The sequence below is a fragment of the Salvelinus alpinus genome, chromosome 37 (assembly GCF_045679555.1).
Source record: "Salvelinus alpinus chromosome 37, SLU_Salpinus.1, whole genome shotgun sequence".
Taxonomy (NCBI): domain Eukaryota; kingdom Metazoa; phylum Chordata; class Actinopteri; order Salmoniformes; family Salmonidae; genus Salvelinus; species Salvelinus alpinus.
The window spans coordinates 4,496,878-4,568,966 of record NC_092122.1 but is presented as its reverse complement, the minus strand read 5'-3'; the positions used below and the strand labels follow the sequence as shown (position 1 = coordinate 4,568,966).

The following is a 72,089-nucleotide window of genomic DNA, read 5'->3' as shown; positions in this document are numbered from 1 at the left end:
TTTCTACATCCATCTTTAGACTTGTAAATTAATGATATTGTAACGACCCTGGATTTATAAGCACGGATATCGACTCTGCTGCTTGTGCATGCTTTTGGGGCACAGTCGAGAGTGCGCTGGACTTCGGGCTAGAAGGTTGAGGTTTCAAGACCTGCTCCCTGCCTGTTTCATTACAATATTTACCCATTGCTTCTTGAAGAATATAACTTACAAATGCCTTGTGAGCTTAGTTCAACTGTCATACCCCACCAGAACACCAAATATAAGATTGTTTAACTCCAATGTTTGTAACCAAAGCAAATGTAAAACAAACACTGTATAACCTCAAGCTATATCACGAATGGTCAGTCCTTGCCTTCATAGCTCTGTCTACATTGAAACACCAGTCTCAACATCAACAGTGAAGAGGCGACTCCGGGATGCTGTCCTTCTAGGCAGAGTTCCTCTGTCCAGTGTCTGTGTTCTTTTTATTTATCTTTTCTTTTTATTGGCCAGTCTGAGATATGTTTTTTTTCCCCCAACTCTGCCTAGAAGGCCAACATCCCGGAGTCGCCTCTTCACTGTTGGCGTTGAGACTGGTGTTTTGGGGGTACTAAAATTCTGGTTAGAGCCAGTTTACGCTGTTCTGTGTTAAGGGAGTAGTACACAGCATTGTACGAGATCTTCAGTTTCTTGGCAATTTCTCACATGTAATAGCCTTCATTTCTCAGAACAAGAATAGACTGACAAGTTTCATTTTGAGCCTGTAATCGAACCCACAAATGTTGATGCTCCAGATACTCAACTAGTCTAAAGAAGGACAGTTTTATTTCTTCTTTCAATCAGAACAACAGTTTTCAGCTGTGCTAACATAATTGCAAAGGGGTTTTCTAATGATCAATTAGCCTTTTAAAATGATAAACTTGGATTAGCTAACACAACGTGCCATTGGAACACAGGAGTGATGATAATGCTGGTAATGCTAATGCTGAAAATGGGCCTCTGTACGTCTATGTAGATATTCCATAAAAAAAATTACAATTTCCAGCTACAATAGTCATTTACAACATTAACAATGACTCTACTGTATAGCTGATCAATTTGATGTTATTTAAAAAAAAAATGTTTTGCTTTTCTTTCAAAAACAAGGACATTTCTAAGTGACCCCAAACTTCTGAACGGTAGTATAAATGTTTTTGGGCTTGCCTGTTTTGCATGTTATTTTGGCATTAATATGTGTCACATATCAGTTTGCAAACAATGTAAAAAAATATATATTATTGAGTTAATAAAGCCACATACAAACATGGTCTCTTTTTTGTTTTCTTGAGTAAGGCAGCTCCAAAATACAGGTGTTTCAGCATAGCTCAGTCAACATCATACTTTCAAAATCTTAGCTAGCAGTCATCATCATGAATCAAGTCAACAATCTACTGGAAAATCCTTTTTAATCCTTGTCAAACGAAGAGAAATTATAGATAAAATGTATCAGTGCTCATCAGCCATAAACATTACACAAGTTGAAAATTGCAAATTCAACAATAAGTGTTTTGGAAGGAATCAGTGACAGTGGCTGTGTGGTCCCAAATCTGGGATTAAGGTGCTCTTTTCCAAGTTTAAAATTATAAACATTCAACATTGGCCATGTTGTCAAATACATTTTGAACGGTCATCCAACTCGGAATTGTAAATACGGCCTATTTCTAGAGCTGCGACCTGAAGATCAATGGCGTCATCATGATTCAACCTTGTTTTTTTGAACGCACCATAAATCCAGAGAATGCCTGACTTTGATGACAAAATTTGCCCATGAAGGACTGCCGCACCACCTTCCTGTTCAAGTGAGAACAGCACAAGGTGAGGCCAAAAATGTATTGTATGCTGCTGCATAAATTATGTAATATGCCAGGGAGATGTGTATACTGTAGTTAAGAAAGTAATACTAAGTGTATGTTGTGTAGTAAGATGTTAGTAGCCCATGTGCCTCATCCTAATAATTTGGTCTATTTACCACTCTTAATTTTGCCTACTGTTTTGACTTGGTTGTGCACATGAAGCCTATATCTTGTTTTAGAGAAATGTAATCATCAAATATTGTAAGAGCTTTCATTGTCTGCTTATATGCCCCCTTTATTTATCAAACGGTTCTGACTTGGTGTACAGGGAGAACACTAAGAACGACCCATGTTCTGAATTCTGTCGCTGTACATTTCAAAAGTGCTAAACAAATAGTTATATTGACTACGTCCGTCCTAGCTCGCTCATTAATGTCTTAATCGAAATTATGGATTGCCTCTTAACCGCTTGTCATCCCCTTCTGCCATAGTTTGTGCATCTCAATTGTCATTAGAAACCACATTTGTTTAAGCAAGTCAGCTATGTTTTTTTTTAAAGGCAGTAAATGAGGCTGAATGAACAGTTTCTCTGCCAGACAAGGCTCTGCTGATAGCCAGGTGTAGCAGTGGTAAAATGTTGGGATTGCTGTTGGGACAGCTTTATGTGGGCCCTAACAGTTTGTGGGAACCGTTTGTCACCATTATAGTGCAATTAATGTATAGTTTAGCGTTGTGTTGTGGCTTTGCTGGCATGCATCCCACTTTTTCAAAAAATATTGCCCCACCAAGATTTACATGCTAAAATCGTCACTGACTACTACTAGTACTAATAATAATAATTATACATTTTAATTTGGCGGGCATCTTTCAGGACATTTAGGGACATCTTACATTAAAAGTACATCTACATAAAATCAAGTGCATCAATCAACAATGCAATATAAAATCAAAAACAATCAAAAGGACCTGACAAAATAGGACAGATAAAAAAGGGTAAGGGTTTGGTTTACCGTGGTAGGGTACCCGGTTTAGGGTAAGGGTTTGGTTTACCGTGGTAGGGTACCCGGTTTAGGGTAAGGGTTTGGTTTACGATGGTAGGGTACCCGGTTTAGGGTAAGGGTTTGGTTTACCGTGGTAGGGTACCCGGTTTACAGTAAGGGTTTGGTTTAAGATGGTAGGGTTGGGAATAGGAGCTAAAGGCCCGGGCACCCATGGTGGAGAGAGGGAATGGGGGTGAGACGAGACCAGCAGAGGAGGAGCGGGAGGAGGCATAGACTGGGAGAAGATCAGAGAGGTAGGTGGGTACCAGGGTTTTGTAGGTGAGGAGGAGTATTTTAAAGTTAACACAGAATTGCACATGGAGCCAGGATTGGTTTGATGTGTTCAGTTGATCTGGTTCTGGTGTGGATTCTGGCAGCAGTTCAGAACCAGTTGGAGTCTATTGATGAGTTTGGTGGGGATCTGGTGAGGAGAGTGTTACAGTAGTCTAGTCGGGAAGTAGCAAAGGCATGGACGAGGGTTTCGGTGCTGGAGTGTGACAGTGAGGGGCGGAGCCTTGAGATAGGGGCGGAGCCTTGAGATATGCTGTCCGGGGCGGAGACTGGATGCTGGTCTTTATGTGAAGTTTTAAAGAGGGAACTATCCAGAGAGACACAGAGGCTTTTTACTTGTGTTTACAGAGAGACCGGGAAACCGAGAGAGTGGATTTGGAGCTGATGAGCATGACCTCTGTCTTGTTGCTGTTGAGTTTGAGGAGGTTCAGGCTCATCCAGCTCTGGATGTCGTGAAGGCAGCCGATGAGGGAGGGGAGTGGTGGGTTTAGTGGAGAGGTAGAGCTAGGTGTCATCAGCATAGCAGTGGAAGTGAACTTTGTGATGTTGCATGATCTCGCCCAGGGGTAGGAGGAATATGAATTCATCTGACAATAAGCATTCCTGGATGAGGAGGGTTTTTGCACATTAAATGAGTGATTTACAGGAATGAGGTCCATGGTTTCAATCATAAGTGAAATGTATTCAGAAATCTACGACTTAAAACTATGCGGTTCACTATAAATCACTTATCAATTCATAATAATTAGCAGTTGTGAGATGGATGCCTATGTAAGTAGTAATGACAGTGTATCTAGTCACACTACATCAAGCTGCCCTCAAACCTATATACAGTTGAAGTCAGAGGTTTACATACACCTTAGCCAAATACATTTAAACTCAGTTTTTCACAATTCCTGACATTTAATACTAGTAAAAATTCCCTGTCTTAGGTCAGTTAGGATCACCACTTTATTTTAAGAATGTGAAATGTCAGAATAATAGTAGGGAGAATTATTTATTTCAGCTTTTATTTCTTTCATCACATTCCCAGTGGGTCAGAAGTTTACATACACTCAATTAGTATTTGGTAGCATTGCCTTTAAATTGTTTAACTTGGGTCAAACGTTTCGGGTAGCCTTCCACAAGCTTCCCACAATAAGTTGGGTGAATTTTGGCCCATTCCTCCTGACAGAGTTGGTGTAACTGAGTCAGGTTTGTAGGCCTCCTTGCTCGCACACGCTTTTTCAGTTCTGCCCACAAATTTTCTATTGGATTGAGGTCAGGGCTTTGTGATGGCCACTCCAATACCTTGACTTTGTTGTCCTTAAGCCATTTTGCCACAACTTTGGAAGTATGCTTGGGGTCATTGTCCATTTGGAAGACCCATTTGTGGGGTGCAGAAGGTAAGTAAAGTATGAGGACGTCAGTCCATTGAGTGCTTTGTAGGTGAGCATGAGCAGTTTGAAGGTGATCCTGTATTGTTCAAGTAAGCCAATAGCTCATGACCCTTTCACCACGACAATATCATCTGTTGACATCGGTATACAATATTGTCATCTCAGGTGACCTGACAACCCTCAGTGGCAGGTGGGGGAGTTTAGGTGAGATGGGGAGGAGGAAATTCCAGAAGATGTCTGAGAGCTCAGGGAGTCAAGGGATAAAGGACAGATAACTGAAGACATTAGGGCAAGGAGAGTTGATGACCACAGTCATTTAAATCCCAGGTCAGAGTGTCAGTCATTAGGATGGCAGCCTAACACTAATTTAGCCGCTCATTTGTAGTTTATAAGTGTTTCATAGGTAGTTTATTGGACCCATATTAGGTATTACTTCAATTTGATTTCAGCAACCCTCCAGCTGTTTGAACCAGCTGCAAATTAGTGCCTGATAAGTGTGGGCTTAAATAAAGTGTTACCATTTTAGAACCTCATATAGGGTAAGATAAGAAGTATGAAAGAAGAGAAGAGGTTAATATAGGTTTAGAGACTTATGTGTTACAGAAAACGTAATTAGTTGTTTGTTTTCAGTATAAAAAGTGTACAGTTTACTCGTTTTTATAAAATAAATGTCATGTTTGGTTACTCCTTATGTAGTTTAATCAATGTTCTTATTAAGTTGTCTGATTTCAAGGATCTGGGGGTGGTAGCTGTTGTCCTCATCTTGAAGAAAAATGGAGAACAAAGTAGGTGCAGCACCTGGCCATTAGTGGAGCACAACAGGTTGTCATGCCAACTGGGGTTGTCAGAGAATTTGGCCTTTCCTTTGCAGGTAAAGTATTATTGTAACATAGATCAAAAGCCAGACAATGTGGTTGCTGTGTTTGTTTTCCTAAGAATATTTTCCATAAATTCCTAAAATAGTAACAATAATTAGGTGGGTGCTTATACTTATAATATGTCGAGTGTCATTCGGCACCATGTTATTTTGTTGATAGGTGTAACAACTAAACCACAGGAGGGTGGGAGGAGCCGAGCAGATCTAGTTCCGGCGGTTAAAGACGTCTTCAATTCTAAATGTAGTATGTTTAGTATGTGTAGTATGTTTCCTTTCTTACAATAGCAAACAGCAGATACATTGTCACATCAATAGATTACAGATACATTTAGTCGCATCAAAAGACTACAGACAAAATGTAATTTTGTTGTTTAGTGTTACCTGTAATGTAGTATGTAACATTTTATGTATGTTATATACAGTATGTATGTATGTTATCCATGCCAAGCTCTCTGTGTCTTCCCCTTTAGATAAATGTGGTGAAAAGTTAGTTCCCCTATCGCTCTTTTGAGGAGGAGACCATCGTCATTAGATGTCTGGGGCATGAGTTAACCATCAAGCGACTGTTATCTTTTGGAAACAAACAGCTGGAAGACATACTTGCAATGGCAGGAGAAATTAGTAGGTGTAAATTAATTATCTTTGTCTCATTCTACCTTATGGTTAAATCTTCCGATGAAATTATTACTTGAGATAACTGAATAGATATTGTAGGCCGGCCACTGAAATTACTCTTAACAACTGTATGCAACAGATATTATTGTGTGAAAAAAGAAGGGAAGCGCTGCACAAAAATAGATTTTTGTAGATAGAAGTTGCTCTTTTGGTAAACAGGTTGTCTCTCTCCCTCTCTGATCATGTGTAGAATAACGCCTTATTAATGGCAGTAATGTTCTGTAACATATGGTTTTGCCTTGTTATTCAATATTTGCCTTTGATATTAATCTTTCAGATCTTTCTTGATAGCCTATTAGTTTAACTTAATGATAGTCCTTTTGCACATTGCTCCCGTCCCCCCCAGACGTGGCGAGGGCAAGCCAGGCCCCAGTGGACCTCCAGTGCCCCCAAGGCGTGTTGAGGAACAGTCAGGCCTCAGCGGATCTCCGGGCCCCCCAGACCCCTTGTTGCATCCACACCTGATCAGCCAGTGGGTCTACGTTGTCCCCAATCATTTGATGGCCATTTTCAAATGTCATTTTCAAATGTCTTCAAAGGTCAAATGTCCACAATATGCTTCTGCAACCACATTGCAACTAGCAAAGACCCTGAAGCAACAACAGAAACAGGGTTGTTGACACCAAAATGTTCAGTTGAGACCAATCATATTTCAGCTATATTACTGTAGGGGACATGTTGAGGGGGCTGAGCTACAAAGTAGTAGCACCTACCTGTTTGTGAATGCAGGGTAAAGGCTATGGGCCATAACTGCTATGATGTTTAATTAGCAATTTCATAATCCTTGTTTCATACCTTCTGGGTATCCTGCCTTGGAGACTTTTCTGGTGGGTCCACTTCTCTTCACTCCACTGATAACCAAAAGGCAATATATTTCCTCCTCATCCTTGCTGGTTCAGCTAGTAGTCCACTACACGTGTCACTCATATAAACAACCCTGAACCCATTAAATGTTTGTGTTCAAGACCAAACCTCACATCAAGCAACACCCATCTAGCAACAATCTACTAACTTCGACGGAAGAACAACCACCGTGGGAACCAACACAGAAAACATCAGGACACCACACATGACGAAAACAACAAGGAGCTGAAGACGGTGTTCTTCATACTACAAACCGGAACCCAAAATCAAAAGCGACACCAGCGAGCGATTTCCGACACCAGCGAGGGAGCCCCAACAGGCACATGGGTTCCTCCGGTACATGAGGTTGCAGGCCGGGCACCACAGAAGGAGAGAAATACAACACACAACATGAACACAGAGGGACCACTCAACAATTAACACACAACAAGAAGCACTACAACAGTGGCTAGCAAGTGGTGAAAAAAGACAACGAGGGAGCAACCGTTCATAACAACGTGAGAGCAACTGTTCAGCAAACGTAGGTCAAGGCACATGAGGGACCGGTGGACCACGGGGTCACAGGACGCCTCACAAAAAACGATTGAATATCCTATTCAACCCACAGAGGGACACAACAGTCTCCCACACTCCTTAGACCAGTCGCTACAGAACTACACAAGTCGGATCCAAAACAAATACAGGAGGAGCCCTCAATGAATCGCCCATGCCCCTGCGACCTCACCTGTTCCCCAGAAACCCTGTCCCCCCCAAACAGGTGACAACGAGGGAGCACCAACCGGATTCAAGGAATCAGCCGAGCCACCATAGGCTAGAGCAACTACACAACAACGGACCAATCGGATGATGGCCTGACAACGTAAGTATAACCAGCACACCTTTCTCCACAGGCCTCATCATTGACCAGACTGCTACAGGGACAGATCTACCGAATCGACCAGCAGCTGCAGAGCAGACTCACCCAGACCTCGAGGGAGCACACCTGAAAGCTGTCTCGACATTCCTTTTTGCACTTTTTGGGCGTTCCAACTCCGGTCCGATATTTTTTCTCCACCCTGCCACCTGAGGAAGCCGAGCAGGCAGAAACGCGTTGTGGCTGGGGCTTTTCTAGACCTGTGGTGTTGCTGTAAGGCAGGAGGGTTCCACCCGGGTGTTGGAAAAGCCCCTTTTTGGCTACTTTTGTTCCATTGTACTTTTCTCTCTTCTTACTTTCCATTTTACATAGCACTCCAGAATGGCGACGAGGGACGTAACAGTTATGGGAAAGACTCTGGACACTGCAGCGCACCCTACTACACCCCCTACAGACTCCTCCACCCCAACGACTTGATCATCGGAACCCACACGGAGTCGTCACGAAGGAAGACAACCAGAGGATTACAGATAGAGAGCATAGAGGAGGCCCACAGGGCACGAGCGGAGGCACAGGCAAAGGAGCGGCGAGGAACCGGACTGGTTGGCTGCGTGGCATCAGTACGGAGCACCGGATGGGCGAGACACGACGTGGGATACCAAGGAATGCTGGAACCGCACTACAAACAACAGGACAGGGCTTGACGTTCAGGCAACGGGGTGACATGTATCCGTCGAGGGAATCGCCGACTAGACAACACAGTGACAGATCACCGATCCGGCACTACAGCGACAAATCCCCAGCAGGCACTCGACAACACAAAGCGGTGAGGGAGTACAATGGTAGCAACAGCACATACAGGCCGAGGCAACACCGACCAGCATGAGGGACCAACGGACGGAGCAAACTGAGGTAACAAGCTGTCAAGAGAATTTTCAATCCCAATGATAATAACTAACAATCAATTAGCTTTGACCAATCCCCGAGGTTTGTAAGACCCTAGGTTTAATAATAATTAGGCAAAGACTCAGCTTATGCAAAAGGTTCGTACAGTTTATTCACGAGAACGTTCTGAAGTCCATAATACAAAGACATCCATTTAATAACTTGCTCCCTACGCACATACCTCCACACAAACAGTAGATATCCTGCGCACATACATACACACGAACAGCAGATGAGTTGTATCGTCTCCCCATAGTTCTCACCACTGTTTATCACTACCAAGCCGACAGTTCCATTCTCCCGAGATTAGAGGAACCTTGAAAAGGACTCCCTGTCCTATCATAAGTTTCTCAGAGTTCTAGCCAGGTCGGGTCAAACACAGTTGAATTGTTCTCTGTATTTTCTTAGACACACACACACACATTTCTCTACCAAACCTTATTGGACTTTTGTTTAGTACTTTAATCATTCATTATACAGCTGTCATAAACTAATAATCACTAATAGTTACGTTTCAGGGTGGGATTCTTTAATCATTACCTTTAAGCATATAATTCCCTTATCACAACCTTGGCCACCCCGGACTCCCTTTCCCTCCCCCATCCCAGCGCCGGGCCACCAGGGACAGTGCAGAGGCAAAAGCCCCTGACACACACCTGGGGCCCAGCAGAGCGCACCCACAACCCTCTGGGGTTTCCTCTACCCTCCCCTCTTCCCAGCGCCGGGCTACCAGGGACAGCGCGGAGGCAAAGCCCCCGACACACACCCGGTGACCACCAGAGCGCACTCCCAACACTTCGGGGCTGACCTGCACTAGACCCCCGCCACGGGCGAGATGATGTGGCACCTGTGGAGCTGCATCCTAAACTAGACGGGTTGCTCTCTTGCCCAAACCAGGGGTAGTGTGACCCTCTGGACGGCCCCGCAGCGGTTCGGGCCTGCCTCGAGTGGTACCCTCAGGCCGGCCGGCCGAGCAGCTCCTGCAGTTGTTGGAGCTGTCGCTCACCCACAATGACTTCCAGTTCAACAGTGACACCTACCTTGAGATCAAGGGAATGGCCATGCGCAACCGCTTTACCCCAGCCTACAGACATCTACCTGGCCGAGTGGGAGGCTACAATGTTCCCTCTGTGCGCCCTGCGGCCCTCATTGTTCTACCGGTTCCTCAACAACATGTGGGGCATCTGGCCCTACCGATGGCAAGACTTCGTATTTACCACCAAAATAAACTGGGGATTGGAAATTATGCAGACCATTACATTGATGGATGCTACAATTTATCCTAAATATTAAAGCTGATCTACCCCCTAAAAAAAACAATGTTTTAACCAAAAATATTTAAATAAATAATAATAATAACATAAGAAATAAATGATCCTGTGTGACGCGAATCGATGGTCTCCCCTTCTCCCCCCTCTCTCATATTTGAGACTGTGGACGCCAACTGCCTCCGTGCGGTCTTTAGGGGCTACAGGAGTGCCCCTCTAAACTATGCCTGGGAAAAGACGCTTCTAAAAAGGCGATGCTGCCCTACACAATCAGAGCTCTTAGATCGAAAAATGCAAAATAATAATATTTTTTTTGTTGAAAAAAAAAACGAATTACTGCATCCCACCTTTAACCCTTTTTCATGTTCAAGAATTGAAGCGTGTGCTCATGGTTGGTACCTAGCTAGCACCAATACAACCAGCCTGAAAACAATGACCAGTAGAAACTGCAGTCCTTTTCATTATTCTTAGCAAAGATTTAGGAATCATTTCATTGTAAGTATTACCTAGGTTGCCACTTGCTGTTCGCCTATTGAAATTTAACTTCAGTTCATGAAAATAAATAGCTAGCCAGCTACTTAACCCTGTTGCCCAAAGCTAACGTTATAAGCAGCCAGCTAGCTTCATCTGGCTGGTGAGGCTCGACTGGAACGGGTTATGTGTTGTGAAGCTAGCCACAATAAGTATTTTGACACAATAGTGGAATTTGCGGTTTGCCCCTCAAAATAAAGGTAGGTATTTGACAGTGATGCAAATGAATACAAATATAATTATGCCAACGTTTATTTTGAAGATTAACCGCTATATTAACCGCTATATCCACTATTGTGGCTAATCCTTATTGTGGATAGCTTCACATAGATGGGTCCGATCACCATTAATCACATTTTTTATTTATATTTTTTATTTCACCTTTATTTAACCTGGTAGACCAGTTGAGAACAAGTTCTCATTTACAACTGCGACCTGGCCAAAATAAAGCAAAGCAGTGTGACACAAACAACAACACAGAGTTACACAAGGAATAAACAAACATACAGTCAGTAACACAATAGAAAAAGTCTATATACAGTGTGTGCAAATGGGGTAAGGAGGTAAGGCAATAAATAGGCCATAGTAGCGAAGTAATTACAATTGAGCAAATTAACACTTGAGTGATAGATGTGCAGATGATGATGTGCAAGTAGAAATACTGATGTGCAAAAGAGCAAAAAAGTAAATAAAAACAATATGAGGATGAGGTAGGTAGTTGGATGGGCTATTTACAGATGGGCTGTGTACAGCTACAGCGATCAGTAAACTGCTCAGATAGTTGATGCTTAAATTTAGTGAGGGAGATAGAAGTCTACAACTTCAGCGATTATTGCAATTCATTCCAGTCATTGGCAGCAGAGAAGTGGAAGGAAAGGAGGCCAAAGTAAGTGTTGGCTTTGGGGATGACCAGTGAGATATACCTGCTGGAGCGCGTGCTACGGGTGGGTGTTGTTATGGTGACCAGTGAGCTGAGATAAGGCGGAGCTTTACCTAGTAAAGACTTATAGATGACCTGGAGCCAATGGGTCTGGCAACGAATATGTAGCAAGGGCCAGCCGACGAGAGCATACAGGTCGCAGTGGTGGGTGGTATATGGGGAACTGTCTTATAAATGAGGGTTATTTTAGATGACACCTAGCTATATAGTTAGCTGCTAGCTACACTGTATTTTAGTTAGCTGCTAGCTAACTATAGCTACTGAAACAAATTATGTTGTGTTATTTGACACGCAAATAATACGTGTCTCTTTTTTGACACGTAAAGACCCAAACTGCGTTCCATAGAAATCCTGGTTGAGAATGAAATGACTGAACAAATGAACAACGAAACAGCACAGCAAGTAAGTGAAATAAATTGGTTTTACTGGTAATGGGGACATAATTACATTTCTCGCATGGAATAGCCTTAATTTCTCAGAATAAGAATAGACTGACGAATTTCAGAAGAAATATATTTGTTTCTGGCCATTTTGAGCCTGTAATCGAACCCACACATGCTGATGCCTCAGATACTCAACTAGTCTAAACAAGACCAGTTTTATTGTTTCTATAATCAGAACAACAGTTTTCAGCTGTGCTAACATAATTGCAAAATGGTTTTCTAATGATCAATTAGGCTTTTAAAATGATAAACTTGGATTAGCTAACACAACGTGCCATTGGAACACAGGAGTGATGATTGCTGATAATGGGCCTCTGTACGCCTATGTAGATATTCCATTTGAAAGAATCTGCCATTTCCAGCTACAAAAGTCATTTGCAACATTAACAATGTCTACACTGTATTTCTGATCAATTTGATGTTATTTTAATGGACCAAAAATGTGATTTTCTTTCAAAAACAAGGACATTTCGAAGTGACCCAAAACATTTTAACAATGGTGTACATTTGGAATAATTATCTTGGAATTCATGACGTCATTTTTTAAAATTTTTTAACCTTTATTTAACTAGGCAAGTCAGTTAAGATCAAATTCTTATTTTCAATGACGGCCAGGAACAGTAGGTTAACTGCCTTGTTCAGGGGCAGACCGACATATTTTTTACCTTGTCAGCTCGGGGATTCAATCTTGCAACCTTTCGGTTACTAGTCCAACGCTCTAATGGCTACCTGCCGCCCCGAGTCAATGACAAACATGGTAAAGATAATATTTATATGGTCTGAAGTACTGAGTTAGTCTGTCATAACTCTGCTTGCCTTGTTGGTTGAATACACAAAGTATATGATGGAGGAGTGCATCATATTTTTTTCTCTATTTCTCTCGCTCTGTCTCCCTTTCATATAGATATGGACCAATGGGTTTCTGGCTTGCAGACTTGTGAGCGGATGCTGATTTGTTGAACCTGAGAGAGCACAGCAAGACAGCCCTGAATTCAGAACCAGTCTTTGGCATTATATTTTCTCTACAGGTCCCCTCTACAGTGTTGGAGAGAGAGAGCAGGAAACAGAGTGGGATATCTGGTGACCTAGTGTTTGACTATATTCCATCTGTCGCAGGGGAGGCAAGAGCGATGTGTGTGTGTGTGTGTGTGTGTGTGTGTGTGTGTGTGTGTGTGTGTGTGTGTGTGTGTGCGTGCGTGTGTGTGTGAAACAGTGTATGGTACATGTAATGATCATTGGTGTTGTTCATGGTTCTGTTCATTCTGTTGCAGTCTACAGATGTAGGATGTTAATTTGAGCCAGTTTGCTACAGCATAAAAAATGATCGTGCAGCAACAGGAAATTGTAATTACATTTTTGTACGGCTTGATACATTTTTTATTAGGGCAAATCAAGTCTGACATTTTAAAGTGGAAATGACAAACTGCAGAAGCCTTTAGAAAACTTGCTGCTGTACAGGAAAATTCTCAGCAACAAAAGAGTGATCAAATTCAAATCCTACATCTGTACTGTTCCAATTTCTCAGTCACAGTTACACAAACAGATTTGTTTTGAGTTGTAATCTTTTCCCCGTCAGATCAATTAATGAAATCCACTTTTATTGTCTCAGCTCAGTGATACCGAACAGGTTGAATTATTGAAAAGTAATCGCTGTTCTACATGGGTGTGCCAGAGAAAGGAGAAAATTAAGTTGGTAATGTATGAATTCCCTCAACGGGTAATTGTATTGAAGGTTCACATTTATGAGAGGAAATGTCTCTATGCTTTATATTACATATGAGTCAGTCTTTCTTTTGCACACTGTTCATATGTCCTCCCTTGTCAACCAAGGCACGAAAGGTTATTTCTGTAGCTGAAAAGGCTCAAAATAAATATCAGGTGAAGAAATGTGATATTGCTGTTTCTATATCATGACTAGAATATGAATAGAAATACAGTTATTCAAGGTATTGGATTGAATATATGTAGGCTTCTCGTGGATGGGTGGTGCTGAATATCACATTTCCCCTATGCAAATGTATATATCTGTTTATCTTATGAAAGTCAATTAAACAGATTACATGCCACTCTTCCCCTACACACAGGAAATTATTAACTCTTGGTGTCACGTCCGTGAATGGCTGACAGGGATAAAGAGTGTAATGGCTGGTTGAATTGATCCTTGCGAGTTGACAAGATGTCTGGCCGGTGAAGCGTCGTCACTGTCCCGTCGAGATAGATGACTTTTGAGCACGACGTGACAGTGAGCGGTGGATTTATTTTCCGTTGAGTATTAATCAACAGAGCATTTATTTCTGCTGTGTATTACAGAGACTGAGACTCACCCTGCCACTGCCATAGAATATTGTTCCACCTCTTTGAATATCAGTACTTCTGGCGGAAAGAAAATGATTAATATTTTCGCAGAATTCGGGCTCATTCAATTTTTTTTGTCATCATAGCCTTCCCGAAATTCACTATGCTCTTGACAGATACACTGAATGTGACAGCTTTTGATTTAGGCTCTGATGTGCCTGCCTCTCCAAACATTCACTTCGTGCGGCACTCCCAGTCCATCTCATTGATTTCTGTGAAGATGAAACTGTGATTGAACAGGCCTCTCCTCCTGCAGGCTCTCACCGTATGTCTCATACAGTTAGAGAGTATGAAGGGTGAGCTTTATAAAGCCTGTCACCTGACCAAATATGAGGTGAGGAGTATAGCTGCTACACATGTCTATGCCTGCTGCCGTGGGTTCACCTGGGGGGTGGAATGTGGGGGGCATAGAGTAGGTGGGCAATGTAGGTGGAGGAGGGGGGGTATTTGGGCTTGGTGGGCTGAAGGGGGTTAGATAGGGTGAGGTGATAGGTATGCAAGGTGGCAGCTTGCTATCCAGCCTGCTCTCTCTAAATAAACCTGGATACTGTGGTGCATAGGGGTGGATGGCTTTAGGTAGGTAATTATACGGTGTGGGTTGTTGAGGCAGAGGAAGGATTCTATGTAGGCCTAGGTAATGTGAGGTGAAGTGGAAGCTGGGCATTTGAAGTAAGTGGAAGGGGAGTTGGTAGAGGCTGCCTGGGGAGAAGAATGAAGCGATGGCTGTTGCTAGGTAAGCAAAGTGACTCAGACCACAGACCTGGCGAGGCACAGTGAACAATGATAAACATCAGCAATTTAGGTCACTCAGCTGGAGGCCTCAGATCTGGGTCTCTCACCGTCTGAGTGGACTTGGCCAGGGTTATCCAAACAGTCAAACCAACTGCCGGACAACAAGCAGATAAAACACACTCTCACCTCCACACCTCACCACAAGGACACAGCTCTGCATTTTTAATGCAAACTAAAATCACTGAGGACTTAAGAAGGGGATTGCCTCAGCTCTACAGTATACAGAGAGCAGGAGAGTGTGGATACTGGCAGTGTTGCTGAAGCTACTCTGAAAAAATAGTTTACCAAGCTACCAATTACTTCACACTGGGAGAAGTTAAGCTACATTAAAGCTACCCCTGAGAAAAATATAGTTTACTTAACTAAAGTTAATTTGAAAAAGTAGTTCACCACATCCCAACTACTTTGTGAAAAAAATGTCATATGTAAATCTGAAATGTCAGACTATAAATTGCAAGAGCACACTTTGTTAACAGAATGTATAATTTATCTGATTAAACACAAAACCAATGTTTCAAGTGAGAATTAGGCAGGAAAAGAACATATTGCATACTTCACCCATATGTTATTGTATTTTTGCAAAACAAGTAGTGTATAGTTCCAGTAGTTACAGTACCTTCGGGAAGTATTCAGACCCCTATTTTCAAATGGAGTAAATAAAAAAAATCCTCAGCAATCTACAAACAATACCCCATAATAACAAGATGAAAAAAAGTTTTTTAGAAATGTATACAAATGTATTAAAAATAAGAAACAGAAATAACTTATTTACATAAGTATTCAGACCCTTTTCAATGAGACTCGAAATTGAGCTCAGGTGCATCTTGTTTCCTTTAATCATCCTTGAGATGTTTCTACAACTTGATTGGAGTCCACCTGTGGTAAATTCAATTGATTGGACATGATTTGGAAAGGTACACTCGTGTCTATATAAGGTCCCACAGTTGACAGTGCATGTCAGAGCAAAAACCATGCCATAAGGTCGAAGGAATTGTCTGTAGAGCTCTGAATTTCTGAAGCATTGAAGGTCCCCAAGTGGCTTCCATCATTCTTAAATGGAAGAAGTTTGGAACCACCAAGACTCTTCCTAGAGTAATCGACGGAGAAGGGCCTTGGTCAGGGAGGTAAACAAGAACTTGATGGTCACTGATAGAGCTCTAGTGTTCCTCTGTGGAAATGGGAGAACCTTCCAGAAGGACAACCGTCTCTGCAGCACTCCACCAAACAGGCCTTTATGGTTGAGTGAAGGAAGCCACTCCTCAGTAAAAGGCACATGATAGCCCGCTTGGAGTTTGCCAAAACACACCTAAACAAGAAACAAGATTCTCTGGTATGATGAAACCAAGATTGAACTCTTTGGCCTGAATGCCAAGTATGACGTCTGGAGGAAACGTGGCACCATCCTTACGGTGAAGCATGTTGGTGGCCGCATCCTATGGTAGGGAGGTTTTTCAGCAGCAAGGACTGGGAGACTAGTCAGGATCGAGGCAAAGATGAACGGAGCAAAGCACAGAGACATCCTTGATGAAAAACTGCTCCAGAGTGCTCAGGACCTCAGACTGGGGCGAAGGTTCACCTTCCAACAGGACAATGACCCTAAGCACACTGCAAAGACAATGCAGGAGTGGCTTCGGAACAAGTCACTGAATGTCCTTCAGTAGCCCAGCCAGAGCCCGGACTTGAACCCGATCTAACAACTCTGGAGAGACCTGAAAATAGCTGTGCCGCAACGCTCACCATCCAACCTGACAGAGCCTTGAGAGGATCTGCAAAGAGGAATGGGAGAAACTCCCCAAATACAGGTGTGCCAAGCTTCTGTCCAACTCAAGAAGACTCGAGGCTGTAATCGCTGCCAAATGTGCTTCAACAAAGTACTGAGTAAAGGGTCTGAATAATTATGCAAATGTGATATCTGTTTTTTTATTTTTAAAACATTTGCAAAAATGTCTAAAAACCTGTTTTTGCTTTGTCATTGTGGGGTATTGTGTGTAGATTGATGAGGGAAAAAACGATTTAATCAATTTTACAATAAGGCTGTAACGTAACAAAATGTGAAAAAAGTCAAGGGGTCTGAATACTTTCCAAATTCACTGTAGCCACACCACTACATGGCAAAAAAGTAATTAACTACGGAAAACATTTGAAAATGTAGTTAAATTACTAGTTGAGCTACATGTACTTTATTTCTCCCCAACAATGGATACTGGATGGTAGTGGTTCCATTAGGGTGGCCATGTTTCCTCAGAACGTTGTTGTAAAGTAATCTTGCCACATCTTATTGCACATCTAAGAATGACGAACACGCGATGTGGCCCGGACTGCATCATTCAGATGAATCTCCCTCTTTCCTTCTCTTTTTTCCCTCTCTCTCTATACAGTGGGGAGAACAAGTATTTGATACACTGCCGATTTTGCAGGTTTTCCTACTTACAAAGCATGTAGAGGTCTGTAATTTTTATCATAGGTACACTTCAACTGTGAGAGACGGAATCTAAAACAAAAATCCAGAAAATCACATTGTATGATTTTTAAGTAATTAATTTGCATTTTATTGCATGACATAAGTATTTGATCACCTACCAACCAGTAAGAATTCCGGCTCTCACAGACCTGTTAGTTTTTCTTTAAGAAGCCCTCCTGTTCTCCACTCATTACCTGTATTAACTGCACCTGTTTGAACTCGTTACCTGTATAAAAGACACCTGTCCACACGCTCAATCAAACAGACTCCAACCTCTCCACAATGGCCAAGACCAGAGAGCTGTGTAAGGACATCAGGGATAAAATTGTAGACCTGCACAAGGCTGGGATGGGCTACGGGACAATAGGCAAGCAGCTTGGTGAGAAGGCAACAACTGTTGGCGCAATTATTAGAAAATGGAAGAAGTTCAAGATGACGGTCAATCACCCTCGGTCTGGGGCTCCATGCAAGATATCACCTCGTGGGGCATCAATGATCATGAGGAAGGTGAGGGATCAGCCCAGAACTACACGGCAGGACCTGGTCAATGACCTGAAGAGAGCTGGGACCACAGTCTCAAAGAAAACCATTAGTAACACACAACGCCGTCATGGATTAAAATCCTGCAGCGCACGCAAGGTCCCCCTGCTCAAGTCAGCGCATGTCCAGGCCCGTCTGAAGTTTGCCAATGATCATCTGGATGATCCAGAGGAGGAATGGGAGAAGGTCATGTGGTCTGATGAGACAAAAATATAACTTTTTGGTCTAAACTCCACTCGCTGTGTTTGGAGGAAGAAGAAGGATGAGTACAACCCCAAGAACCCATCCCAAACGTGAAGCATGGAGGTGGAAACATCATTCTTTGGGGCTGCTTTTCTGCAAAGGGGACAGGACAACTGCACCGTATTGAGGGGTGGATGGATGGGGCCATGTATCGCGAGATCTTGGCCAACAACCTCCTTCCCTCAGTAAGAGCATTGAAGATGGGTCGTGGCTGGGTCTTCCAGCATGACAACGACCCGAAACACACAGCCAGGGCAACTAAGGAGTGGCTCCGTAAGAAGCATCTCAAGGTCCTGGAGTGGTCTAGCCAGTCTCCAGACCTGAATCCAATAGAAAATCTTTGGAGGGAGCTGAAATTCCGTATTGCCCAGCGACAGCCCCGAAACCTGAAGGATCTGGAGAAGGTCTGTATGGAGGAGTGGGCCAAAATCCCTGCTGCAGTGTGTGCAAACCTGGTCAAGAACTACAGGAAACGTATGATCTCTGTAATTGCAAACAAAGGTTTCTGTACCAAATATTAAGTTCTGCTTTTCTGATGTATCAAATACTTATGTCATGCAATAAAATGCAAATTAATTACTTAAAAATCATACAATGTGATTTTCTGGATTTTTGTTTTAGATTCCGTCTCTCACAGTTGAAGTGTACCTATGATAAAAATTACAGACCTCTACATGCTTTGTAAGTAGGAAAACCTGCAAAATCGTCAGTGTATCAAATACTTGTTCTCCCCACTGTATATTCTAGTTCTTTCTCTCTTTCTCCTTCACTCTCTCTCTCTCCGTCCTCAGTCTCCTTCACCACTCTCTCCCTCCCACTCTACTCTTCCTTCTCTCTCTCTCTCTCTCGCTTTACGTGGGAGTTCATTCATTGAGTCCTGTGACCTACAGGAAGCAATGAAAACATCGACACCATTCATGAGCTCTGATTGGGTTTCGGAGAAGAAGTAATCACGGGGGATCTAGTCTTCTCTGCCTCGTGGAAACAGCACACCAGGGAACTGCTGCTGTGGTGGGGCAGGTGCTGCTGAGCTGCTTTTCTGTGCTGCCTACCAAGAATAGTGTTACGTTCTAACCAAGCATTAAGAGCGGGACACCCTGTTCAATTATGGATGAAGCAACTCTGGACTAATTGAAAAAATGATCACTTGAATTCTATTGTCACAGTTATCGTGGTCTTGCAGGAAATATGTGGCCTATTTAATACACGACGACCTCGATATTTCATTGAGGAAACAAGAGCGAGGTTGAAGTGGACTAATTGGGTGTATTTATAAAAAAGTGACCTCTTAATACACTCTGAAACACTCACAGGTGTTCTTTCTTCCTATCATCAGTCGATTTCCCCGGAGTGTAAACGGGTGTGACTTCCGTACCCTTCAGGCCCTCCGGTTCACCACGCGACACTCTGCCTTAGTCTTCCCCAGTCAGCTCAGCAGAGAGAAACACACTCACTTTGATATTAACATTTCACTTTTACAGTACCTCAGGTACAGCACCCACACGCACCAACACGAACACACAAACACACACACACTTATCTCTGCAGAATCTCACTTTGCCCTACCAATACTTAGGTGAGAGGTAAGGTGAGATATCACCTTATCTGTGTATTTATTTAATTATAAGCTGTGTGTGTTGAATGTCAATCTAGTACAAACACACATGTACACACATGTACACACACAGATACTTTTTGGATGCTTCATAGCCTCGGGATAGTAAATTAGCCTCCTTGATGTTCATCCCATCCTTACATTTATCATGTTGTATCAGCAGAAAATTCTAAATAAACCTTTAAAAAGGCTTCTCCTCACTATCACTATACTATTATCTTGGTCTTCAAAGCCCAACGCTGAGATTTTCGTTGCAAAAAGCCTGCTGTTGGGCTTGGTGGTTACAGATATGGGTACCATAGAATTTGAATTTTTCAATTTTATTTATGGTATTTACATTGCAATCCTCAAGACCAAATGCATCATTCACCTTGACCAAATGTATGTAATGTAACCTATACAGAACATTTGCGTGGTCCTGATACTCATGGTGCTCATAACTACGGTCTAGAGTTTGCCTTCTCATGTCATCATATGAAACGGTGGGGAAAAACTCAGGGCCCTAAATCCCTCCAATTACAGTAGGTTGATATGATTCTCGATGAGGGCCACGGCTGTGTTATGTATTGTGTCTCCAGTCTCCAGCTCAGACGTTTCTTGGCTCTGTGGGCTTCACAGTGATGTGTGGGAGGGAGGGAGGGAGGGAGGGAGGGAGGGAGGGAGGGAGGGAGGGCTCCCGCTGTATCTGTATGTGCATTATTTTCCCTACAGTAGTCAGTCAGTCAGAAAAAAAACCTGAATCAAATAACATTTTACACATGCTTCGTAAACAACAGTGAAATGCTTACTTACGGGCCCTTCCCAACAACACAGAGAGAAAAATAGAAGACGAATAGACCCCTGCCTCCACAGTGCCCCTGTTGAGATAAAGTCACACTACTCCACATAATAATTTCCCAGAAAGTATCATAATTAACCAGTGTAATCTCTCTTTGGCTATTCCCATATAGTGTACTATTTTACTAGAGCTACATTACAGTGTGTGGAAAAGTTCATATTTGAGTCGGGTGTCATTTGAGATGTGCCCCTTGGCACCACTATGCCACCATCACTGTGATATCTTCACAGACCATAGAGGACACACAATGGATGTGGATGCAATGATTATATGCTAGAGGTGGTTGTCTTTTCTGATCAATGAATGTTAAAATGACATTTTTTCAATTATCTTGATTGATTGATAAATAATGATATTTCCTTGATGTCACCTCTAATGGAATAATAATTTATTGAGAGGGACAATCTGCTGTGAAACCACATTCGATTTCCCTGCAAACGCAAAATCCCAACTATTTTTGTCCCATTATCTTTGCCGTAGTTTGGAGTCCGGAAACATTCTGAACTAAAAACGAAAAAAGTTTTTAGACAAGCGTAAGCAACTCAAGATTCATCTTTCGTTTTGTCATCGATAGTTATTTGTGAATACATTTGATGATTTGAAGGAGTTTTACTGTGATACCTCTGGAATTGCGTGAGATGTCATCACTTACTTACGACGCAGCGTAACTAACTAGCTAGTTACTAGCCATTATTGCTGTGCTATGTGCTAGCCATTCGTGTGCTATTGACAGAAGCACGTAGCTAGCGCTTGCTGATTCTTTAATCTTCTGTCAATAGCAACTGGTGAGTGTCAATGTTTATTGCTGTGATAATTAAAACGGTTTGTTTACTTGCTTGTCATCCAGCAAACATATGACAGCTACATTAGGATGATTGTTGTTGATGATAATTAATGTAAAAATAATTCACATTCCCAAAATATGTTCTCCTTTCACAGTGGCTGAATAGCCTATTTCATCGATCTCATCCATAATGTTGCCTAAATTCAAGTGCCCCAGTCTGTTACAAAACCTACACAAGCTTGCTACTTTCAGTGACATACCTGATCATTGACTCATGAGTCCCCCCAGTTGAATGTTCAGGAGGAGCTGTTACAGCCTCAGCCACTGTCTCTACGCAGCCATGTCACGCCTGGAGCCAGAGGAGGAGAGCGGGCCTGCGCCCGGTGGGAAGGTGGACATGTGTTCGTTGGTGCGTTGCCTGGGTTACCTGTCCAGTTTCAACCTGATGGTGGCGGTATGCCTGGGCCTGTACGTGCGCTGGGAGCAGACTGACGAGCCCATGATCCTTGTTATCTTCATCCTGGGTCTCTTTGTCCTGGGCATCGCCAGCATCCTTTACTACTACTTCTCCATGGAGGGGGCCAGTCTCAGCCTCTTCCACCTGTGGTTTAGCTTCCTTCTGGGCCTCCTGTGCTTCCTCAATAGTCCCTCGCTGGAGGAGAATGTGAAGGAGCATGCTACTAACTACCTGCTGCTGGCTAGTGTGGCTTTGAGGACAGTGTGGGCCTTAACAGGTAGGATAATGGGCTGCGTTCACTATAAACCCACCCTGCTCTCGTCCGAGGAGCTCCTAGAACTCCTGGGCTTTGGCATTGCCAGCACCACCATGCTGTGGCACAAATCTATGGCCTTCATTGCCCTAGTGGTGGCGCTGGGGGCTCTGATCGTGGGCCTGCGTGTCAAGTCCCTCCTAGCCCTGCCCAACTTGGCCTGCTTCACCCTGGTCACCTCCCTGCTGTTTTTCAAGGCCGTGGGGATAACCACCAACCCCTTCGCCCTGGGCTGCTACCTGGGCCGTCTGATTTGTGAACCCCTCTTGGACGTCTACTTCAGCAGCCTAGCGGCCACCGAGCGCTGGCTGCCCCTGCTTTCCTGGGGACGTGTCTGGTGTCGACTCTCCCTGCTCCCCCTGGGACTTGTGGAGATGGCCTTCTTCGTCCTATCCGCTCTAAAGATGAGCCGTCTAGAACTGTGGTACCTGGTGATCCCTGGATTCTGTGTGTTTGGCCTGTTCTGGACAGTCTGCCACGTGGTGCTGCTGATCACACTGTGGGGCTTCCACACCAAGCTGAGTGACTGTCAGAAGGCACGCTCGGTCCAGCAGTCAGAGTCACGAAGCCTGGACCGGGTCATGGCCTCGCGGGGGATGAGACACTTCTGCCTGATCTCTGAACGCCTGGTCTTCTTCAGCCTGGCGTCCACAGCCATTCTGGCAGCTGTGTCCTGGCAGGTAAGATGCTACATATTGCTACATGGTGAACTGGCAGGGTAATATATGTTAAACTGATGAATGAGAAGATGGATTGATAAATCCGTTAGTTGATTGATCAATGGATTGAGTGATTGATCTGAGCTTTTCATTTCTTTTGGTTTTGCAAACATTGAGAAGATTTGAATCATTGATTAGATTTTGAATGATCTTATTCGAGACAGACCTGACCATGATAGCTGCATAGCCTAATAACAAAGCAAGGTAGCATCATCAACATTGAAACATCAAGCTTCACGTCATAAACCCCAGAGACTGACGCTTGCTAGAGGCCTGGCATGCATTCACAAGACAGTCCCAAGCCGGAGAGGAGAGCTGCTTCTGCTCTCAACCGTGACCAAGTGAATTAGCTCTTTAATATGCCTATCTCCTTACATAAAGAGCCATAAGTTATTTAGCCCTAATTTAGCTTTACCTTGTAATCTGCTATTAGCATAACAGGCTACGCTGAGGCATGTCCAACTATTTGCCACGTCATATAAAATCTCCAGCGAGCTTATGCTACTGTACCTGTAGACTTCCAGTTATTGCGCTAACGCTAGGCGAGTTGCGTCATCATTGGTTCGCGGGGGGAAAACTGTGTGTAATTTCCTTCATACTGCACGCATAGACATAGCCTGGGTAGGTAGAAAAACGAATTGTCAATCTCACTGTATACCTTTAAGCTATGACCCCACCATTTATTTTAATCATGAGCAACAGCTGTTGGTTTTCTACCTAAAGTTGCAATGGGTCCATTTTAAAGGCCCTGTGCAGTCAAAAATGTGATTTTTCTGTGTTTTATAAGACCAATAAGATACAGTTCCAAATCTCTCAGCTAGGTCTCAGTTTCCCCCTCCCCACTCAGACCACTCCTAGACAATCCTAGCAAATTTCTTGCTTGCGAAATTGCTCTTTGCTAAGAATCTATTTTTGGTTATCTTTGACCATTTTAAGTTAAAACAATCACAATCAATTGTTACTCAAATTATTTGATATTGGGATAAAGACTACCTTTTAGTAAGCACAAGAGACTTGAAAAATTTATAAAAGGCTGTGGCAGTACGAGCATGATGAGCAGCATCTAGTGGGCAAAACCTGGTACTTTCACACTCATTTATGGGGGGAAATGCAAGCGACTTCAATGGCTAATTTCTCTGAACAGGAAACAAAAAAAACATCACCAAATTCACAATACATAACATAGGATGAATAAACAATACTCCAAGCCGCAGCTTCATAATACTTGCCAAACATAGACAACTGATACTGTATAGTTGGGGTGGGCTTGTTTTGAGTGGGGTACATGGGTGGCTTTTGACTCTTTATTTGGATTCCTCACGTCTTAGTCATTTTAAGAAGTGGTTTTGTCCAAATCGGATGTTGGGTATTATACTTAATGAATATTATATGAATCCTATGATTTGAAATGGACAATTTGGGTGTAATCAATTAGCTTAGTTTCTCAGAGTTCAAATAGTGTTTTCAACAAAATAATGTTTCAGGAATGCTTATCTTATCTGTTTCTAACTACAGAAACTATTTCAGAACTATCAGAGATGGTGGGTGTTGTCATGGCTTGCTGAAATGAAATGAAATGAAATGAAATGGAACTACCCTTAAAGAGATTCTCCTGTAACTTTGTATACTTTTTAGCCGGTAGTTTTGAAAATATTACTCACGAGCCAAAAGCGGTACACAAAAATTGCGTACTACATCACTGAGCCGTTGGGCCCACACTGCAACCGCTGGATAACGATGGGCAGGTGCCTTGCTAGCTGTCACTCAAATGCGAGGGGCTGAATCTTATTGGCTAGAACTCTAATTGCTGGCCCATGTGGGGGGAAATGTGAGGAAAATGGCACGGCACAGCTTCAAGAAGCAGTCACTTTCAAACTTGGTATTTCATAGCACATTGATACATCCAGCCCAAAGCGGGAGGTTTAAAAAAAAATATATAATAATCTTAGTCGCCAAAGTACTGGAGCATGTCTTTAAGCAAGAATACTTATTCAACCCACCCACACACTCTTAAACATTTAAAGTCAAATATACAATTCAGTGTCCATGTTACCAAACATATAGGCCTAGCTATAGCCTTGAATTGTTTCTATAATCTAGGCCTATAGCCTTGCTCTACGTTTAAAGGGGTTGAATGCTGGGATTGCATAAGAGCTTCAGTGTTGCTTTGTCAAATGAGGACTGAGGAGATGATGATGGACCAGCTGTGAGGCCTTGGGCAGTCGTCGCTGAATTTAACAAGAAGTCTGCCGCCTCCATCCAAAACTGACTCGCTAATAATGAAGTAGGGAGTTCTGATGTGGTAACCTTGCCGGTGCCTCGCTAATTGGACAAGTCGGATTGAGGAAAAATATGAGTTTTAATAAGGATTTTAATTGCAAATGTGAATGTAACAAGTGTAATTGAGGAATCGCAAGGCTATGTGGAAATCGTCATGGCAACATCATAAAATTATTTAGTTTTGTATTTACTGAATTTTAACAGCTTGGTGAATTTGTATAAAAGAGTCCATTGGGTAGACCTATAGCTTGTGGCCTTGAATTCACTTAGACTATCTTTGAAAAGGCTTCATTCTTACTCATTCCCACAGCTTCACTTGATTGTGTTTCATGGGTGTTTTAATGTGTGTATCTAAATAGCAAAATTATCTTGTGCTTCAATACATTGAAAAAAAATCACAAATGAAATGCTCTCTTGTGTTGTAGCCCTCCAATGGTGTGTTCATGAGTGTGTTCCTGGTGGTCCTCCCTCTGGAGTCTCTGGTCCACGGGCTCTTCCATGAGCTGGGCAGCTGCCTGGGGGGCACATCTGTGGGCTACGCTGTGGTCGTCCCTACCAGCTACAGCAGGTATATAACCGTACACACAATCAATCAATCAAATTTATTTATAAAGCCCTTTTTACATCAGCTGATGTCACATAGTGCTATACAGAAAACCCCAAACAGCAAGCGATGCAGATGTAGAAGCACGGTGGCTATTAAAAACTCCCTAGAAAGGCAGGAACCTAGGAAGAAACCTAGAGAGGAACCAGGCTATGAGGGGTGGCCAGTCCTCTTCTGGCAGTGCCGGGTGGAGATTATAACAGTACATGGCCAAGATCTTCAAACGTCCATAGATGACCAGCAGGGTCAAATATTAATAATAATAATAATCACAGTGGTTGTAGAGGGTGCAACAGGTCAGCACCTCAGGAGTAAATGTCAGTTAGCTTTTCATAGCCGATCATTCAGAGTTAGAGACAGCAGGTGCGGGACTAGGTAGCATGTCCGGTGAACAGGTCAGGGTTCCATAGCCGCAGGCCGAACAGTTGAAACTGGAGCGGCAGCACAACCAGGTGGACTGGGGACAGCAAGGAGTCATCAGACCAGGTAGTCCTGAGGCATGGTCCTAGGGCTCAGGTCCTCCGAGAGAAAGAGAATTAGAGGGAGCATACTTAAATTCACACAGGACACCGTTTAAGACATGAGAAATACTCCAGATATAACAGACTGATCCTAGCCCCCTGACACAAACTATTGCAGCATAAATACTGGAGGCTGAGACAGAAGGGGTCGGGAGACACTGTGGCCCCGTCCGACGATACCCCCGGACAGGGCCAACTAGGCAGGATATAACCTACTTTGCCGAAGCACAGCCCCCACACCACTAGAGGGATATCTTCAAACCACCAACTTTCTACCCTGAGACAAGGCCGAGTATAGCCCACAAAGATCTCCCCCACGGCACGAACCCGTATACACAGTTGAAGTCGGAAGTTTACATACACTTAGGTTGGAGTCATTAAAACTCGTTTTTCAACCACTCCACACATTTCTTGTTAACAAACTATAGTTTTGGCAAGTCGGTTAAGACATCTACTTCGTGCATGACACAAGTCATTTTTCCAACAATTGTTTACAGACTATTTCACTTCTACTTCACTGTATCACAATTCCAGTGGGTCAGAAGTTTACATTCACTAAGTTGATTGTGCCTTTAAACAGCTTGGAAAATTCCAGAAAATGATGTCATGGCTTTAGAAGCTTCTGATAGGCTAATTGACATAATTTGAGTAAATTGGAGGTGTACCTGTGGATGTTTTTCAAGGCCTACCTTCAAACTCAGTGCCTCTTTGCTTGACGTCATGGGAAAATCAAAAGAAATCAGCCAAGACGTCAGAGAAAAAATTGTAGACCTCCACAAGTCTTGAGCAATTTCCAAACTCCTGAAGGTACCACGTTCATCTGTACAAACAATAGTACGCAACTATAAACACCATGGGACCACGCAGCCATCATACCGCTCAGGAAGGAGACGCGTCGACATAAGCTGAAAAGCCGCTCAGCAAGGTAGAAGCCACTGCTCCTAAACCGCCATAAAAAAGCCAGACTATGGTTTGCAACTGCACATGGGGACAAAGATTGTACTTTTTGGAGAAATGTCCTCTGGTCTGATGAAACAAAAATAGAACTGTTTGGTCATAATGACCATCGTTATGTTTAGAGGAAAAAGGGGGAAGCTTGCAAGCCGAAGAACACCATCCCATCCGTGATGCACGGGGGTGGCAGCATCATGCTGTGGGGGTGGTTTGCTGCAGGAGGGACTGGTGCACTTCACAAAATAGATGACTTCATGAGGAAGGAAAATTATGTGGATATATTGAAGCAACATCTCAAGACATCAGTCAGGAAGTTAAAGCTTGGTCTTCCAAATGGACAATGATCCCAAGCATACTTCCAAAGTTGTGGCAAAATGGCTTGAGGACAACAAAGTCAAGGTATTGGAGTAGCCATCACAAAGCCCAGACCTCAATCCTATAGAAAATTTGTGGGCAGATCTGAAAAAGCTTGTGCGAGCAAGGAGGCCTACAAACCTGACTCAGTTACACCAGCTCTGTCAGGAGGAATGGGCCAAAATTCATCCAACTTATTGTGGGAAGCTTGTGGAAGGCTACCCAAAACATTTGACCCAAGTTAAGCAATTCAAAGGCAATGCTACCAAATACTAATTGAGTGTATGTAAACTTCTGACCCACTGGGAATGTGATGAAAGAAATAAAAGCTGAAATAAATCATTCTCTCTACTATTATTCTGACATTTCACATTCTTAAAATAAAGTGGTGATCCTAACTGACCTAAGACAGGGAATTTTTATTCGGATTAAATGTCAGGAATTGTGAAAAACTGAGTTTAAATGTATTTGGCTAAAGTGTGTGTAAACTTTCAACTGTATATATATATATACATACACACAGACTACGTAGACACATGTACACAGAACTCACACACACACACACCAGGGTCTCCGTTAGCCGCTAATAGCCAGCTTTTGGCAAATACATTTGACCGGTCATGCTTGTCGGTTTATAAGATCATTTGAATAATTTTGTGGAATTCTATGTGTATTTTCGTTAGTCATTAGGTTTATCACACGCGCACAGCATGAGTGGAAAATCTGTCACACAGCATGAGAGCTGCTGCTACAGCTCCTCAAACAGCTGATTTGTTGCTGCTGGAGTGAAACTCGCATTTATAAGCCCAATCATTGCGTAACAATTCTAAATACAATCGCGTGTTAACTGTTTTGATGGCCCCGATTTTAAGAAGAGCTACTATTTTTATTTCTCAACTGGTAATTAAAACGCGCTTCCCATTCTCCATTCAAGTGCATATAGGCAACGGTATAGGCAGGCTTCAGCATGTTACACACCACTTTGCGATGAGCTGGAAGCAGTATGCGTTTTGAAAACACATATTTAACGGTTTGAAACCTGAACGTTTTAATTCATGTTATGAGGCATGACTTACCTTGCTTCAAAGTAAAATCCGACCATAGAAACAATTCTTCTCTTAAGACTTCTATAAACCATTGAAACCAGTAGCATATTTCTCTCATGTTCTATTGGTTTTCAAATCAACTTTCTTTCAATACTCACACTAACCATACTATTTGTGACGTGAATTGAGTATCTAGTATGCTTATTGGTTATAGTTAGTATGCAAAAAGTTCCCAGATGTCGTGCCAAAATACGAAGTAACCAAGCAGTGTACACTATTTCCGTGCTTTCAGGGCCCATAATGCAATACTTCAGAAAATGGGCGTAGCTTCACAACATTTTCAGATTTGAAGAAAATGGCGGAAAATATGCAGCCGAAGTCCGACGAGAGCGGATACAAATTCATTTAACTAATTATCACAAATGTTAAGAAAATGTTGAGCAATGTAGTAAAGTCCTGACTTTTCAAATAACTTACGTTGGCTGACAATTTGTTAGCTATGCTATCCTTACGAACCACATAGCATTACAGCAGAATGTACCAGTATTACCTAACGTTAGTTGGCTACTAATACATTGAACTCGCCAGGCAGTATATTAACTATCTAACTAACTACCAGACGTTTATTGACTTGATTGTTCACACAATTCTTAGCTAAGTGGTATAGTCGTTGTGCGTTTCAATGGACATTGTTAATTCTGGCTATCTACTCCGATTTCAGAGCACTCTCGTTAGTGTGCCAGAGTGCGGAATAACTGATAAATGTAAATTTACGAACGCTCAACACCCGTTGAATATGGCCGGTGGCAGTAAACGTCGGCAAAAAAAAGCGTAATTCAATTGTTGCCAGCAGCACAGTTAGTCACCAACGCTCTGGATAACATGAAAACAGTCTTACCAGCTCTGCTAGGGCGAGTAAAATGGTCAGAGTGAGGTGTTCTTTCATTTGTGTCTGGAAGTTGCTAGCCAACATTAGCTAGTTAGCTGCTCGGATCAACCCTACTCCTCGGCCAGAGTGTCCAGTGTGCGCTCCGAGAGCGAAACGCTCTGAATTTACAAACGGGCAATCTGACAATGCCCAGATAGAATTTACGAACACACCTGAAATTGTAAAATGTCTAGCTAGTCATTTGTTATGATAACAAACTAGCAAGAGGTTGCATAGCTACAGCATCAATTTACGGTAGACAGTGTAGTACGCTCAACTGAAATGATAGCATTTGTTTACATTATTCTAAAATGAACTCATAGTATATATTATGTAGTGTATATACTCATTAAGTATGTAGTATACAGAATGTTAGTATGGGTATTCAAACATGCCTCTATTCATATTAGCAACCCATGCTAGTTGTTGCATCTTTAGATCTCCCCTCTTTCTAAATTTCAAACAAATATTTTTATCTCTGTCACATGAAACCGTTTGCAGTTTGCTTTTGACAACGGTGTTTTTCCACTAATTGCATTATGGAACAAACATCTTTGCGTAGCTTACTGCCTTGTGCGCATTGCTAAACTTATAATGTGAAGAAATAATAGTTTATCAACATTTTCAATCTAAACGTTCTGATCTGTTTGCATCAGCCTCATTGCTTTTTAAAGATTTTTATTTTTTTAAATTTTTATCTAGGCTACTAGTTTGAGATCTATCATCCCATAACTGTCTCAGAGTCTGTTTGGAACAGGCTATTTCTTTCTTGCACAGAACGACAAGCTGACCATAAGAATAGGTCAACTTTTCTACTATGCGGGATATTACATGGACATAGGCTAGTGATTTTGTTCTTTGTTACTCGTCTTGTTGGCTGATGAAAAGTAAATGTGGCCGTTATTCTTACATCTTCAAAGTGCACATTGGAATTCGTTAAGAAGGGCGCATGCTGTTGCATCCTCGAGTTGCATGTTCTGTGAAGATAAATCATCGAAATGTGATTTTTGTCAGTGGGTGGACGCCCTAATCAGCTTATGCGCTCAATGCATATGGGTCCGGTAAATTTCTCAAATGTCTGTTAAATTAAAATGCTGCCGATCAAAAGTCAGGCGCCACATTTTCCTAACGGAAACCCTGACGCACACACAATTCAGTATACACACGTACACAGACCTCACACACACAGACCCACATTCACTTTCTTCATCTCCACAATCATCAATCTTCCCTGCACCAAAGTTAAAAAAAATACCGTAACTTTACAACATCCAGCGGGACAGACCATAATTTCAATTCCCTCACTGGACAAACCAAGTGGAAAAAATATCCCAATAGCCATGCATAAACATGACCCTAATGTTTCCCCCTTGAGGCTGCTCTCTCCCTGGCATACTAAGTGGCTGTGGGTGGAAGATGTGTTTACGACCAGGCAGGACCACTCTGTCCGACATGGCACCCTTATCCCTTTGATTAGGACCCATAGGGCTTTAGTCAAAAGTAGTGCACTATGTAGGGAATAGGGTGCCATTTCAGACTCTGACTCTATCTCTGTGCTGGGGCGGTTAGCACTTAGTCTGTCTGTGGTGGTGATTCGGATGCAGGCCCATACATCTGCTCTGTATTCCAGGGCTGCGGTTGTAGGCCCCAGCGGGAGACCAGAGAGCATGTTGAGAATATAGCAGTGTATTATCTACTGTTTGATGGGTTCAGATCATGTTTTTACAACGATGAGGGCCCCTTGGGAAGATGAGAAAGAGGAGGAGGAGAAGGGAATGACGAGGGACAGAGAGCAAAGGAAAGAAAGTCTGACAGGGACAAAGTGAGAGACGGTGCGGGGGAGAGAGAGAGAGAGACTTTTAGAGAGGGAGGACAGAGGGAAGGGGATAGCGAGAGACTAATATGTTTCCATCTTTGTGTAGATAAGACCCAGGCCAGGTTAGTTACACATCTGTCACGTCAGCCTCCAACAGCCATGTCATCCACTGCCCCCCCAGTCATCTCAATACAACTACTCAGACAAATTCTAGTCATTATTTAAACATAACTCTCTCCAGCCCAAGGTCTCTCTCAAGATCATAATAACTCAGCTTTAAGATGACATGTTTTGAGTTATGCAGATGTCTATATGAGTGAATGGAGGAAGTTGTAATGCCAGACACAGGGACAGACAGATACAGAGTGAGTGGGGCAGAGACTGGGGCAGCCTTGACTCCTGGCCTCATGCCTGGTGCTGTGGGATGGAGAGAAAGAGACGTGTCGGATCAAACAGCTTTCTCTGCCTTGACCTCCGAATGGTGCCGTTAGGTCAGGACTCCTCTCCATCTTTATTCTCACTAATTTTAGACACACAGACACACACATTCCATCTCTACTGTACTGCCAGTGTCTTCACCTCTATTCATTTTCTTACTCTACATTCTCATCTTCCTCTTTTCAATTCTGCTCTCCGTCTCCACTTGCCATTCTCTCCTCATATTCATTCTCATTCCCTCATGTCCTCCACCCATCCTCTCATCCTTCCCTCCACAGGCCAGATGGCCAGCCCACCCTCCTACCTCCGGTCCAGGTGCAGGAGCTGAACGTGCTCTCCACGGGCATGTTGAACAGTGTGCAGCGCCTCTTCTCCCACCACATGATTGAGACGTTTGGCTGTGACTACTCCACCAGCGGGGTGACTTTGGAGGCCCTGCAGGCCAAGCTCAAGGCCTTCCTGGAGCTTCGCACGACCGACGGGCCCCGCCATGATACATACGTGGTGTTCTACAGCGGGCATACGCAGCGCACCGGGGCCTGGGCACTGGCAGGTGAGGGTCACCATAGCTTACAGAGGCTGGCTGGCTGGCTGGCTGGCTGGCTGGCTGGCTGGCTGGCTGGTTGGCTGGCTGGCTGGCTGGCTGGCTGCCTCTCCTCAACGCACAAGCTTCTTGCCTCCGTCTCTCATCTTCTATCAATGTTTATTCTGCACCTATTTATTTCCAGACTAGATTAAAACATGATTAAACATGAAAAAGACAGGATCAAATGAAGGTTATATGTTTGAATAAAACATGACGATGAGGGTAGAGTGCTATATTTTTGTTTTGACAAACAATTTATAGTTTTCCATTTGTTTCTGAGAAAAGTACACAATATTTTGTCGTCTTCCAGATGCAGTGTGTTATATCTAACACCTTTATTACTACGTTAGATATTACCGCACTGTTGTAGCTAGAAACACAAGCATTTGGCCACACCCGCAATAACATCTGCTAAACACGTGTATGTGACCAATAATTGGTCACATTTGTGCCTGTACTTTTCATTAATCCATGGCGACACTTCTGAAGAAATGTAGAAATGAAGAGTCCAACATTTCCCCAGTGTGATAACTGAAGTTTCTCTTCAGTGGCTGCCAACACGCTCCCACGCTTTATCACTCTGTGGTGCTGCAATGAAGACAAGCTCGGTGACAATTAAACATGACTTGACCATTAATGTACTCCCACTCGTAACTTTTCATTTTCTCCATGGACCCAGACTCCTTTTACCTTTTGTCTTTAATGTCCTTATTTACTCACCACCCACCTTGACCTTCTCAAATACACGCAGACCGTCATCGTGGCTCGTCAGGCAAGTCGGCTGTAATGAGTGTAGTTAATTAGTATTATTACCCAATTATTCTTTAATGGATTAAGGAAGGAATATATTTGAATCATACTGTACATTGTAAGCTATGATTAGAGTAACTTTTAAAACCTTTATCAAACTAGCTACTAAACCCCTAACATTCAGAGTCAGTTTAAAAAAACTAGTATGTATTGTCTTCCTAAAGATACAGATCCAACTACGGACCAACTAAGTCTTCTAGTAATATGTGTGAAAACATCAACGTGGCCACAGTATACCACCCCGGTGCTCCCCTGAAACCCAAATTGTACTTTTAAGCATCAGTTTGTCACGACCACACAGTGTATTGCTCCTCTTCACCAGTCCCTTCCTGAGCAGCTCCCGAACTGTAAAGAAATATCATATCTTGGCTCCATCTACGGGCACCTCTTAATCTTCCTGCCATGGAGCGCACTGCCGTATTAATCCTCATGAAGGATACTGCTTGTCATACCCCCGTGTCAGTGTTTGAGCAGTGGAGGCCGAGGGAAAAACAACCCGGGCCCTGGCTGGCGTTGGCGCTTTACAGAACGGTCTGGGAAGAGCCGGATGGGGGGTGTCTCTGGCACTCTCACTCAATCACGCAGGCCGCTCACGCACACATATACACACTTGTACGCCGCTCACGTTTCTGCCACAGAGGAAGGGTGCCCAAACAGACAGCAGTCCCTGTAACTCAGGATTTAGGTGCCTTAGACTAGGGATAGGCCATACAGGTGTGTAGTTGTAGATGGTATTCAGAATAACAATAGAGATGATTTGACAAATTACTTGACTATTCACGTTCCTTTTTGTTTACATTGTGCATGTTATGATATTAATCATATCAGCTTTTCGCAAATGGTTCCTTGTTTGTCCCAGCCTAAGACTAGGGTTGGGGTTATTCAAATGTTTGTTTCTCTCTCTCTACCAGGAGGAGACTCTCTGCGTCTGGAGCAGCTGCTGGAGTGGTGGAAGGAGAAGAACAGCGGCTTCACCTCCCGTCTCATCCTGGTCCTGGACACAGAGAACTCCATGCCCTGGGTAAAGGAGGTCCGCAGGATGGAGGGAGTCTACGTGGCCGTGCAAGGGGCCAAGCTCGCCCCCGCCGGCGACATCGAAGGCGGGGTCGCCCCCCGCCTTGGGGACTTCACCTCGGAGTGGGTGGAGTTCAACTGCAACCCGGACAGCGCCACCCAGTGGTCGGAGAAGGGCAGGATGGTGGCGGCGGCCTACGGCGTGTCGAAACACTGGAGCGACTACGCGCTCCATCTTCCCACTGGGAGCGACGTGGCCAAGCACTGGAAGACCCACTTCCCCCAGGCTACCTATCCTCTGGTGCACCTATCCAACTGGTGCTGTGGGCTCAACCTCCTCTGGATGTGTGGAGTGTGTCTGAGGTGCTTTAGGCGACTCAAACTGGGCTGGTTCCCTCCCAATATACTGGACACGGGACAGGGCATCAAACTGGTCCACTCATAGACTGACTGAGCTGTATGTCTGCCTGGGAGATCACTTGCCTGACCACTCACCCTGAATTGAATTCCTCTGCTCTATCAATCGCTACATACAGTCAGTCTGAAACTGCCATCCTAGAAGTTGTTTGTGTGACTTCAAAACAAATTCATCAGTGATTGGTTAGATTCGTTACAGACAATCCAATCAGAGAATCCAAGTTGATAACGTCATCAGGTAGGCAGGCTCTGGCCCAACCCATCGGTTTCTGGGACCAATCAGATTGGTCAGATTGTGTTCGCATTCTAGAAATCGTCGGGGAGGGAGACAAATCCAGACTCATCGTGGAGAAGAAACGTCAGTTGGCCGGAGCAATGTGGATGGGTAGCCAGGCAAGGAGATCACAATGGAGTTTCAGCAGGTAGCCTAGTGGTTAAGTGTGTTGGGCCAGTAACTGAAAGGTTGTTTGTTCACCTAGTCAGCTCGGGGATTTGAACCATCTGTCAATGTGCCCTTGAGCAAGGCACTTAACCCCAATTGCTCCTGTAAGTCGCTCTGGATAAGAGCGTCTGCTAAATGACTCAAATGTAAATGTGTTGACAATCATCAGTATCTATGTTAAGTCATGTGTAGACAATCACCAATAGTACATGTGGTAAAGTGGTCACCACAATAGGCCTGCTTTCTATGGTAAAGCTATATCCATCACCGCAATCAGTCTTATCGCCATGCTAGTATGGGTCTTGTATCTAATGGTACAAGTAGACAATCTCCACAATATTCTGTGAATCTATGGTTTACTGACATCCACCCTATGTGCCTTGTGTTACTTTGTAGATGTAATATATCATTATATATCATTATTCCGTATGTGTTTTTTCTGGGAAGATATTTGTGATTGTTTGTCATGTTTATTTCCACTTTGGAAACTGATCGTGTACAGGGTCTATCATTTAAAATGTCTAGCCAAAGATTTTGGGACAATTTTCAAGAGTCTTGGCCAGTGTCTTGCCTTGCGTTTGGTGTTGGTTTCTATTGACTATTTACAATTATGAGATGAAAGCCTTATTACCTTATTTCAGCACCACATTCTGTTCTATTAGGTGGATCACAACAAAATGTGGTTAATTCATTGATTCGTTTTTTTAAACATGAATTTAGTAAATGTGCTGCGTCAGTGTGAGGAGGAGGAGGAAGTGTTGACAATTGGTCAGCCTGACAGGATCTATATAGCTGCAGGGATATACAGTACACAGCTCCCTGCCTGGCGCCAGTTTGCTGCAGTTGTTTTGGCGTCGAATCCACTGTAAAAACAATGACTCACCACTTGTAGCCTATCATTGCATCATAAACCGTTCACTGTGCCCTCATTGGTTTCGATGGCCATGGTGACCCATGTTGGCCGACCTTTCTGCTTCATTTGGTGCTTGTCTTGCTCTCTCTCTCTCTCTCTCTGTGATGCTGCCTTTCTGATACACTGTGATGTTTATGCTAAAAAGGTCAAATTGTATTATTCTACATATAAATGAAAGCCAAGCCTTTTGTCTCGCTATATCTTTGTTGTCCTGATTTGAACCAATGTGATGCCTTATCTCGGATTATGCTGGAATAATAAAGTGAATATGTAGAAAGTTGTATACATGTGCTGATCACGTATCAATTGAAATGAATTGCGATTTGTCAAAACCCCTGTGCAGCTCAGCAACATTCTGGTATATCTACCTGAACATTGAAATGGGAAGTTTACCCCAGAGATTAAAAGAGTCACTCAGTTTGGAAAGCAGAGTCAATGGGTTCAATTGGGGCCCAATCGCCTCTACATAATTGCTTGTCTCTCAGTTGTGGTTTGAGAGGATAGGATGGGTAGAGAGAGGAGGAAGAGAAGGATACATAGAGACAAAATCATGAAATAGCCTAGCCATCCGGTCCAATTCCAGACTCAATTCCAGACATTAATATGGCATGGTTTACAGACATTGAGCAAATACAGACCCTCGCTGTATAAATGTTAGTGTTGGCTGCAAATATTGGGTTTGGGAACCTAGAAGTCCGGACAGATGTAGGAATAATTGTCCTGTGCTGCAGTAAAAAGCTGTCAGTTCTCTTTCTCTCACCGGGGAGTTTAGCTGGACACAAAGCTTTCACTTCAGGCCCCCTTTCCTCAACACGTTGTGGTGGAAATTCAACACCAGGAACACATTGAGTCAATAATAAATGAGTCACTATTTTGTATCAGTTAACTGGAAAGGTTACAACAAACACACGTACAAAGTAAAAGTCTGCTACCAGCTCCGCCAGGGTGGTCCCTTCAGTCCTCTTATATAGTGCCACCCAAAAAACCTATATAGGCATGGTTCATGGTGTTCGTTCCTGCAGGTGACTGGCTGTTATCGTGCAGGCTGTGCCTCATCTGTACAGAGTGGGCAATTTGGGCCCGTCAGAAAATGTTTTCCTAATACAAATCAAATCAAATGTTATTAGTCACATGCGCCGAATACAACAGGTGTAGTAGACCTTAGTGAAATGCTTACTTACGAGCCCCTAACCAACAATGCAGTTTAAAAAAAATACAGAGTAAGAAATAAAAGTAACAAGTAATTAAAGAGCAGCAGTAAAATAACAATAGCGAGACTATATACAGGGGTGTACCGGTACAGAGTCAATGTGTGAAGGGGAACCGGTTAGTTGAGGTAATATGTACATGTAGGTAGAGTTATTAAAGAGACTATGCATAGATGATAACAACAGAGAGTATCAGCGGTGTAAAAGAGGGGGAGGGAAGGGGCAACGCAAATAGTCTGGGTAGCCATTTGATTAGATGTTCAGGAGTCTTATGGCTTGGGGGTTGAAGCTGTTTAGAAGCCTCTTGGACCTAGACTTGGCGCTCCGGTAACGTTTGCCGTGCGGTAGCAGAGAGAACAGTCTATGACTAGGGTGGCTGGAGTCTTTGACAATTTTTAGGGACTTCCTCAGGCAAAATGATGTGCGTGAGTGGTGCCAAGACTCTCTCTCTCCTTAGTGGGGATCAAATGTGCCAGATCAGCTCGGCACAGGGCTGACAGATCGCCAGACCCCCCCCCCCCTCAGCATTCTAAGAACACTCCAGAACAAAAGAAGCCTACAACTAAGATGGACAATGTGACCTCTGGTGGACAACCAGAGACTTACATCGAACTACTCCCCATAGACAGATCAAGTTGTTTCAACAGAGAGACGACAGAGAAAGACATCTACACGTAAATATATGTTGCATTACTAATCCGAATGAGCGGTTATTAAGGTACTAAATATTCATATTTACGGTGAGCCTAGTTTCCAAATGTATGTACGATAAGTCCACTCTTTGTCTCCATCTACATTTTTATCTTTCCCCACCTCCTTTCCATTGTGTAACAAGCCGTCATATCGGGTTAGTCCACTAGGGACTGTTTTCTTTGCATTATGTTAGTAATCAATAACCTATACCGTGTGTGTGTGTGTTTCTGTGTGATTATTTAGTTAGTAAATAAATAATTAAGCCAATTTGTGAATTGCTAATTCATCACTTAGGTTGGGGTTCGTGCAGATTTATGAAGTCAATGACATTCAGAATGAAACTGATATGAGGAAATTATTAATTAATGACTGGTATGATATCGATATATTCTTGAGATAATTCGGGAAATGGTAACTCATTAAATTAACTTTTCCCGTGGTGCCCCAAATTCCTAATGAGTTAATTGTCAATCAGTCAAATGTATTTATAAAGCCCTTCTTACATCAGCTGATGTCACAAAGTGCTGTACAGAAACTCAGCCTAAAACCTCAAACAGCAAGCAATGCAGATGTAGAGCACGGTGGCTAGGAAAAACTCCCTAGAAAGTCTAGAACCTAGAAAGAAACCTAGAGAGGAACCAGGCTATGAGGGGTGGCCAGTCCTGTTCGGGCTGTGCCGGGATGAGATTATAACAGAACATGGCCAAGATGTTCAAATGTTCATAGATGACCAGCAGGGTGCAACAGGACAGCACCTCAGGAGTAAATGTCAGTTGGCTTTTCATAGTCGATAATTCAGAGTATCTCTACCGCTCCTGCTGTCTCGAGAAAATTGAAAACAGCAGGTCTGGGACAGGTAGCACGTCCGGTGAACAGGTCAGGGTTCCATAGCCGCAGGCAGTTGAAACTGGAGCAGCAGCACGACCAGGTGGACTGGGGACAGCAAGGAGTCATCAGGCCAGGTAGTCCTGAGGCATGGTCCTAGGGCTCAGGTCCTCCGAGAGTGAGAAAGAGAGAAAGAAAGAAAGGAAGAGGAAAAAAAGAGAATTAGAGAGAGCATATTTAAATTCACACAGGACACCGGATAAGACAGGAGAAATACTCCAGATATAACAGACTGACCTTAGCCCCCCGACGCAAACTATTGCAGCATAAATACTGGTGGCTGAGACAGAATTGTTACATGATTAATTTAATCGAGTAATAATTAAACGTAGTAGGTAATTATTCGATGATTAGCAGTCATCACATTAATGATAATCACGTCACGACGTCTGGTATCCAGACTGTATTTGAGCATGACTTAGCTGTATATCATGCTTTTGTAACCGTGTATTAAGTCACTTGAAAGAAGCGTGCTTGAAAGCACCGAAACATTGACATAGCTCACAGTAGGAGGCCATAGGTAAAACATCTTCTAGAAATCTTATTTCACTGCTAGACAGCACACCAATATGAAATCACTTATTGTCTTCATTTATCCATGTCTCCACAATCAGGTTAAGTACACATCATTATTCCTAGTCTCATTCGTTATGTTTTCATGCCTTTGCATTGTTGCAATATGAGCTCATTCCACTCTTTCCTATTCAGAGGTAATATGGTCTATGGTCTGTCTGTTCTCCTGTATGTCCTTCAGGCCTTTAAGTGTGCTGCTCACAGTCATTCAGCATCTGCTTGTTACGAGGTAAATGTACTGAATTTCTCTCTTCTCTCTGGTTGGAAATGGGCCTGACTGGCTGCTGGAGTAAAGGGATGAGATTATTGATTCATTCGATGCAGGACCGTATGGTAGCAAAATTACAAGATTATAGCCTCCCGAGTCGCGCAGTGATCTAAGGCACTGCATCGCAGTGTTAGCTGTGCCACTAGAGATCCTGGTTTGAGTCCAGGCTCGGTCGCAGCTGGAGACCCACGTGGCGGCGCACAATAAGCCCTGCGTTGTCCGTGTTAGGGGAGGCTTTGGCCGGCTGGGATGTCCTTGTCCCATTGCGCTCTAGCGACTCCTGTGGTGGGCCGGGCACATGCACGCTGACAAGGTCGCCAGGTGCACGGTGTTTCCTCTGACACATTGGTGCGGCTGGCTTCCGGGTTAAGTGGGCAGTGTGACTTGGCTGGGTTGTGTTTCGAGGACACACGGCTCTCGACCTTCGCCTCTCCCGAGTCCGTACGGGAGTTTCAGCGATGGGACAAGACTGTAACTACCAATTGGATACCACGAAATTGGAGAGAAAAGGGGTAAAACAAATTACAAGATTATGTTATGATACTGTTTTTGTACCGAATGGTTGTTTTCAGGCAATAGAATAGGTTTCTTAGAACTCTCTCTCTCTTCATTCTGAGTGAACTGAGAGAAGTCTTTTGAAGCTTGGGCTGGCAACTGATTAACTTCTCTGATCTACGGATACCGAATAAGGGTTCACTTTCCTAAACAACTGCTGAATTGCAGGGCGCCAAATTCAAAAATATTCCTAAAAATATTTATAATCATGCAATCACAAGTTAAATATACCAAAACACAGCTTAGCTTGTTGTTAATCCACCTATGGTGTCAGATTTTGAAAATATATTTTACAGCGAAAGAAATCCAAGCTTTTGTGAGTGTAGCTTTCAATGCTACAGCTAGCCCCAAATTAGCATGGTCACGAAAGTGTGAAAAGCAATAAAATTAATCGCTTACCTTAGATAATCTTCGGACATTTCCACTCACGAGACTCCCAGTTACACAACAACTCTTCTTTTTGTTCGATAAATATTACTTTTATCACAAAAAAACGCCATTTGGGGTGCGCGTTATGATGAAAAAAACTACAGCCTCATTCCGGTCCTGAAAGGAAGACGGAAATTTCCAAACGTATCAGATTAAAAAATATTACAAAAAATATTTATAATCATGCAATCACAAGTGAAATATACCAAAACACATCTTAGCTTGCTGTTAATCCACCTATCGTGTCAGATTTTGAAAATATATTTTACAGCGAAAGAAATCCAAGCTTTTGTGAGTGTAGCTTTCAATGCTATAACAGTTTAGCCTTATATTAGCTTGGCTAGCTTAGTCATGAAAGTAAGAAAAGCAATCAAATTAATCGCTTACCTTTTATAATCTTCGGGTGTTCCCACTCACGAGACTCCCAGTTACACAACAAATGTTATTTTTGTTCGATAAATATTACTTTTATCACAAAAAAACGCCATTTGGGTTGCGCGTTATGATGAAAAATCTAAAGCCGTGTTCCGTTCGACAAATCCCAAAAAGTATCCGAAATGGTCGTAGAAACATTTAAAATGTTTTTTATAATCAAACCTCAGGTTGTCTTTAACAAACATAATCGATAATATTTCAACCGGAGCATAACCTATTCATTAAGAGACAAATGGAAAATGGGGAGACCCTCTCTCGCGCGCAGGAAATATTCGGAGGACACCTGACCTCTTTTGAAACATCTCGCTCATTTTTCAAAATAAAAGCCTGAAACTATGTCTAAAGCCTGGTCACAGCCTGAGGAAGCCATTGGAAAAAGAATCTGGTTGATACCCCTTTAAATGGAGGTTAGAGGGGAAAGGAAACAACGTTTTTTTTTTATATATCACTTCCGGGTTCATTTTTCTCAGGATTTCGCTTGCAGAATAAATATAAATTATTTTTCTCACAGACAATATTTTGACAGTTTTGGAAACTTTGGAGTGTTTTCTATCCTAATCTGTAAATTATATGCATATTCTACGATCTGGGCCAGAGAAAATTTCCGTTTACCATTTTCAGTGCACCAAATTACTGCTATCGCTGTGGCAACCAGGCAGCCATCATGGAGCTGGATGATACACTCAAATATTCTTTCCTACAGTTCGACCCGGCTCCTCGACGCGGAGAGCCTCATGTGACTAGACGCACCCCTGACTACTTCCTGTAAATTTGAAGCCATCCTGGTTCAAGTACTGCACATCTAGATTTGAATATACTGTACAAGAGGGGTTTAATAAATGCATTCTACAGAAGATAATGGTATAGGATACCTACAAAATAATAGCAAGAACCCCCTCGGCAGTTTAGAAAATGCTGTCATAATGCTGTGCTGATAAATATTTACAATACATGTTTAACATTTAACATTTTTAAAATTCTGACCGCTAGTGCTAAGAGGTTTTAAGTGATGCCTTGGTGATTAAACACTTTAGACACATTCCCTTCTATGATTAGTGATAAGACCTATGTCTCCGGCTTGACATTCATAGATAAGGTGTGTGTATGTGTGTGTGTCTGTGTGTGTGTGTGACTCGAGATAGAGAGAGCGTGAAGGAATTGAACAAACATCTCATTGTTTGTTCTAATCCTTGCATCTAGATAACTTAGCCTGGAGGAGTAAAATAACACACCCCCTGCAGATAAATGACAGGATGAACCCATGGTGGTTTATAGTGCCGCAATCTACATGGGAGAGATGGAGACAGCCATAAATAAGCATTTTGAAGTTTGCTATGTAAAGACCGTGTATACCAGGCCTGGGCAATTCCAGCCCCCGTGGGCCTGGAAAAGTGTCACTTTTCCACCATCCCTAGCAAACACAGCTGATTTAAACTAATTGCATTCTAAACTGAAGAGCATGAGTAGTTGATTATTGGAGTCAGGTGTGTTAGCTGGTGCTGGGGCAAAAGTGTGACACCAATCAGTCCCCCGAGGACTGGAGTTGCTCAGGCCTGCTGTATACTATGTATGATTTTAAGCACTTCGGAGTGTGCGGTCGATGGTTTCATTATTGCAATAATTAATCAATAGTAAAGAAAGATGATTGTTTGAAGAAATGACAGTCTCTCACTTGATTAGAATATTGCACGACAACCGCTCCAACTTTTCCGCCCAAAAAAGACAGTTGACGTTGCTGTGGCATTGAAATGTCAGATGCATTATCTCTACAAATGTAAAAATTACATTCAAATCCGGAACTATTTCTACATCGCTGTGTTCACCGGTACATTGTACTATGCAGAAGTAGTGCCAAGAGATGTTTGTTTCTGAATAATACAAAATATTCAAGCATTGTTGAGCACATTATTCATTCCAGTAAGCTGTAATCATTACAGGATACTGCATTAGCCTCTGTCATTAAGAGTTGTGCAGATGACCTTCTTCTTCACATCAATCATCATCAACATGAACATCACATGAGGAAGCCCAGAGATTCCCCAGAGATGGTTTCAATGTTGTTATTCATCCTGTAATGTAACAAAACAACTAAACAGCTGACCTAGCTAGGTTTATGAACAGAATATAACCAATTACCTAGACTTATTTATAGGTTCCTTCCTTCTAGTAACCCAACCTTCCCTTCTTTCTTCTGTCAGACAACAAGGTACACCAAACAAGGTACACAGCAGTGGTGTAAAAATACTTTAACCTTTCTAGCCCCGGGGTTCTGCTAGCGGAACACCCACAACATTCCACTGAAAAGGCAGCGCACGAAATTCAAAAAATATTTTTAGAAATATTTAACTTTCACACATTAACAAGTCCAATACAGCAAATGAAAAATAAACATCTTGTTAATCTACCCATGGTGTCCGATTAAAAAAATTATTTACAGTGAAAGCACAACATATGATTATGTTAGGTCAGAGCCAAGTCACAAACACACACAGACATTTTTTCAGCCAACAATAGGAGTTAGAAAAAGCAGAAATATAGTTAAAATGAATTACTAACCTTCGATTATCTTCATCAGATGACAGTCATAGGACATCATGTTATACATGTATTGTGTGTTTTGTTCGATAATGTGCATATATATATTAAAACAAATCTCAGTTTACATTGGCGCGTTACGTGCAGTAATGTTTTGATTCCAAAACATCCGGTGATTTTGCAGAAATACTCATAATAAACATTGATAAAAGATGCAAGTGTTATTCACAGAATTAAAGATAAACTTATCCTCTATGCAACCGCTGTGTCAGATTTTTTTTTTTAAATTACGGAAAAAGAAAAATCTGAGAACGGCGCTCAGAGCACAATCCAGCCAAAGAAATAGCCGCCATTTTGGCGTCAACAGAAGCTACAAAAACACTATAAATATTCACTTACCTTCGAATAACTTCATCAGAAGGCACTCCCAGGATTCCCAGTTCGACAATAAATGACTGATTTGTTCCATAAAGCCCATCATTTAGCCACTTGTTGTTAGCATGTTCAGCCCAGTAATCCATTTTCATGATGCACAAGCAATCCCTCCAGACAAAAACTCAAAAGGTTCCATTACAGGTCGTAGAAACAAGTCAAATGATGTATGCAATCTATATTTAGGATGTTTTTAACATTAATCATCAATAAGGATCCAACCGGAGAATTTCATTGTCTGAAGAAAGAGCATTGGAACGAGAGCATACTCTCTCGTAACCGCGCACAATGAGACTGAAAATTTCTGAAGACCACTCAGTAAAATAGCTCCTATGAGCCCCTCCTTTATAGTAGAATCATATAACCAAAATCTAAAGACGGTGACATCTAGTGGAAGCCCTAGGAAGTGTTTTCACATCCATAACTAAAAAGGGTATCATTTGGCACTGTTTTGAAAATTGAGTTCTCACTTCCTGTTTATATTTCTTCTCAGGTTTTTGTCTGCCATATGAGTTCTGTTTTACTTACAGACATAATTCAAACAGTTTTAGAAACTTCAGAGTGTCTTCTATACAGTAATAATAGTAATAGTAATAATAATATGCATGTATTACCTTCTGGGACAGAGTAGGAGGAAATTCCGTTTGGGCACGCAATTTGTCCAAAGTGAAAATGCTGCCCCCCTGTCCCGAACAGTACAGAAAAGAAGTACAAAAGTCGTTTTTTTCAGTATGTGTACTTAACTTTACTATGTATATTTGACAACTTTTACTTTTACTTCACTACATTCCTGAAGGAAATAATGTACTTTTTACTGCATACATTATCCCTGACAGGAAAATATCCCAATTTACACACTTATCAAGAGAACATCCCAACGGTTTCTGATCTGATGGACTCACTAAACACAAATGCTTAATTTGTAAATTATATCTGAGAGTTGGAGTGTACCCCTGGCTATCCGTAAAAAAATAAAACAAGAAAATTGTGCTGTCTGGTTTGCTTAATATAAGGAATTTGCAATGATTTATACTTTTACTTTTGATTAAGTATATTTAAAATGAAATACTTTTACTGAAGTAGTATTTTACCGGGTGACTTTCACTTGAGCAATTTTCAATTAAGATATCTTGACTTTTACTCAAGTATAACAAATGAGTACTTTTTCCAGCACTGGTACACAGTGCAATTTACACACAATACCCCATAATAACAAAGCAAAAACAGGTTTTTAGAAATTTTGCAAATGTATTAAACAGAAATACCATATCTACATAAGTATTCAGACCCTCTGCCATGAGACTCGAAATTGAGCTCAGGCGCATCCTGTTTCCATTGATCATCCTTGAGCTGTTTCTACAACTTGATTGGAGTCCACCTGTGGTACATTCAAATGATTGGACATACCTGTCTATATAAGGTCGCACAGTTGACAGTGCATGTTAGAGCAAAAAGCAAGCCTGAGGTGGAAGGAATTGTCCGTCGAGCTCTGAGACAGGATTGTGTCGAGGCACCGATCTGGGGAACGGTACCAAAACATTTCTGCAGCATTGAAGGTCACCAAGAACACAGTGGCCTCCATCATTTTTAAATGGAAGAAGTTTGAATCCACCAAGACTCTTCCTAGAGCTGGCAACCCGGCCCAACTGAGCAATCGGGGGAGAAGGGCCTTGATCAGGGAGGTGACCAACAACCCGATTGTCATTCTGACAGAGCTCCAGAGTTCTTTTGTGGAGATTGGAGAACCTTCCAGAAGGACAACCATCTCTGCAGCATTACACCAATCAGGCCTTTATGGTAGAGTGGCCAGACGGAAGCCACTCCTCAGTAAAACGCAGATGAAAACCTGCTTGGAGTTTGCCAAAAGTCTCCTAAAGGACTCTCAAACCATGAGAAACAAGATTCTCTGGTCTGATGAAACCAAGATTGAACTCTTTGGCCTGAATGCCAAGCGTCACGTCTGGAGGAAACCTGGCACCATCCCTACGGTGAAACGTGGTGGAAGCATCATGCTGTGGGGATGTTTTTCAGCGGCAGGGACTGGGAGACTCGTCAGGATCGAGGGAAAGATGAACGGAGCGAAGTATAGAGATCCGCGACAGAGCGCTCAGGACCTCAGACTGGGGTGAAGGTTCACCTTCCAACACGACCTTAAGCACACGGCCAAGACAATGCAGGATTGTCTATGAATGTCCTTGAGTGGCCCAGCCAGAGCCTGGATTTGAACGCGATCGAACATCTTTGGAGAGACCTGAAAATAACTATGCAGCAACACTCCCCATCCAACCTGACAGAGCTTGAGAGGATCTGCAGAGGAGAATGGGAAAAAGTCCCCAAATACAGGTGTGCCAAGCTTGTAGCGTTATTGTAACGGTTTTCCTCCTCCTCTTCATCCGAAGAGGAGGAGCAGGGATTTGACCAAAACGCAGCGTTGTAACGTGACATTATATTTATTAAACAAAACCGAAAAGCACGAAGAACACTTGAAAATATACAAAACAACAAACGACGTAGACTGACCTGAACATGAGAACTTACATAACAAGAAGAACAGGAAAAACAGACTACAAAAAAACCGAACAAACAAACCGAAACAGTCCCGTGTGGCGCAACATACACAGACACAGGAGACAACCACCCACAACAAACAATGTGAAACCACCTACCTTAATATGGCTCTTAATCAGAGGAAATGAAAACCACCTGCCTCTAATTGAGAACCATATCAGGTCACCCATTAACCAACATAGAAACACATAACATAGACTGCCCACCCAAACTCACGCCCTGACCGACTAACACATACAAAATAACAGAAAACCGGTCAGGAACGTGACAGTTATACCCAGGAAGACTCAAGGCTGTAATCGCTGCAGTTTTTGCTTTGTAATTATGGGGTATTGTGTGTAGATTGATGAGGGGGAAAAAACAATTCAATCCATTTTAGAATAAGGCTGCAATGTAACAAAATGTGGAAAAAGTCAAAGGGTCTGAATACTTTCCGAATGCACTGCATATGAGCAAAGTACAGATCTCTCTCTGTACTTTGCTCCTCTCTTTGATTGATAAACTCACCGTGAGAAGGAAATCGATAATATGAGTTAACTATTGATAAACTAGAGTTGCTTCCTTGCGGTCAGGTGTATATAAGTGCTCCCCTTTCTCCAACTAAACAGAACCTACCAGCGATTCCTTATACAACAGGTAAGTCCCCTACACTCACCCCCACCTACGTTCTAAAGTACTTAGTCTGACGTTGAATTTGTCTTAAGTCTATCTCTCTTCCTCTCTTTTTCTCAGGAGAGTATCACCATGACGATGTTGACCATATTTCTGCTTCTCAGCGCTGCCTTTGCTCTGGGTGATGCAAGTAAGAGAGATATACCTCATAGTTTCCACCAGATTTTTGTTTACTCCTTTTAGTTACAGTGTAGATAACAGAGGTGTTTATTGAAGTGTAGGTAGTAGAGGCATTCTTAACAATGGTTTGATTACCTGTTCACACTCATCAGATGCAGTTTGATTATATCATTCTACACTTTAAAGAGCACATGAGTATTCATCTTTCCTCTGTCTTTGTCTCTCTTTGTTGTAGGGGATCTGAATGACACAGAGAATCAAATTATGGAGAACCTGATACGCAACCTGCCAATCGGTAAAATGCCTTCCTCAATCCCATATCAACAGGATTTCTGAAACCTGCAGAGAACGATAATATTGCGTTGGTTTGCTAATGTTAATGGACTGATAACGCACAGATAGCCGTGGTGCTGTGTTCAATAACATCACGGCTGGAATGCAATTTTGACCACTCAGATTGTGTTGTCGGAACTAATCATTTCATCATGATATTGCATGATATCTCTCCCCCCTACAGAGTCTGAGGAGATGGGAGCGAAGGAGAAGCAGGGACTACAAACCAGGAGTTCATCATGCCCACCTGGTTGGCACAGTTATAGGACACACTGCTATCACTACGTCCCCATCATGGCCAAATGGCCAGAGGCAGAGGTACCTGTAAATGTCCATATTTAGGGACAGATTTACTCATTCTAAACATCATACGATTAGTGTGTTTAACCTCTAATTCCTCCCAAACCCGGATCCGGGAGCACCCCCATCAGTAAAAAAGCTGACTAGCATAGCCTAGCATAGCGTCACAAGTAAATACTAGCATCTAAATATCATTAAATCACAAGTCCAAGACACCAGATGAAAGATACACATCTTGTGAATCCAGCCATCATTTCTGATTTTTAAAATGTTTTACAGGGAAGACACAATATGTAAATCTATTAGCTAACCACGTTAGCAAAAGACACCACTTTTTTTACTTCACCAGTTTTTTACTCCATCAGTAGCTATCACAAATTCGACCAAATAAAGATATAAATAGCCACTTACCAAGAAACAACTTCATCAGATGACAGTCTGATAACATATTTATTGTATAGCATATGTTTTGTTAGAAAAATGTGCACATTTCAGGTATAAATCACAGTTCTACATTGCAGCTGCAATCTGAAATAGCGTAGATGCAGGCAGAATAATTACAGAGACCAACGTCAAATACCTAATTACTCATCATAAAACATTTCTGAAAAATACACAGCGCACCTAATCTAATCAATAAATATTCGAAAACTTGACTAAAAAATACAGGTTGGACAGCAAATGAAAGATGCATTAGTTATTAATGCAACCGCTGTGTTAGATTTTTTAAATTAACGTTACTAGACATACAGTGTGCGTTACAGCCAGACCAGTGCCGCAATAATGGCAGACAAAACCCTTTTACATTTTTCCACATAAATACGGAATAACATCATAAATAGCTCTTACTTTTGGACGAGCTTCCATCAGAATCTTGGGCAAGTTGTCCTTTGTCCAAAAGAATCGTTGCTCGGTTGTAAAACATCCTCTTCAACTTTGGAATTAGCAGCTAACAATAGCTATGTGGCACAGACATGCCCAAATCCTCAAAACACAATACTAAGGAAATTCCGAAAATAGCAATATACTCGCATAAACTGATATAACTCGGTTTAAAATAACTTCGTTATGATGTTTCTAACACCTATATCGAATGAAATCACAGACGGATATATCTAAGGCCTAAAACGAGAGCGTTTGAGCATGCCATCCTGATGTCCTCCTTTGCACCTTGACGAACGTCGAAAAGAGCGGACCTCCCATGCCATGGCCTTTTATAAGGTCTGAGATCTACGTAGAAACTCCATTCCAATTCTCATTGGTTACTGACATCCAGGGGAAGGCGCGTGCAGTTCATGTCGACCCATAGGATACATACAGAGCTTTAAACTGATCTGAGAACAGAGCCTCGTTTTCAGACCTTCGCAGTTCCTGTCATGAATCTCGCTCCAGAATGAGTTCTGTTTCACCCACAGACATAATTCAAACGGTTTTAGAAACTAGAGATTGTTTTCTATCCAATAGTATTAATACTATGCATATTGTACGAGCAAGAATTGAGTACGAGGCAGTTTAATTTGGGAACGATAAATGTCCAAGTTGAAACAGCACCCCCTGTAGTGACAAGAGGTTTTAACAGGGTTGCTCAACTAAAACTTGACATGCTATTCCTTCTCTTTATATTCAGATACTCATGCAGAAACCTCCCATATATCTATCATTATTAATTCAATTTAGACTTACAAATGACCAAAGCCGTTCTCAGGCTTGGATCACACTGGAGGCCCCTAAGGTCTCCACAGAGTTGGGTGAAGCTGCTTTTAGTTTTTTGTGCCCTTCATGTGGAACAACTTACGGAGCTCTCTGAAATTACATGTTCTGGTCCCACTTTGTCAGTTCAGAGTAAATATTGGTGTCACGCCCTGACCATAGTTTGCGTTGTATGTTTCTATGTTTTGTTTGGCCAGGGTGTGATCTGAGTGGGCATTCTATGTTGTATGTCTAGTTTGTCTGTTTCTATGTGTTTGGCCTGATATGGTTCTCAATCAGAGGCAGGTGTTAGTCGTTGTCTCTGATTGGGAACCATATTTAGGTAGCCTGTTTTGTATTGTGGGGTGTGGGTGATTGTTCCTGTTTCCTGTGTCTTTGTGTATAGCACCATACGGGACTTTTTCGTCTTCATTCGTTTGTTGGTTTATTGTTTTGTTCTTTATGTCAAGTGTTCTAATTAAAATGGATACTTACCACGCTGCATTTTGGTCCTCCGATCCTTCTCGTGACAATTGGAGATCGTGACAATTGGAGACATCTATGTTGATAAATGTGTCTGTTGTTAGTATAATTTGTAATGTCTATTGTATGTGTTTGATAGTATTTATGCAGGGCTCATCTGTAAAAGAAACCCCAGTCTCAGTATGACTTACCTGTCAAAATAAAGGTTCTAAATTTTTTTTTTTTTAAATATTCTACCTTTGTGTGATACCCTGTCTCTCAGCATTACTGTTTGCTATTGGGAGGTAACCTGGCGTCAGTGCACAGCCTCTCCCAGTATAACTTCCTTCAGTCAGTTATCCAAAGTAGTACCAGCAAAGCCCAGCGCACCTGGATTGGAGCCAACGATGCCATCAAGGTCAGAAGCACTTTGTTTAACACTCCTAAAACATAAACAGTAAGACGCGTTGATTCTTTGAGGATATAGTTATAAATGCCTGGTGGTGCCTTACCCGAAATATACGCTTGTTTTACTCCATTGTTTGTAAACAATGAAATTGTAAACAAACACTGTCGCTTCAAAACATGGTTAAATCATTTTTATATAACGTATAGTGTCTGCTGGTTACACATCTGCTTGTATGCTCTTTAGGAGGGTCTTTGGCTGTGGAGCGACGGGTCCAGGTTTAGCTACCAGAACTGGGGCCAGGGGCAACCCGATAACACCTACAATGGTGCTGGGAACGACAACACGAATGGCCATGAGCATTGTATGGAGATGAACTATGGAGGTACGATGTTGTCACTCTCCCTCACATTATTCATCAAACATTTTGATAGATGTAAAAATACATTTTCAAGGTAATGTGTTCCTTTTTTCGTTACATTAAAAAAACGAATCTTTCTCTGTATTGCCCTATTTCCCAGGTGACTTCAGGCAGAATGATGCATCCTGCTGGATGCAACTTCCATTCATGTGTTCCAGAAAGCTGTAATATCTACCGATTGGGAGAGAATTCATGTTCTAACGTTATTCCCCTCATGTTTAGTGTACTTTTAGATTCTTGCTGATTTTAATGTGATTGTATTGGCTTCTCTTGATGATTGCTGATTATGTAAAGTGATTTTGGGTGTCTTGAAAAGCACTTGTAAAAATAAATTTTAGAACATTCATTTTATCTGAGAGGCTCTCAGGCGATGGGATTCTTCAATAAAGCCACAGTCTGTAATATTTCCTGTTGAGTGATAATTTTGACAAAACCCCCCAGAGAATTCTCATGGGTGGCTCCAGAGAGGGGTTTACCTTTGCAGAATCACCATCATAAAACAATGTATATGCATGTACACCATTGATTTCAAGCACCCCTTTGCAATGACCGAACCTACCCCTTATCTAGGCTCTCAGCATATGAGACTCTTTTAACCAAGGATGGTGTTGGGTGCTAGACACTGCTATATAGCTGGCCAAATACACGTTGTATGAGAAAGATGCTGTTGAAACAGCTGATTGGATTAAAAGTAACTCTAGGAGCTAACTGGCTTGTCAGCCTTGTGGGATTCGAGGACTGTAATGAGCTCCGCTGCCACAGTCGAGTTCAGATTGGTTTTAGGCTGGGCCAGATCTGGGCTGGATGGAAGAATGGAAAAACACACATTTGCTACAGGAGTTCCTCAAACACACGAAGCCAGCCAGCGTGCCAGACACCCCTCCCTACGTCCACTCTTCCCCCCTACGTCCACTCTTCCCCCCTAAAGAATCAGCTGATATGACTTATTAAGTGCTCTCCGTCTGGAGAGTGGGTTATGGAGACGAGGGGTTCTCCACCTCCCTGCCATGCACTCAGACTGTAGCTGGCTGGAGACATACCTGTTTACTGCACCGTAAAGTAGGGCATGGATGGCAACCATGCCATGGGGGAGGGGGAATAACAAATGGAAAACGCACCATGGTAGTGCAAAATATTGTACCCGGCAGTGTTTCTTAGCTACATGGGTTGATGTTGTGTGTCATACTCATGTGGGTGTTCTCTCAAGAGATGTTGTGCCTGTATGTTTGCTTGCATGCGTGTAGGTAGGTAGCCGACACACCGTGCACTAGAGATTTGACTACTACAGTATGACATTTCTGCTGAGACAAAATATTACGTGCATGCCTGCTTGCACGCAAGTATATTGGTAGCCCACATAAAGTACACTTGATTAGTCCTGCCCAGGGGAATCACCAGAATTATACCAAAATATTTCCTCTGGTGGAATTCCACCTGTCACCAGAGGGCAGCAGAGACTGTCCTAGAGACATTAACGACACTCAGGTGTGTCCAATTCACTCATGATTTCGCTGTTAAAAGAGGTGTGTTTTCTGTTGTTCTTTGCAGAAGCTAGAATTGTTTACTGTGGGTGGGTGGTTCCTGAGTGGCTTTTCGAGACGTAGTTGTTTTCCTCTAAGTGTACTGTGATCCTGCAGCTACTGTTTCTAAGTAAAGTATCTTTATCCGTAACCACTGATTCCTCATCTGGTCTCTTCTCTGCACCTAGGTCCAACCTTATGGCACAGGAATATCAGTTGCAACTAGTTTGGTTTACATTTTGACGTACAGTACCAGTCCAAAGTTTGGACACACCTACTCATTCAATGGTTTTTCTTTCTTTTTACTATTTTCTACATTGTATAATAACTCACCTGCAGTCTTTCAAGCATTGGTCAATGACAAAGACATAAAAACTATTAAATAACACATGGAACCATGTAGTAACCAAAAAAGTGTTAAACAAATCAAAATATATTTTGTATTTGAGATTCTTCAAAGTAGCCACCCTTTGCCTTTAATTTTTTTGATTTAACCTTTATTTAACTAGGCAAGTCAGATTCAAATTCTTATTTACAATGACGGCCTACTCCTGACGATGCTGGGCAAACTGTGCACCGCCCTATGGGACTCCCAATCATGGCCAGATGTGATACAGCCTGAATTCGAACCAGGTACTATAGTGGCGCCTCTTGCACTGAGATGCAGTGCCTTAGACCGCTGCGCCACTCAGGAGCCCAAGTGCTTGGCAAATGTGGGAACTCCTTTAAGACTGTTGGAAAAGCATTCCAGTTGAAGCTGGTGGAGAGAATGCCAAGAGTGTGCAAAGCTGTTGTTAGAGCCAAATAGCCAATTTGTATTTGTATACAATAACCAGAGCATTATTAGTTGAATTATTAGTGCGAAGCCATTATTGGAGATTAATACCGCCCTTTGCAGCCGGTGCGGTGGCTACGGGTGGAGGAAAGGTTATTTGATGGAGGAAGTCGGGCCTACGAGGAGGAGTCTTGGTTAGACGGGGGAGCGGTATAGTTTTTTGATCGCACTTGCTCGCACTTACTCACATGATATCTTGAATTTACTGCACACAATAGCCTTCATTTATTGCACTGATAAGTTATTAGAATTAGAGTAATTATAAGGAACATTTTCATTTTCCTATCTTTTACATTAGAAAGTCCGTTAGTTTTATATGCTGGAACGATGAAGCCACACTGCCATCATCTCTACAGACGTGCAGTAAAGCCTGCGGTGAGGGTACGTCCCAAATAGACCCTTTCTCACCAGGTCAGCGGTCATATTTATTGGATGGAATAGAGAAAATATGCCACTACATTAGTCAAAAATCTCAGCCGAAGGAAAGCTCCTGCTGGATTATTGTTCTTCACCTGGAGCACACTTTTTTTAAATTTTTTATCCCATTTTCTCCCCAATTTTCGTGGTATCCAATCGCTAGTAATTACTACCTTGTCTCATCGCTACAACTCCCGTACGGGCTCGGGAGAGACGAAGGTCGGAAGCCATGCGTCCTCCGAAGCACAACCCAACCAGCCGTACTGCTTCTTTAACACAGCGCGCCTCCAACCCGGAAGCCAGCCGCACCAATGTGTCGGAGGAAACACCGTGTACCTGGCCCCCTTGGTTGGCGCGCACTGCGCCCGGCCCACCACAGGAGTCGCTGGAGCGCGATGAGACAAGGATATCCCTACCGGCCAAACCCTGCCTACCCCGGACGACGCTATGCCAATTGTGCGTCGCCCCACGGACCTCCCGGTCGCGGCCGGCTGCGACAGAGCCTGGGCGCGAACCCAGAGACTCTGGTGGCGCAGTTAGCACTGCGATGCAGTGCTTTAGACCACTGCGCCACCCGGGAGGCCTCACCTGGAGCACACTTGGACCGGGAGGACAGTTCTCTGGAAAAATATAAAGTCCTACAATTCTGCAGTCGTGAGTATCCACTGAGAATTTATGAATGAACTCATTGGTTCCATGCAGTTGTTTGGTCAAACAAAGGATGAAAGTGCCGATGGGCGCTAATGTTTGATAAATGGAAATTGTGCTGCCATCCTGTTAGAAGGTAACAGATTATTTTATTACAATGTTTAAAATGTATTTTCATTGTGTTCCATGGTGTTATTCGCCCCCTAGTGGAGATTTCTGGTACTTAGAAAGACTGTACGCAAACAGGAAGTAGAGAATTCGTTCTGCACGCATAGAAGCAGCTAAAAACAACGCTACGGTGCATGTCTTTCAGTGTAGTTATTTCTTGTCATGCTGCAGCCTTGGAAAATATTTGTTTGTAAGTTCGATTTAGCTAGTGATGATAATATTGTTATTGATAGAGTTGCTTACATATCAATGTTGGTTGGTTGCATTTACTCACACAAATTGCAATGCCTTTCATGTATGTCGTTAGCTGTATTACTTTGCTCGTGCGTCATGCAAACGAATTGTAAAATATGCAATACTGTAGTTTTGTTACTGTTTCTAGTGTAATATGCTTTGTTATTCTACGTAGATGGTTGTAGATTATTAGAGTAATGAAAGGAGAGCCAATTACCATATGAGTAACAATTAGCTATATGGTTTGGCATCATGCCAGATGCATGGTACCTTAGCACGTGCTTTGTATTTATGCAACTTCAAATGTATAATGTACAGCTACAGTATGTCAGTGTGAATTGAATACTAAAGTATATTATTTTCTGTATTTTGCAGTTTTACAACACAAACATTTACAATATATTAAATCAAGAAAAGTCACGCCTTGGGAGTTTTATTGAAGACTTAGTTGTTAGCTCTCTGTCTAGTTTTGCATGGGAACGCAGCTCAAGGGCAGAATAGAAACTGAAATACTAAACAAATAAACAAAAATTATGGAATAATGGCGTGTTGGAAATAAAATATACTGACTGAGCTAGAGCGCAAACAAAGGACGGAATAAACTGGGCGAAATAGGCGCAATCAAAGGAAGGAATAAGCTGTGCAAATCAAAACGTGTGAACGTATTAAAACGACAAAGTGTCATAGTAAATAAAAGGAGAAATAAATGTCTGATGGTCAAACCCAAATCACTGCTATGGCAGAAAATAAAGATAAACCAAAGTAACTCAGCTCTATACGTAGAGGAACACTTGGATGGTGCACACGCAAAATCAACAAAATCAAAGCTTTGCTTGAGGAAGGAAATGTTGAAATTGTGAATGAAGCTGTTGAAATATTTGATTCGATCCTCACTGAATTTAAGGTGCGGTGTTCCCTGATGAATGTAAGGAAAATGAAACAATTGATTGGAAAGATGGAAACGTTTGCAGAATTTCTGAATGAGGTGGAAACATGGAAAAAATACTCAACAGGACCAACAAACAATGGTTGCCCCAGATGACAGTATTTTTAATGTGCCATCACAGAGGCCTTCAAAGACTGGATCAAGACGTTCAAGAACATCAAGCGGCTATATTAAAGGAAAAGCATGCATTGGAATTGGAGAAGGCTCGACTACAGTCAGCCAAGGAGGCAATGGAACTGAAAGCAAAAGTAGCAGCATCAGACGCTAAATTAAAGGTCCTGGAGAGCATTCAAACGGAGTCACAAGTCTCTGAAGGAGCCAACGGAGATGGAATGAATGCTTACCTGAAGAAGGAAAATCCCAGTGCATTTATGGATTTCATAAAGTTAGGTGCTGTTCCAAAAACCGCACTGCAAAGGGCCTTAGACTTACCGTCAACATTAACAGTCCATTTTGAAACCAGCAATAGGAAGAGGCAGAATGTGATAGCTGACCTGCTCATAGTACAACATAAACAGGCTACACTCCCAGCTAGGGAGATACCTACATTTGAGGGTAATCCTTTGGATTACAAGTCCTTTATGCAAGCATTTGAGCATGGCATAGAGGCCAAGACAAGTAGCAGTGTAGACAGGTTCTACTACCTCGAGAAATTCACTTCCGGTCAGCCTAAGGATCTGGTCAGCAGCTGTCTTCATATGGATGCGCGAAGGGGCTTTACTGAGGCTTAAAGATTGCTGGAGGAGCACTTTGGCAATGAAATAAAAGTCACCACTGCTTTCATGGAAAAGGCTCTGAATTGAAATCCTGTTAAGGCTGATGATGGAAAAGCACTGCATAGCTATGCGTTCTATCTGCGAGGCTGTTACAACACTATGCAAGACCTGGAATACATGGAAGAGCTCAACCTTCCCTCCAGTTTGAAGCTGATTGTATCCAAACGTCCGTTTAACTTCTTGCAACTATAGGGGGTGCTGTTCCGCATTAGCATATTTGTGTCTCCAAATTAAACTGCCTCGTGCTAAATTCTTGATCGTACAATATGCATATTATTGTTATTATTGGATAGAAAACAGTCTATAGTTTCTATAGGAGTTGAAATTTTGTCTCTGAGTGGTACAGAACAATTTCTACAGCACTTTTCATGACAGGGTTCAGATTTCAGAAATTTTTACCTCTGATCTGGGGTCTGTTTTTAAGGCGACAGTGAATGCTATGAAGAAACCGACACTGCCTACGTCTTCCTCTGGGTGTCTGTACGTCATCACGTTTTCAATGGAATCGATGGGACGTTCACAGCCATTATAAAAGACGAAAATGTACAGAGACCACCCTTTCTCAACGTGCGCCTGAAGCGTAAAGGACATCGGACCTGCCTCGTTCCAAATCGTTTTCTAACCAGCAGTATTTCTCCGGTCATGTTTTCAGTCGTTATAGTTGTTAAAAACATCATAATGTAGTGAATTTTAACCGTTTTATATCAATTTATATCCGTTTAGTGCGATTTTGAGGAATTTCTTTGTCGTGCACTCTGAAAGTTTGGACACGCTTTAGGGTGTCGGTCGTTGGTGATGGACATTTCGAAGGACAGAGGACATCTATCGACCAAAAGACGTTTATAACATAGAAAGGATACATTGCCCAAGAATATGATGGAAGATCAGCTCAAAGTAAGCAATATTTAATATGATAAACCGTGTTTCTGTCGAAATATTTTAAACGCATATATCGCCATTTTGTTTGGTATAGCTTCACTTGGCCAACCCTGTATTGAAAAGTAAGGATAATTTTAAAAATGTAAATCAGCGGTTGCATTAAGAACTAATTTGTCTTTCGATTCCTGTCAACCCTGTATTTTTTAGTCAAGTATATGATTAGCTTTTAACTTCTTGCAACTATAGGGGGTGCTGTTCCGCATTAGCATATTTGGGTCTCCAAATTAAACTGCCTCGTGCTAAATTCTTGATCGTACAATATGCATATTATTGTTATTATTGGATAGAAAACAGTCTATAGTTTCTATAGGAGTTGAAATTTTGTCTCTGAGTGGTACAGAACAATTTTTACAGCACTTTTCATGACAGGGTTCAGATTTCAGAAATTTTTACCTCTGATCTGGGGTCTGTTTATAAGGCCACAGTGAATGCTATGAAGAAACCGACACTGCCTACGTCTTCCTCTGGGTGTCTGTACGTCATCACGTTTTCAATGAAATCGATGGGACGTTCACAGCCATTATAAATGACCAAAATGTACAGAGACGGCCCTTTCTCAACGTGCGCCTCAAGCGTGAAGGCCATCGGACCTGCCTCGTTCCAAATCGTTTTCTAACCAGCTATATTTCTCCGGTCATGTTTTCAGTCGTTATAGTTGTTAAAAACATCATAATGTAGTTAATTTTAACCGTTTTATATCAATTTATATCCGTTTAGTGCGATTCTGAGGAATTTATTTGTCGTGCACTTTCTAGCTTTGGGAACGTTTCGCGGTCTCGGTCGTTGTTAGTGGACATTTCGAAGGACAGAGGACATCTATCGACCAAAAGACGTTTATAACATAGAAAGGATACATTGCCCAAGAATATGATGGAAGATCAGCTCAAAGTAAGCAATATTTAATATGATAAACCGTGTTTCTGTCGAAATATTTTAAACGCATACATCGCCATTTTGTTTGGTATAGCTTCACTTGGCCAACCCTGTATTGAAAAGTAAGGATAATTTTAAAAATGTAAATCAGCGGTTGCATTAAGAACTAATTTGTCTTTCGATTCCTGTCAACCCTGTATTTTTTAGTCAAGTATATGATTAGCTTTTAATTAAACTAGATCACTCTGATAGATGACGTCAGACATATTGAGGCTTGATTTCCTAGTATTTTTATTGTGTAACCACGGTTTTGTATGGCTAAATATGCACCTTTTCGAACAAACTGTATATGTATGTTGTAAAATGATGTTACAGGAGTGTCATCGGAAGAATTCTGAGAAGGTTAGTGAAAAAATTAATATCTTTTGGCGGTGATTACGTTATAGCGCTCTTTGGCTGGAATCGATGCTCTGGTAACGTTTTCACATGTAGTATGCTAACTTATCGATTTATTGTGTTTTCGCTGTAAAACGCTTAGAAAATCTGAAATATTGTCTGGAATCACAAGATCTGGGTCTTTCCATTGCTATGCTTTGTCTATTCTTATGAAATGTTTTATGATGAGTAAATTGGTCATACACGTTGCTCTATCTAGTAATTCTAGTCGATTTGCGATGGTCGGTGCAATTGTAAACTGTGATTTCTACCTGAAATATGCACTTTTTTCTAACAAAAACTATCCTATACCATGAATATGTTATCAGACTGTCATCTGAAGAGGTTTTTTCTTGGTTAGTGGATATCAATATCTTAGTTGAGCCGAATTGGTGATAGCACCTGAAGGAGTAAGAAACTGATGGAGTTAGAATAGTGGTGTATTTTGCTAACGTGTTTAGCTAATAGATTTACATATTTTGTCTTCCCTGTAAAACATTTTAAAAATCTGAAATGGTGGCTTTATTCACAAGATCTGTATCTTTCATCTGGTGTCTTGGACTTGTGATTTAATGATATTTAGATGCTACTATCTACTTCTGAAGCTATGCTATCTATGCTAATCAGTGTGTGGGGGGTGGGGGGTGATCCCGGATACGGGGTTGAGGTTCGGTAAAGGTTAATTAAACTAGATCACTCTGATAGATGACGTCAGACATATTGAGGCTTGATTTCCTAGTATTTTCATTGTGTAACCACGGTTTTGTATGGCTAAATATGCACCTTTTCGAACAAACTGTATATGTATGTTGTAAAATGATGTTACAGGAGTGTCATCGGAAGAATTCTGAGAAGGTTAGTGAAAAAATTAATATCTTTTGGCGGTGGTTACGTTATAGCGCTCTTTGGCTGGAATCGATGCTCTGGTAACGTTGGAACATGTAGTATGCTAACTTATCGATTTATTGTGTTTTCGCTGAAAAACGCTTAGAAAATCTGAAATATGGTCTGAAATCACAAGAACTGGGTCTTTCCATTGCTATGCTTTGTCTATTTTTATGAAATGTTTTATGATGAGTAAATTGGTCATACACGTTGCTCTATCTAGTAATTCTAGTGGATTTGTGATGGTCGGTGCAATTGTAAACTGTGATTTCTACCTGAAATATGCACTTTTTTCTAACAAAAACTATCCTATACCATGAATATGTTATCAGACTGTCATCTGATGGTTTTTTTTATAGGTTATTGGCTATCAATATCTTAGTTGAGCCGAATTGGTGATAGCACCTGAAGGAGTAAGAAACTGATGGAGTTAGAATAGTGGTGTATTTTGCTAACGTGTTTAGCTAATAGATTTACATATTTTGTCTTCCCTGTAAAACATTTTAAAAATCTGAAATGGTGGCTTTATTCACAAGATCTGTATCTTTCATCTGGTGTCTTGGACTTGTGATTTAATGATATTTAGATGCTACTATCTACTTCTGAAGCTATGCTATCTATGCTAATCAGTGTGTGGGGGGTGGGGGGTGCTCCCGGATCCGGGTTTCTGAGGCAGTAAAAGATAAACTAAGAGAGAGCTGGAGGTCAAAGGCATTTGATGTTTTATAGAGAATCAATAGTAGAGCCAAATTCCGTGACCTTGTGACCGTGACTTTCATGGAGAGACAGGCCAAGGTCATGCAAGATCCATTGTTTGGCAATATTAAAGACCCAGTTTCCAGCCCCAAAATAAAGACCATAACAGACTCCAGATGGAGTAAATCAAAGAGCAAAGGAAGCAGCTTTGCTACATCAGTGGCAGTTGTGGATGACACAGCTGAAAGCCCTTCAAGGGAAATGACATCCAAAGGGAAAAAGCAAAGCAGCAATGCACCTGAGGCCCCCAAAGGCTCAGGACCATGTTTGAACTACGGCGCTAAGCATCCTTTGGTTGAGTGTAAGCGAGTCAAAGCACAGTCACACGACACTAGATTGAGTCCTTGAGAACCAATGTCTTCTGTTTTGGTTATTTGACTAAAGGTCACATGAGCAGAGACTGCAAAAAATAAGGATCTGCCTAAGCTGTAATGGAAGGCACCCCACCATTCTACATATGGAAGGAAAAGAGAGATCTCCGTGTCAGAAGGAAGAGCGGTCAGACTCTCAAAGGTCAGAAAGGGGTAGAGTAGCAGCCAAGCAGTGCTCTCGTGTCATTGGGAGATGGTGAAGGAACTGGGGCCAGTGGGGATTGCACATTGGCAATAGTACCTGTTCAAGTGAAGGTTACAAAGGGAACCAAAACCGTGTTCACCTATGCTTTCCTTGATTCTGGTAGCACAGCGATGTTTTGTACAGAGAAATTAATGAGGTAGCTTAATGTTAAAGACAGAAATTCTCCTATGGACAATGGGACAGGAGAAGCCTGTCAAGAGCTATGAGGTATCTGGTTTGGAGGTAGGTAGCGTAGTGTTAAGAGAATTTTGTTCTCAAATGTTCATAAACTGTACTTCAATTAAACTACTCTGTCTGTTACTAAGAATTTTTAAGGTTCTTATTGAAATGAAACAGACCGAGACCAGTCTACAATAGTCAGCAAAGTTTATTTTCCAGAGCTCTGCCTATCATTTCCTGTACATTGGTCTATATACCTCACATTTCATCATAAATGTCCCTCCTCCTCTCAGAAACAATGACAATATAGTTCTCAAGTCTTCTTCTCATACATTGTCTGCCACCTGTTATACAATCTACTACAAGCCCAAGGTCTCTCCCCTCCCTGGGTGGGGACAGAATGTCCTGAAAGGAACACAGTAGTACAGCTTGTCTGTCGATAGCTCCTATTATCTCATACATTGTCTCACACTTGCACCCTGCTTACATACTAAAAAGGAACAAAAAGTCCTTCATTCTAATTCTGACTAAAACTACACACATCGGAGTTAGATGTATAATTCTAATACATAATTCATAAAAATCATACAGTGACAGGGTAGAATTCTGTTAGTTATAGTTCTACGTTAAATGTATACATCACTTAGTCATTATTCATAAAAATCATAACACGTAGACAGCAACACATTTATGGAACTCCCAAAGGCCTACACACAGAGCAAAATCCTGGTGACAAGAGACAACATCCTCACTCAGAAAGATATCCAAAGGTGGCCTCATCTAAAGAAAATCCAACTGAATGAGATTGACACTGACATTGAGTTGCTGATTGGAGTCAATGCCCCAAAGGTGACAGAACCCTGGCAGATCATTAATAGTGAAGAAAACAGACCGTATGCGGTAAGAACAATATTAGGATGGGTGATCAACAGTCCAATTAACCCCTGTACTGCTACGGATGAATGCGGACATCCTACAGTGACTACCAACCACGTATCCATTGTTAAATTGGAACATCTGATTGTCAATCATTACAACCATGATTTCTTTGAAAAGGAATATGAAGGGAAGAGTGAAATGTCAGCTGAAGATCTCAAGTTCATGCAGATGGCATTAAGCTCTGTAGCTCTTAAAGATGGCCACCATAACTTACCTTTACCTCTTCGAAATAAGGATGTGGTCATGCCAAACAACTATCCGATGGCAGAGCAGTGAACCTTGAACCTCATTAGAAAGTTTACTACGGAATACAAGTGTTTGCTGCGGAATACAAGGGCTTCATGGATGAGGTAATCAAGAAAGGCTATGCTGAAAAGGTGCCTCAAAAGCAGCTCTGGCATAAAGATGGCAGGCTGTGGTATATACCACACCATGGTGTCTATCATAAGGGCAAGGGATCCAATCGAGTGGTGTTTAACTGTGCTCAGGGATCTGTGCTCTCAAGGTGGATTTAACCTGTTTGGGCTGCAAGCCCGACACCGGTACAATTATGACAACATCCAGCTCAAAGTGCAGGGCGCGAAATTCAAAAGCAATTTTTTTTTAATATTTAACTTTCACACATTAACAAGTCCAAGACACCAGATGAAAGATACACTTCTTGTGAATCAAGCCAACATGTCCGATTTTTAAAATGTTTTACAGGGAAGACAAAATATGTAAATCTATTAGCTAACCACGTTAGCAAATGACACCACTTTTCTAACTCCATCAGTTTCTTACTCCATCAGGTGCTATCACAAATTCGACCAAATAAAGCTATAAATAGCCACTAACCAAGAAACAAATTCATCAGATGACAGTCTGATAACATATTTATTGTATAGCATATTTTTTTTCAAAAAATGTGCATATTTCAGGTATAAATCATATTTTACATTTCAGCTATAATCAGAAATGCACCGAAAGCAGCCATAATATTTACAGACACCAACGTCAGATAGCTAATTACTCATCATAAAACATTTCCAAAAAATATATAGTTTGCAGCAATTGAAAGATAGGCAACTTGTGATTCCAAACAATATTTCCGATTTATTAAATGTTTTACAGCGAAAACAAAATGTATCGCTATATTAGCGTAGCCACAATAGAGAGAAACACTTGGGCGCCCACGGCACGTTCACATGCACGACAGATATATGAAATAACATCATTAAATGGGTCTTACTTTTGCTTATCTTTCATCAGAATGTTGAAAAGGGTGTCCTCTGTCCAGATGAGTCGTTGTTTGGATTCAGAATGGCAAATATCCCTCTTAATTTAGCATTTCCAGTATCCGAGTGTCACAAATCTCTCAGACGTAAACACAGTCAGACGACGGAACACGGTAAAACTCCCGAAAAAATTTCAATAATCTGATTAAACTATATTGAAAAAACATACATTAAGATGATATGTTCAGATGTATCCAAAAAAATCCGAGCCGGGGAGTGTCGTCGCCTCACACAGCAGCAAATGCGACTTGCTTGTCTCGCGCTTAGAAGAACCGGAAGTGGATGGTCACGTCAAAGAAATAGTTCCCCCTACACCCAGGAACAAGATGAACAGAAAATTTCTCCTCTCACATCCTCTTGACACCCAGAGGCAGGCGTATGGAGTCTAAGTACACTCCCACATGTCACCACCATTTATAGGCATCCTGTTGAAGAGAGCATATATTTCTGACATTCTACTTCCTGGTCAGGGAAAGTGCTGCCAAAGGAGATCTGTGTCACTCAGAGAAATAATTCCAACGCTTTTAGAAACTAGAGAGTGTTTTCTATCCAATAGTAACACCAATAATATCCATATTGTACGAGCAAGAATTGAGTACGAGGCCGTTTGAAATGAGCACATTTTATCTGGCTACTCAATACGCCCCCTGCAGCCATAAGAAGTTAAGTTGACCAAATGGGTCAGTAACAGCCGTGCTGTATAAGCCTCCCTCCCTGATGAACATAAAGCCAAGCAGATAAAGGAACTGGATCTCGACAGAGAAAAACTACTATATACACGAGCAGTGTATATCAACAACAAGACTACAAGATTCCATACCTTTGTAGTGAACAGAGTCTCTGTGATTTGTGATCTGTCAAGAGGAGAGCAGTGGAGATACATAAATACAGAACAGAACCCAGCTGACGACGCCTCACGTGGCCTGGAAACCAGAAACACAATGGGAAAAGAATCCACAGCTGGGCTCTATCCCTCAGGACGACCCCGAGGTAAGAATGTCACTATAAATAGTGTGAGCATGACAGAGGAGAGTCCAACTAGCAAGCTGATTGAGCACAATTCAACATGGAACAGCCTCAAGATGGCCGTTGCTTGGATGCTGGAGCTAAGAGGACTGCTGTTCCGATCAAGCCAGAACAGAAAGGTTTGAATTACCCGCTCGACCCAGCTCAAGCTGTCTGTCAAGACACAAAGCCTCACTGTGGAGGACATGGAGGAAATGGAGAAAGCAATTATCTTCTACGAGCAGAAGCAGCACCTGAAGGGAGACAATGTGCTAAAGGAATCGGTCAGATGGACCCAGTCATGGATAAAGGCCTGCTGAGAGTAGGAGGGCGTATAAGGATCCTATGGAGCTGAAGAACCCCATGATACTGCCAAAAGATTCCCACATCTCCAAACAGTTCCTACGACAGATTCATGAGCAGGTTGGTCATTGTGGGAGGGGCCATATGCTGTCCAGACTTAGCCAACGCTTTTGGATGCCCTGTGCCAATTCATTGGCAAGAAAGATCATCAACAACTGTGTCTTCTGTAGGTGTATGCAGGCCAAAGCTGGAGAACAAAAAATGGCTGACCTTCCACAGGACCGTGTGACCCCTGACCTGCCACCCTTTACCCATGTGGGTATGGACTACTTTGGGACGATACAGGTCAAGCGAGGCCACTCTCTTGTGAAGCGATTGGGTGTGATTTTTACCTGCCTTATTTGTCGTGCCATCCATCTAGAGGTTGCTAGCTACTTAGACACAGCTTCCTGCATCAACGCTTAGCGTAGATTTATCTGCCGAAGAGGCCCTATGTCTAGGATCAGGACTGATAATGGCACACACTTTCTGGGTGCACAAAGGGAGCTAGCAGAGGATGTAAAGGAACAGGATCACAAAAAGATCCAGAACACATTATGGAACGTTGGAATAAAATGGTCATTCAATCCTCCCTCAGGAACCTACCATGGAGGAGTATGGGAAAGGCTAATTTGGCTAGTGAAGAAGATTCTAGCATCAATCCTCAAAGAACAAGCACCGGATGACGAGGCGTTGCAAACAGCTGTGCGAGGTCGAGGCAATCATAAATGACAGGCCATCAACAACGGTGACCAACGACCCCAACGACCTTGAGCCTCTCACTCCTAACCACCTGCTTCTACTGAGGGCAAAACCCGTCATGCCCCCCGGGCTATTCCAGAGAGGAGACCTGTACTCCAGGAGATGGTGGAGGCAAGTGCAGTACATTGCCGACCTCTTATGGAAGAGGTGGGCTAGGGAATATCTCCCATTGATGCAGGAAAGGAGCAAGTGGAATAACCCTAGGAGAAATGTCACTCCTGGAGACCTGGTCGTCATCATGGATGAGACAGCTCCAAGAAACCCATGATTAATGGGACGCGTGGTAAAGGCCCTGCCATGAACTAAAGGCCTAGTACGCAGCATCTTAATTAAGACAACGACTAGCATTTTAGCCAGGCCCATCACCAAGCTCTGTCTGCTCATTGAGGTAGACTAAGCCTATGAAAAAAGCCTGATGTTGAGCTCCAACCTACATCTGTAACGAGTGCGCTGAGAGTCTGGAAGCAAGTGCAGGGAGTGAGTAAATAAATAAACAATAAATAAATGAAACAATAAACATGTACCACAAACAACGAAACCGAAACCGAGTCAATAACACTTGAGGAAAGAACCAAGGGGAGTGACAGATATAGGGAAGCTAATCAAGGAGGTGATGGAGTCCAGGTGAGTGTCATGAGGCGCAGGTGTGCGAGACGATGGTGACAGGTGTGCGGGATAATCAGCAGCCTGATGACCTAGAGGCCGGAGAGAGGGAGTATACGTGACAACATCTTTAACCTCTCTGGGATAGGTGGGACGCTTGCGTCCCAACAGCCATGTTAAAATGTAGAGCGCCAGATTCAAAAAAATTATATAAAATTAAACTTGATTAAATCACACATATAAGATACCAAATTAAAGCTACACTCGTTGTGAATCCAGCCAACATGTCAGATTTCAAAAAGGCTTTTCGGCGAAAGCATAAGATGCTATTATCTGATGATAAACCAATGTAAACAAGAGAGTGTAGCCTATTTCAACCATGCTGGCGCTACTCAAAACGCTAATATAAAATATAAAACATGCATTACCTTTGACGAGATTCTTTTGTTGGCACTCCAATATGTCCCATAAACATCACAAATGGTCCTTTTGTTCGATTAATTCCGTCCATATATATCCAAATTGTCCATTTATTTGGCGCCGTTGTACCAGAAAAAGCATCGTCCAATTTACACAGTCACGACAAAATATCTAAAAAAATTACCTCTAAACTTTGCCAAAACATTTCAAAGTACTTTTGTAATACAACTGTAGGTATTTGTAAACGTTAATAATCGATCAAATTGAAGACGGGTCAATCTGTTTTCAATACAGGATATCAACAAACTCACGGTACTTTTCAAGTCTTGCTCAACTCTCAAACATAAATACAAGACGTCACTCCACTTCCGGGTCAATATCTTTCTCAGTTCTCTAATGAAAAACCTTAACCATTTTCCATACAATGGCGACATCCAGTGGAAGCAGTAGAAACTGCGTGGGTAGTGATTAGAATTCTGGTTTGCAAATGATAATCCATTGAACACACAGTGACTTAAAAAAAAAAAAAGTTGGTCCTCAGGGTTTTGACTGCTATATAAGTTCTGTTATACTTACAGATATGATTCCAACAGTTTTAGAAACTTCAGAGTGTTTTCTATCCAAATCTACTATATATAATAATATGCATATCTTATATTCTGGGGATGAGTAGAACGAAGTTGAAATTGTTCACGCTATTTTTCCATATGTGAAAACTCTGCCCCCTATCCCCAAGAAGTTAAGTGACATGCAACCCAAGATGTCGGGCTCATGAACTATGGATTTTTCACCGACACGCACACACATACAACCATACATCTAGGTCTATATAAGACCTTAGACAATTATGAATTACAATTACACTCTGATGCAGTATAATTTTTGTTGTTATGGGCTCTACCTGAAATATTTTAGGTAATTGATTATGCATTTTGTGCTTTTTACAATTAGGGGCCGGAATGTGAGAGCCAAATAGCCAATTTGTATACAATAACCGGAGCATTATTAGTTGAATTATTAGTGCGAAGCCATTATTGGAGATTAATACCGCCCTTTGCGGCCGGTGCGGTGGCTACGGGAGGAGGAAAGGTTATTTGATGGAGGAAGTCGGGCCTACGAGGAGGAGTCTTGACTTGCTCACTTACTCACATGATATCTTGAATTTACTGCACACAATAGCCTTCATCTACTGTATATCCAGTGTGAACAGTATGGGTAAAGATACCAGGCAGACCCAGACCTTACTGATGCAGAAAACTGGTTTATTTCCCAGATTTACCCGTGCCTCATTATTGGAGCACATTAGCTCATTCCTGGGCACTAATGTCAGTTCTCCCCAAGAGGCCCTCACTGCAGGAGCTTGTTTGATTCTAGCCTCACTGCTGGCTTGTGATGTGGGACAGGCCTGAATGGAAGGATGGCGGGAGGAGGGGAGGGGAGGGCAGCGAATCAGTTGCCCCCAGCTGTGAAAATCAAAAAATCAGGCTGGACCCTGGTGCTGGGTTGGGAAGAGAGAGGGTAGGACTCTTTATCTCTCTCTCTTTCATTCTTGCTCTCTCTCTCTTGCTTTCTCTCCCGCTCTATCTGTTTGTGTGAGAGGGAGAGAGAATAGACACACAAACATTAAAGTATACACAGAGACACACACACACGTCCTCAGCAGGATCATCGCCTGCCTGGCTGGGTGGAGGATATAAAAGCCTGCACGGTCCCTACCCTGCTGTAGAGAGGCAGGACTCCCCCGCTGTTGGGCAATTGGGCAACGGAATGGAATAACCTAAAGTAGATGACTGTGTGTGTGTGTGTGTGTGTGTGTGTGTGTGTGTGTGTGTGTGTGTGTGTGTGTGTGTGTGTGTGTGTGTGTGTGTGTGTGTGTGTGTGTGTGTGTGTGTGTGTGTGTGTGTGTGTGTGTGTGTGTGTGAGAGAGAGAGAGAGAGAAATGCAAATATGCAACAAACAGAAAAAGTAAGAGACACAAGTACGGAACAGACATACCCACATTTCCCATGAGAATATCTGTCATCCTCCGTGGCATACAGTGTGGGGACATTCCAGGGCTCATCTCATTTGTGTCCTTGCTGTGACTGCTGTGCGAGAGAGAGAGAGAGAGATAAAGAGAGCGATAAAGAGATAAAGAGACTGCTGAGAGAGAAAGAGAGAGAGAAAGAGGGAGGTTGGAGAGAACAAGAGAGCCAGGGAATGAAAAAAGCGGCTGAGACCGAGACTGTATTTTGTGTTAAAGCACAAACACACTGATGATGCATGGGGGCAAGAGATCTGTTATTGCTCCAGCTGTTCCATTTGGACGAAGAATGTGTTTCATGGGACGTGTGAATGGACTATAAAACAGGGAAACAGTCTTGGGTGTGAAAACATTGTGTTAACGAGGTCCACTTCCATTCATTCAGGGTTAAAAGGGCATTCTTATAACCTGCACCTCTCTAGATGGATGACTCTCCAGGAAGAACCTCTCACACTGTGCTGCCATTATTATTGTCATAATGAAAGATGTAGTGCCAAGGCAGAACAACGCCCTCTGTGGGTCTGGATGGTCCATGTAAAAATCACCTTCATATGAATATATTACTTAATGGACGTGCTACCTGTCCCAGACCTGCTGTTTTCAACTCTCTAGAAACCGCAGGAGCGGTAGAGATACTCTTGATGATCGGCTATGAAAAGCCAACTGACATTCACTCCTGAGGTGCTGACTTGCTGCACCCTCGACAACTACTGTGATTATTATTATTCGACCATGCTGGTCATTTATGAACATTTGAACATCTTGGCCATGTTCTGTTATAATCTCCACCCGGCACAGCCAGAAGAGGACTGGCCACCCCTCAGAGCCTGGTTCCTCTCTAGGTTTCTTCCTAGGTTTTGGCCTTTCTAGGGCGTTTTTCCTAGCCACCGTGCTTCTACACCTTGCATTGCTTGCTGTTTGGGGTTTTAGGCTGGGTTTCTGTACAGCACTTTGAGATATCAGCTGATGTAAGAAGGGCTATATAAATACATTTGATTTGATTTGATTTGAATGGGCAATGAAAACTATTTACTCCCAACTATTATCTCCCGACATTACATAAAGACGGTAAAATGTCCATCACTAAAATGTTTTGAGGGAGCTTTCCCACATTCCTTGTAATGTTTCATTGGAGAATGAAGAGCATTTGATGAGTATGGTCTTAGATGCTTATTGAGTATGAACTGGACTGTGAATAGGTGGATGTGAAGCAGGTTGAATTCTCATACATCACCCTTCGATCTAGACCAGGGTTAAGTCATTAGGGCACACTGTAGCAAACCGGTTAAAAATTAAAACAAGTGGTTCCTGTTGGTAGTCCCTCCCTGCTCCCTGTTTCAGTCTGTTTTCTTCCGTTTGGTGCCTAATGAACACGATCCTTGCTGATTCACATGACCAGCTCCTGTTGCTAAGCAGCCAGTTCAGGTCAAGCTATTTTAATGGGTGACACTAGATCACCCATATTCTAATTACATTTACATGGGCAGGAGAAGCGGCATCCACCGCTAAAATGATAACCTGCACATTCAATACATTGACTGAATGCGCACATGTAATGACTACCATATGACATACATTCATCATTCATGTATTAAAGGATGGATGCGGCTGGGCCTGGGGGACCTTGAAATATAATGTATATAACAGTACATACAATTCTCTTTCAGCTCTTGGCATCATTGTAGTCGCTACAGTATGAATTGGTTGAAGCTCAATGTTTAATCTCCCTACCGTCATATCTAAGCCAATATGACACCAATGTCGATGAGGATTCCCAAATCAACTTGATTAGATGTACACAACACACTCCCTGCCTCTCTTCATGACTGTCCGGCTGTTACTGAGAACCACTATACCGGATTTTTTGACACGGCCATTAGCATTAGGGTCGTCAGATACATTTTTCGCCTAAACCTATCTCAAATTTTAGACGTTGGATTAAAATGAGGCTACAGCTTCCATTAGGTGACCATTAGACTTAGATACATTTGGACTGGATACGTTTGTAGGTGCAAGTGTTTTGACTGAATTCACAATGTATGTCTCTCCTGTGTACATTTCTGCCCAATAAAAACCAAGGATGTGCTGCTACCTTTTCAGCTGAATCTCAGAGTTCTGAAACCAGTCGAGTAAATTGATTGCTGCGCAATAGTAGCAGATAGCTAGTAGAAAGCCTGCAGCTTTAGCTAGCTAGCTAACACCAGTTGGATGAGAAGCAAAAGAAAATAACTAGCCAGCTAGCTAGGTATATTTCGCTATGGAAGGTTTTCATATGGCTGAAGACAGTCATCTGTGCAAACTGTTGACCTGGACACTTGCACGTAATCAGAGCACAAACAAAGAAGCTAGCGAACATCCTTGGCTACTATTATAACCAGTTAACGTTAGATACACCAAACTTTGGGAATTTGGGGAAACTGCCATGCTGCTAATTATAAGACACACCAGACAGACGCTTTGCTATTAGAATGTCCAGAGCAAATTCTAGCAACTACCTTATGCATTAATTCAGTTCACTCCCTCCTCTGTTATAATCCAAATTTACGCTAACTGATCAACACAGTGTCAGGTTACTTTTCAATGTGTTCCTGAAGTCTCTATCCACAAGTAAAAAGTATCAGGGGTGCAAGTTGCACACGAAGCATCCAGGTAAAACAACAACAACATCATAATGATCATTGCTTTCTTGCGTGACGTGTGAGCAGTCAAAAGAAAACGCCATGCTTGCTAACACGTTTCTGTAAAGCTTAGAGAGGATCTCAAAACTAAGTTAAATACTGTTGAAGTAACATGGCTACAGGTTCATCTGCCTCACCTAAAGCCCATTCTTGTGGGAAGCTACTATAGACCACCAAGTGCTAACAGTCAGTATCTGGATAACATGTATGAAATGCTTGATAATGGATGTGATATCAACAGAGAGGTATATTTTCTGGGTGATTTAAATATTGACTGGCTTTCATTAAGATACCCACTCAAGAAAAAGCTTCAAACTGTAACCAGGGCCTGCAACCTGAATCAGGTTATCAGTCAACCTACCAGAGTAGTTGCAAACAGCACAGGAATGAAATCATCAACATGTATTGTCACATCTTTACTAATGCTGCAGAAATGTGCTTGAAAGTAGTATCCAGATCCATCGGATGTAGTGATCACAATATAGTAGCCATATGTAGGAAAACCAAAGTTCCCAAGGCTGGGCCTAATATAGTGTTTAAGAGGTGATACAATAAGTTTTGTTGTGATTCCTATGTTGTTGATGTAAAAAAATATTTGTTGGTCCGTTGTGTGTAATGAGGAGCAAACAGATGCTGCACTTGACACATTTATGAAATTGCTTATTCCGGTTACTAACATCCCCTGGTCATTCTTATGATGAGTTGCAACTTGCAGGATCCTTCCAAGGT

The 72,089-nt window shown here is 42.2% G+C and overlaps 2 protein-coding genes across 4 annotated transcripts; both read left to right on the top strand.

Annotated features, from left to right (window-relative positions):
• The first annotated feature begins 21,203 nt into the window (after positions 1 to 21,203).
• Positions 21,204 to 36,443, top strand: LOC139566114 (transmembrane protein 168-A-like). 3 transcript variants are annotated; one of them, XM_071387043.1, is made up of 5 exons: positions 21,204 to 21,297; positions 21,704 to 22,998; positions 25,743 to 25,885; positions 32,257 to 32,531; positions 34,286 to 36,443. In XM_071387043.1, the coding sequence occupies exons 2-5, from the start codon at positions 21,841 to 21,843 to the stop codon at positions 34,831 to 34,833; spliced, it is 2,124 nt and encodes a 707-aa protein (XP_071243144.1). In that variant the 5' UTR covers positions 21,204 to 21,297; positions 21,704 to 21,840; the 3' UTR covers positions 34,834 to 36,443. The 3 variants fall into 3 exon arrangements, with proteins under 3 accessions (XP_071243144.1, XP_071243143.1, XP_071243145.1); XM_071387042.1 differs by having other exon boundaries at positions 21,234 to 21,549; XM_071387044.1 differs by having other exon boundaries at positions 21,241 to 21,344.
• Positions 36,444 to 47,243: 10,800 nt separating this feature from the next.
• On the top strand, positions 47,244 to 51,548 carry LOC139565757 (galactose-specific lectin nattectin-like). Its single transcript, XM_071386294.1, has 7 exons — positions 47,244 to 47,377; positions 47,474 to 47,543; positions 47,769 to 47,828; positions 48,051 to 48,184; positions 50,601 to 50,735; positions 50,970 to 51,108; positions 51,245 to 51,548. Exons 2-7 carry the CDS (start codon positions 47,486 to 47,488, stop codon positions 51,310 to 51,312), a joined length of 594 nt encoding a protein of 197 aa, XP_071242395.1. The 5' UTR covers positions 47,244 to 47,377; positions 47,474 to 47,485; the 3' UTR covers positions 51,313 to 51,548.
• Positions 51,549 to 72,089: the final 20,541 nt, after the last annotated feature.

What these genes read in the sequence shown, in the direction of transcription:
- LOC139566114 (XM_071387043.1), top strand. Translation starts at nt 21,841, where the DNA reads ATGTTCAGGAGGAGCTGTTACAGCCTCAGCCACTGTCTCTACGCAGCC. An exon ending in GTCCCTACCAGCTACAGCAG is followed by an intron (nt 25,886 to 32,256) that starts GTATATAACCGT and finishes TTCCCTCCACAG; the next exon opens with GCCAGATGGCCAGCCCACCC. An exon ending in CGGGGCCTGGGCACTGGCAG is followed by an intron (nt 32,532 to 34,285) that starts GTGAGGGTCACC and finishes TCTCTCTACCAG; the next exon opens with GAGGAGACTCTCTGCGTCTG.
- LOC139565757 (XM_071386294.1), top strand. Translation starts at nt 47,486, where the DNA reads ATGACGATGTTGACCATATTTCTGCTTCTCAGCGCTGCCTTTGCTCTG. An exon ending in GATACGCAACCTGCCAATCG is followed by an intron (nt 47,829 to 48,050) that starts GTAAAATGCCTT and finishes TCCCCCCTACAG; the next exon opens with AGTCTGAGGAGATGGGAGCG. An exon ending in GAGCCAACGATGCCATCAAG is followed by an intron (nt 50,736 to 50,969) that starts GTCAGAAGCACT and finishes TATGCTCTTTAG; the next exon opens with GAGGGTCTTTGGCTGTGGAG.